Below are 72089 nucleotides of genomic sequence, written 5' to 3'. Positions count from 1 at the left end.
TCTGTGGTCAATTTGCTGGACAAAAAGCCCGAGTTTCCGGGAGAAAAAACCATGCTAACCTTGTCTGAGACCGACTAACTCAGCCGCATTTCGAAAAAGAGGCATAAAAATTCCTCTCGTCATCGACGGGACTTCAACTCATGTCTTTTCCACTCGGTGTGGGGAGGATGGCGATTCTACCAACTGTGCCTCATGAAGGTTTGAAAGTTATGTACACACACCCATTTTGATTGACCATCTTTAATGTTTTTGTTAAACAAAATCATGGTAAACTCCTATCATTGTGCCATGAAGAGTTATTACTGGTATCGCGTTACTGTACGCACTTGTATTTTGCATGCTTCCAATAAAGGAAGGATGTTGTTGTTGTTTGTGTTCTAAGGTCGCCTGAGACCGACTACCTCATCCCCGTTGTGAAAAAGACCCATAAAAATTCCTCCCCTCATTGATGGGACTTGAACTCAGGTCTTTTCCACCCATTCTGGGGAAGACAGCGATCCTACCAACAGTGCTACCCATGAGAGGAAAAGAATGAAGGATGGTTGCAGAATAAATGGAAGTTTGTATTGAGCTAGCGGATTGTTTGATTGTTCGAACAAACTTCCAGCTGTTACTGTGGAAGTGGACACTCTGAATAGAACAACTAGACAAATTTTTGAAGGATGGGTGAAGTCTTTAGGTTATTTTTTTTTTTGGTTGATGCTATATAAGCTTGCTTTCTTGCATCATTTTCCACTACTAATACTAAAGAATTTGATAATAATAAAATGCTCACCAATACACAAGTAATTGAGATGCTGTAGCATCTATGCATGACTTAGAAGAACCCTTTGTCCGGAACTTTTCTTTTAACCAGAGAATTGCAAATGAAGTCATTTCAGTAACGGAAATGACTTCATTATCCATCTAACATTTGGCAATTCTAATTAGAACTGTTGATTGGCAGTTTCACAAGATTCACGCTAAAGCGATTTTATCCTATTTAACGCCACAGGACCAAAGTACGTATTGATCACCCCCTCACTCTTTGATCTTCAAACTTTCCCCCGCTGTCAGTCTTTGACATTGCCGTCAACAGCAACTTGCCACGTGATTATGGTTGCTAAGGTAACGGCCAAACAACTAACACGTTCTATGGCATCATTGAGACCCGGCAATATTGCACACCTTACAGGCCCGTAGTGCCATCTAGGGGAGAAAAATATGCCTAATCACCTAAGAACCATTTCTCATAACTTTCTCTGAAAATGTAGAATTTTCAAACCGTATGCGCCATCTGGTGTGCACTGCTTTCACTATATATGTAAACAACACAGTCTGCTTATTTTTTCTATAGCTAATGGTTGAGTGGTATAGTGGCGACATCTTGTGGCTGGCCTAAGCGGGAAAAACTATACAATACAGCACTTGATTTGTAACAGCTGGTAAACCCATAATAATATTCTGTTTAACCTTATTTTGTCTATTCCAATAAGTGCAAGAAGGACTATTTCATTTATTTCAGGGCAATTCTTTAAAATTCAGCCAGTTTGATATACCGCATGGCAGCTCAACTGTTTTGTCTAAATATTTCTATAGAATACCCAATATCGGACAAGTGGCAGATGGATTCCTGTACTGCTCCAGCTGTTTTAAAGTAGTACAATACCAAACAACTCGTTGTAAAGGCAAAGTTTGTTCTGCTGTCAGCATAAGGACCATTGCATCATCTCAGCCATAAATCCTGCTGGCCGCGAAAACATATGAAAGGACAAGATGGTCCTGTTTACAGACGTCTTATTATTAACGATCTTTGTTATTACGTACGAGAAAATGATTGAATTTCTCTGTTTAATGTTTACAATGTAAATAAGTTCAGTTGTCAGTGCTAAACCCGGCGGTGATGGCGCTTGTTTAAAAGATGAGACTGCTTTGACAGCCTGTTTCAGCACTAACTGACCCCTCATCAGATAACAGGTGTAAAGAATTGGTCTGTTTCTTCTGTATACGAAATTAATTTTCAATTTTTAATATAGCTAAAGTTATCTGTTGAAAGTAGTTCAATACTAGAGCAGCTCGCTACAAAGGCAAGTTTGATCTGCTCTGGGAATTAAGGCTATTCTATTAGTCATGCAATTTAAATCTGTTGTACTCGGGCCGGCTTTAGGTTAAGGCCGAGTAGACACTGGCCTAGGGACGCCAAGGTTTAGGGGGCGCCAACGCAACTAAACCTTGGTGGAAATTAGTAAAATTAATCATTCTAAAAAATGTGGGAGGCGAGTGCCATCAGTTAATGTCACCCAGGGGCTCCATATACCCTTGAATCGGCCCTGGTTGTACTAATTTACAGATAGAAATAATTTCAGTTGTTTGTGTTTAATATTTATTGAAATGTGCTCCTTTAACCTGCAAATAAACAAACGAATCCAGAATACATCGCTCTGTTTGGTAGTAAATAAATAAATAATCACTTCAAAATCATTCTACCCGAATATTAAAATAAATGGAGTCGGATCTTTGAGTTCTAGATAATGATTTTAGGAAAAGAGAAAGCATCTGGGTGTTTATTTTTCTGCAAATTTTAGCACCACTTCTCATATTTAGAATACAATATAAACAAACAAGAATTGATCACAGTTAGTAAAGTCAATAGAAGTTTGACCCTATTTTGGTACTTCGACCCTTGTATTGGCGAAGTTTGGCTGGAGAGTTCTGCATCACTCACATTGAACTTTATTCTTCGACATCCCTTATAATAGATCGTTACAGCGACTTCAGTTGGTGCAGTGTTTGCTTTTATAATCATTCAAATAATAACAAACATGTTTTCCCATGAAAGCGTGTTCCCAATGAACTCTTCATATTTGTCCATGCTATCGGTCGGCGTATTTCAAGCAACATTTCAAGAAGAGATATTGTCATAAGCTACCATAAATATGTTTTTTGGATCACAAGACTGCTGTTATTAAATAAATTTGATCCTATTATACAATATAGTGTCAGGTTAGATTTAATACCATCTCCCCAGCGAAATTTGAAAAATATTACTTTAATTCTATTCACACTCCCCAATTCTACGTAGATGGATGTCCCGTTGGACAAATCCTGTAATTTTAATTTTTTCAAATAACAAATTTGGTAACTATCTTAACAGAATATTTTTTGTTTTACTGGGGAAAGTAAATGCCAGTACCGAACCCTAGAATTCAAGGGTTCCAAGTACATTGAATCGCTGCATCCATCTCTAAGGACCGGCCCTGGTTAATGCAGTAGTCCTAATGCTCTCGGCAGAGCACAACTTTCAAGCACATTTGTTTGCACATGACATGTATTGGTATTGCGTATGATGGTAAGTCCAATCATGCGTACCATGGCGGAATCCAATCATGCGTATCGTGGTGGGATACAATCTTCCTTACATTTCAACTCTAAAACAGTTTTCGCTGGTCGGCTGCTAGATAATCCACAGGACCAAACCTATTAGTAACTGTCTTGTGGGTGGGGGGTCATCCCAATCAGCTAGTATATACTGTATCTCGCTATCTCTACCTGCCAGCTAGTGACTGGAGGGAGTTTGAGTAGTGTGCATGCAGAAAGCCATTATCGATGTCACGTTTAATTCCTACAGGATAGGGGCTATAGCCCTCGAATGATCAAAATAATATGGATTTTTTTGTTTACTGCAATATGACAGCCTCGGGCTGTCATATGATGATTAAAGTTAATGATTCCTAGGAACACTGCTTTAGCTCTGCCCTATAGAATCTTTTGTGATTGTCCGTGGTTGTTGATCGCATAATAAAGTAAAAAATAATAAATAAAGATGAAATAAAAAGGTTGAAGTATATCTCCGTAGTCTCAAATCAATGATGGATCCAGGAGGGACGATCAAATCAATGATGGATCCAGGAGGGAGTAATCGCCTCCCTTCCCCCTGCAGGGCTAGAGTAAATTGCAACAATTACTGTTTCATCCTGTTAAGTTATATTGTAACTGTTCGTGCTATAATTATTCAAGTCGGTTAAAAATTTAAGCTAAATTTGAGTTTAATTTTCAATTATTGTCAATAACATATATTTATCCCCCCTATAGGGTATTTATCCTATTTATCATAGGATAAATACCCTATGATAACGACGATGATATTTTTCTGTGGGGGGGGGATAATTATTTATATGCGCTCATCGGATTTTCAGGAACAGGAAAGTAAGGGGGGCTAGAAACCCTGTTTCCTTTAAAAAAGAAAACTATCATTTTCTAGTATGTTCTATCCGATAGAAGAGAAAAAATCATAATGAATCAAAAATATTGTAATTCAATAAGCAATTTCATTGCAGTCTAATAGACGCGTTCAACTCTCCCAAGTCAGGAACTCATAAAACAATGATTATAATTCTTCTTCTTCAAGAGGAGTGTTTCCATTTACAATGGGTTTCTTCAGCCTACAAGTTATTTTTTGGTAGGGATTTTTTTCCCTTCATAAAGTGAGGTTCAAGTTGTCTTGGTCGGTTAAGCCTCGGGCTGTCATGCACTTCCGTACTCCATCCATCCATGCCTCCTAGGTCTTCCTCTTCTCTTTCTTCCAGGAGGTATCCATTCCAGAATAGGAATAACCTTAGGATATCTGGTTTCTTGCATCCGTTTTACATGTCCATACCATGTTAAATGCTTTTCTTTGATAGTGTCAATAATATTCTTTTTCACTTCCATTTTCTCTCTTATGTCTTCATTTCGTTTTCTGTCTCTTCTAGAAGTTCTTTTTGTTTTCCACTCGCCTATTCAACGTCCAGGTTTCCGCTCCATACAATAGAAGACTTTGTACAATCGTTTGAAATATAAGTTTCTTTGTTTTTTTTTTAGGATATTTCTGCTCCATAGAACAGAATTTAACATGGCGATATCCTTTCTGCCGTCTGCAATTCCCTTATTGATCTCTACTTGGGATGATCCATCTCTTTCTAAGATTGATCCCAAATCTTTGAATTTATCGACTTGTTTGATTTTAAAACTTGCAATATTTAGAATGTGTCCTGAAGACAACATTTCAGTCTTAGCTAAAATTGATTTTTAGACCCCATTGTTTATATTCCTCAAATGACGACATGCATAGTCTGCATCTTCTAAGTCTTGTACTATCACCTTCTTATGACCAGAATCTTAGGCAGATGTCGATATAAATTTTGAAATGTGTTGGTGACATGCAACAGCCTTGTAATAAGCCTTTTGAAGTGTGGAATTCAGGTGACAAAGCTGATCCCACTTTAATTCTGCATCTATTATTCCTGTAAATTGTCTTAATAATGTTAATTAGTTGTCCATCAATATTTGCCTCTTTCAGTGCTTCCCATAAGAGTTTTCTTGGAACACTGTCATATGCCTTTTCAAGGTCAATGAAAATCCTAAAGATTTCTTTTCCTTTCGATTGACATTTTTCAAGGATCTGTCGTACTGTTGATATATGGTCTATATATGACCCCCCGTCTGAAAAACCACTTTGTTCTTCTGACACCTCAATTCGGGCTCTAATTCTCTAACTGATATTAATTTACAGCATCGAGAATAATCAGTGATTTCCTCCATCATGGAATGATGCTTATGTAATATACCATTTAGGAATATAACACGTATAGTTAATTTAGTTCTCTTTATGAGCAAGAGATGGCACGACATACCCTTTCAACCATATTTTTAAGAATTTTATATAATTATATATTTTTAGGATATAAAATCAAATTAATTTTATAAAATACATTTGTAAATAAAATATAAAATAAAACTCTTTTGTATTATTTTTATGTTTAAAAGTAATTTTTAAAAATTATAATTATTATTAATACACCATATAATAGCTACGATATTTAACACCAAATGAAAAAAAATGGGTTAACAAACTTTAAAAAGGGTATCTGCCTGCTTCATGGCACATAGTTCCTTTGGAACTGTGCAGAATCGCTAGCAAGAGATTCTGGATACATATTTTTTGTAACCAGGGACAGCCGGTTGCCATAGCACTGGCGTTCCTCTCTATTTTAAACGAAGAAAGAGAATTTACATAACCAGGTTGCCATGGCACTGGCGTTCCTTCCCTATTTGGAAAGAGGAATACCAGTGTGGTTCAAGCAGGGTGGGGGTTGAATTTTTGGAACCGATTTTTATTTTTTTTTTTACGATTTATACTTTTTTTTTTTTTTGTATCCAGGGGCCAACCCTTACCCTATTTAAAAAAAAAAAAAAAAGGAAAGACAATTACCAGGGGTGGTTCAAATAGGGTTTGGGGTGAATTCTTGGAGCGCTTTTTATTTAGTTTTAATTATTATAATTTTTGTTTTCTTCTTGAGGTTATAGTAAACTAAAACTGATATGAGTACAATGGAAATTCGGATGCTCTTAGGTTTATTTTTTTGCCACGGGTTTAAAAATAAATCATTTTTTTTGTTGTTGTTATGGTTCTTAAAAAATTGACATTAAGAAATTGATTACCATAATAAAAATTTCACCCAAATTGGGAGGGGGGGGAAGGGTCACTTGCTGGTATGACAGATTTTCGTATATTAGAATGGGTTGCCCTTGGTTTGCCCCACTACAAAACCTACTTGGTTCTAGTAGGTTTTGTAGTGCGATTTCTGGGAATCATTTTTTTAAGATTTTTTGATTTCTTGAAACCACTTTTTTTTTTTATGTTATCTAACCATTCATGTGACTAAAATGGAAAATTAAAATTTTCTTACGATTTTATTTTTCCTTCTTACGGAAAAAAACAAACAAATAAATAATGAAATTAAAAATATTTCCAACCATGCGTTGATATATTGGTTACTTCCATTATGGAAACAACAGGGATACCTTTATTTTTAATATAGGATGCTTCTTTTCCAATCAACCTTCTTTTCCTAAATAAATAAATTTTCTGTTTATACTCCGGCACAACAACCAAGTCAGTGGAGTTTACAATAAATCGTCAATACAAATATTTATCGTATTTAGTAGTCACGGGGTTGAACCCCGGTTCACTCAAGGAACGCGTACAATGTACTCTCGCTCCTGACCACTGGGCTACATCAGGCCTAAAATTCTGTTTATACTGCGGCACGACAACCATGTCAGTAGAGCTTACAATAAATCGTCAATACAAATATTTATCGTATTTAGTAGTCACGGGCTTGAACCCCGGTCCACTCAAGGAACGCGTTCTATGCACTCTAGCTCCTGACCACTGGGCTACGTCAGGCCTAATCTAACGGGCTAACAATTCTTTGTGAAGGCGATATAAATTTTACAAAAAATGTGAAACATTTTCCCCACTGTCAGATCAGTAGTGTTTAGACCAGTGGCGTAGCTACCATACAGGCAGGCAAGGCAATTGCCTCCCGGCTCGGACCCTTTAGGGGCCCGGCGTCTTTAGCTGTCGCCTGTTTTGGCAATTTTCATTATTTAAGTAGGGGCCCAAACATGTTTTTTGCCTCCGGGCCCGAAAAAGGGTAGGTACGCTACCGGTTCCGACCCTTCGGTCTCAAACTGATATCAACAGGGATTTGACAGTGGGAGGATGTTTCACATTTTTTGTAAAATTTATACCGCCTTTACAAAGAATTGTTAGCCCGTTGGACTAGGAGAGGTGGTTGGAAAAGAAGCATCCTATATCAAAAATAAAGATAATACCTGTTGTTTCCATAATAATAGAATTATCGAGCACTTAATAGCTCTCTATCATCAAATGGTTACTTCTATTGGATATAACACTTCTAGTGTTCTATCCAATCAAAAACATGGCAATTCAATAAACGATTTCACTGCAGTCTAAAAGACGCGTTCAGCTCTCCAAAGTCAAGAACTCATTAAAAAATACTTATAATTCTCTAAACTGATATCAAATTATTGTCGAAAAAAATCAATGATTCCATTACCACGGAATATTATGAATATACCGCTTAGGAATACTGTACATAATACATCTTCCCCACTGTGAAGCGTTACTTATTCGAGGTAGTGCAATATCATGGCAACTCGTAGTGAAGGCAGAGCACAATATGAGAAAGAGCAAATGATGCCTACAACAACTACTTTGTAGTTTCTTAAGAGTTGTCTGTGGTGTATCTGCACACCGATATTATGTACACAATATGTACATTTAATTATTTAGTTCTCTTTATGTGAAAGAGATGGCAGGAAATGCATAGTACCCTTTTTACCACGCTTTTAAGAATTTTATATATTTTAAGCACCCAAAAATCAAACTTATTTTATAATATACGTTTGTAAATAAAATATAAAATTAAAGAAATTTGTATTATCTTTATATTTAATAGATATTTAAAAAATATATATTATTATTATTAAAACACCATATAATAGCTAGATATTTAGTACCGAATGAAATTTGGGTTAAAGAGTTTTCAAACAAGTTACATAAAATTCAAGTAATAACTAGAATAGGTATAAACAGGTATTTTGCAAGTTGAAAACTTCTTTAGTTTGTAAATAAGGGACAAGAAGAGGCATTATAAGTCTTCATTGGGAGATTAGTGTACCTATTATCTTGCAACCCCCGTTGTCTTCACACTCACAGCTCCAAAAAAAAAAAAAAAAAAAAAAAAGAGACCGAATGTTTAGTTTGTTTTAGTGCGTCGCGTCGATTTTTTTGTTTCGTTATTTATTATTATTATTTTTATTAGCCATATGGTGCAAGAAAGCCTGAGGCTTATGCTGCACCGGCCAAAAAAAAATAAATTTCCAAGTTACCCTGACAGACAGAGAGAGAGAAGTGGAAAGGAATCACCAAGAAAGAGAAAAATGATGATATCCAGCTCAGGACCCTGGGTGTGCCAAGCCCATACTCACTAGATGAGAGCCCCATGTCGGAATTTTTTTTTTTTTTTTTTTTTTGTTTAGAAATCGCGAAAATGATGGGCGAACGCAAGAGTTGTAAAACTTGAAATTATTAAAAAATTTAAAACGGTTCATCTGTTAAATCTCTAATGGACAATTATAATGTTGGTGACCAAACCATATGCAACACTGAGAAAAATAAAGGGAAGCTATTAGATTTAAAATCGACATCGTAAAAAACAAAGGGAAGCATCGTATTGGACACGCGAGTAGGAGCGTGGTAAGTTTTTTCGTTTTTTTATCTATCGTCAGTAGGGTAGCTACCCTTTTTCGGGCCGGAGGCAAAGAATATGTTCGGACCCCTACTTAATTAATGAAAATTGCAAAAACAGGAGACAGCAAAAGACGCCGGGCCCTTTAGGGGCCCGGAGCCAATTGCCTTGCCTGCCTACATGGTAGCTACGCCCCTGTCTATCGCGTAGGTTGCTGAACATTTTTCGATGCGGTCCCCGACTTATGTAGTTCAAACTTACGTTACGTTATTTATATGACTGAAGATTCAGTGACGGGGACACACATTTCAGCATAATAACTTAAAAACCCACAGAATTCCAGCTATCGGTATTATCGCAAATGCAATAAAATCGAGTTTACTATCCATTTATAATAGATTGAGTTAACAGAAAAGCCCAAGAAACCGGAAACTGCAATTTTTTTTTTTTTTTTATTATTTTATGGTAGTGACTTCCAGAAATGTGTTTTCGTCCTGTGAAGTTCTTTTCAGAAATAAATTTTGACTATCAAAATCTACCAAGAAAAGGAAAACGACCGAGTTGGATCAGAAAATTAAAATAATAAGGATGTATGAAAATGGCCAAACATCAACAAATATCACGCGGAATTCAGATTTGTCAGTGGCAACGGTGAAGTCAACTCTAATAACCAGGGTTACGAAATACATATCAGTTTTTACAGTACAATAACATGCGTGTTTTCTTCCTTTTATGTTTTCTTTTCTTATGTGCCACTCTGGCTACTTCACCTCTGTCCCCAGATAAAATTTTTAATTGAACTAATTTAAAATATATAACTATTTTTCTTCATTCTACTGAGGATATGTGGTTTTTGTAATTTTCGCATATCAAGGATATAGCAGCAATATTTTGTTAGTCATTCCCGAGTTACGTAAAACTCGACTTACGTGAGAAGTCCTGGAATTTATCTGTTACGTATGTCGGAGACTTGCTGTATTTTTGGATTAACCGGGAAATCGATTATCAGGGAATTCTTTTTATACCATCTATCCCGGAAAATCGAGAGTCTGCTGTATTTATTATTTTGTGATTCCAGTACCTAGAACTCATATGACCAGGAAAGAAATTCAGATGTTCGTAGGTTTATTTTTAAACCCGCTACGGGTCACAGGGCTGAAATTAAAATAAAAAAAAAAAAAAAAGGGTCACTTGCAGTCATGACGGACATTCGTATATCATAACGGTTTTCCCCTGTACTGCCATTCCTCCCCTTAAAAAAAAAAGGAGCGAGTTTTGGTTCGAGTGGGATTTCAGGGAACCATAACTAAGATTTTGTTGAAGTATGATTGATTTTTTTTTGTTATCTAACCACTCATATTAATAAAATAGAAAAGTAAAATTTTCTTATTTTTAAACCCGCTTACGGGACACGAAGTACAAATTGGGAGAAAAAAAAAAAAAAAAAAAAAAAAACAATCCTAAATAATAAAATTCTTCCAGCCATGATATACGTTGGTATTGACAGCTGGCTACCCCTGACACTGGCATTCCTCCCTAGAAAAAAAAAAAGAAAAAAAAGATTATGATTTGGTTCGAGGAGAATCTGTACTGGGATTTCTGGGAACCATAATTAAGATTTTGTTCAGGTATGATTGATAGCTTGATTTCTCGGAACCATGTTTTTTTTTTTTTTTTTTTTTCTTTCTTTTGTAAGGGTACCCAGTTCATTTTCTTAAGATCTTTGCTATTTTTAAACCCACTCCTCGGACCACGAGGTCCAAATTGGGAAAAAAAAATGCAACTTCCAGCAGACAGCCGTGATAATGGATTGGTTGCCCCTTGCACTGGCTTTCTTCCTCTTAAACAAAAAAGGTATTCATCTACGAACGGGGTTAAGATTTGATTCTGGTAAGATTTCTTGGAGCCGCAGTTTTTTTTTTCATTATGATACTAAACAACAAAATTAACATTAAAAATTTAATTTTCATAATGACAAAAACAAGTTAGTTAATGTGTGCAGCGCGTTAGCGTGTCCCAACTAGTGGCACGAATTTGGTATTCCCGAACAAGCATGTACGCAATATAGTACAGGGGATATGCGTAAATGATCAAAAAGGGTTATAAGTTGGAAGGAAATTAAGCAAGATACAGAGCCATTGGAGTGGTCAATACGTCCTACTATTACACTTTGTTAGGGCCGTGGATGCTTGGGTTATATTCAACAATCTATGTAAAAATGAACCAAATACATTGAGTGTGATGAAGGAAAGAACCATAAAGTTGTTTTTTTCAGGTATTCAAATATCTGTATTGATACGAAAATACCGGTTTTTCGGTACTAATTAAAAAAAATATATATAGTTTATAATCTAATCACATAAAGGTTATAAAATCACCTTTATGTGATTATGACGTCCTTATCTCTACTAGCAAATGTTCGATAAATCATCGATAGGACACCATGCAGCATTGCAACCTGTCCACAATTCTCGGACAACTTAATGTCTGACCGTATCGTAACTCCCAAGTCCCGTTCCTCCACTACTGACTTGAGTTCAACTCCACCAAATGTATAAGTTATTTTGGGGGTTGCTGTTCCCCAGGTGTAAGACCTTGCATTTTGCTGAATTAAAGCATATAGCTGACACTTTTCTGACCATCCCGGAAGTCTATCTAGGTCACTCTGAAGAAGCTCTGCTTGGCGGCGACCATTAACTACTCTGCTGATCTTTACATCATCTGCAAGTTTAGACATCACACCCTATATCTCTTCATAGATGTCATTTAAGATAATCAAAAACAATAGCGGTCCCAGTACTGATCCTTGGGGAACTCCGCTTCTTACATTAACCCAATCTGAAGAATAATCCTTTATCACAACCCCCTGCCTGGTCCCCTCAAGCCATCGTGCTATCCATCTAAGGATTTTCCCTATGATTCCAGCCTGCTCCAACTTATAAAAACCGCTCATGTAGAACTGAGTAAAATGCTTTGCTGATATCTAAATAAACAATGTTGAAATTATTTTCTAAATCCAGCTCACGAGTGACCTGCCAAAATGGCTAACTAGATTTGTTAAACATTATTTTCCTTTTACAAAACCATGCTGTGTATCCTACAGAATTCCATTTTCATCTAAATGATCCTGAATTCCCTTGATGATTTTCCCTCAATGATTTTCCCTACTATTGGAGTTAGACTGGCCGGTCGATAATTTTCCGTTACACTCCTAGACCGCCTTTATGTTCCAATTTACACCAATCCAACGGAATCTCTCCTGAGTCCAGTGATGCTCTCACTAGCCTTAATGGTTCATTGCACTCACTTTCCGCCTCCTTTAAGATTATAGGGTAAATGCCATCAACCATAGGAGCCTTACTCGCCTGTGGGCGCGAAACTTTTCTCATTAAATCAACATGTGAAATTTCAACATTAATTACGTTTTTTTCAACTTCACTCCCATAATGTCTCATTGACGTGAAGGATTTTTCTTCTGTAAATATCGATGCAAAGTAACTGTCGAGTTCATCTGCAACATCAGTTGGGGTATCTAATACTATCCCACGAAATTACATATGCGTCCGATCTGATTTGTCCTTCTATTCTTTGCATTTATATATGTGAAGAATTCCTCTTTGCTCTCTTTATTCCTTATCCCCACTCTCTGCTCTCCCAGTAAAGATACTATAGTGAAAATTATACTTCAAAGGGTCTTTCTCCTTCAGAAAATGAACATAATTCAACCATGGAAGTCGAACATGGAAGAGAACATCAGTGTTCCGCAAATACTTTCCAAAATAAGAAATTGCCTGACTCCAATAAGATTTTTAAAGATGAACTTGAGTCGGAAATTAATGAAAATAATTTTTTAACTATTTTTGCTAAAAAAAGTAATAATTCATGATTAATAACAAATAGTAATAATTTAAATAGTAAAAAAAAAAATAATAATAAAGAAAGAACTAGTGTATACCCTCCCCCTCCACCGGTGCATTATAGTAGACAAAATTTTGAATATCATAATTTATCTAATGAATTGGAAGATAACGAAGGGCGATTTTTAAATATATTAGAATTACTCGATAAACGTTAAATTATATTTTAAATTCAATTAATAAAAACACAGACTAACTGACTATTTCAACTTATTTATTAGCACTTTTATTAGCACTATAAATAAACTTGTTATTTGTCCATAAGCTTATTGATTGTTCGTAGTCTATTCCAGCGGAAGTACAGAAGTTACTCAACTGCGTACGCATTGCTGGGACCTCTGGCCTTTAGGCAATTATTAGAATTGCTATGCTGTAGAAAGCACGAATTAAAGGTGGCGTAAAGAAAACTTGTAATAGAGAAGTTTTAAGCATGGATACTGAAATTTTAATTTCAATCTTTTATGGATTTATGTAAAATGCACCATATGAGACAAAAGTGACAAACTGCATTCAAACAGGAATACCATGGAGAAATGCTGGCAAGAAAAAATATTAATGCCATTTATTTTATTGTCTTAGAGTACTTTCGTGCTTTCTACAGCATAGCAATTCTAATAATTGCCTAAAGGCCAGAGGTCCCAGCAATGCGTACGCAGTTGAGTAACTTCTGTACTTCCGCTGGAATAGACTACGAACAATCAATAAGCTTATGGACAAATAACAAGTTTAATTGGACAATAAACAAGCTTAATTTGGACTGGACAATCAACAAGCTTAATTTGTTGAGGTAAGCTGGCGGATTACCACAAGAAGCGATGACCAGTGCCCACACACTGTTATTGTATGACTCCCATTAATTTACATGATTCATTTAGGCTATCTGTGGCTGCTGCTCCCATTGAAGCATGCCACCTGCGCTCCCATTGAAGCATGTCACATGCCACCCCTACGATCGATATGCTTTGAAGATTTAAATGGTAATAAATTCCTTGAGATTTCGATTTTTTATGAATGTAGTCGTAAAACTTTTCAGATATATCTTGTATTTTAATTTGCTCTTCGTTACCCATCATTTTTTTAATTAATAAATCATAATATATGGAAAATGGCAGCTATTATCTCTTTAGTACATGTGAATAAAATAATTTTTTTTTTTTTTTTTTTAATATTTGAATAATGACTTTTGCTGTCATACTGGTAAGTTTATATACTGCATTGCATTAACGGGCCATTTAAAAACGGTCTAGAATCCAAGGTCTTGAATATTATAATAAAAATGTTTCATCCCATTCCTCCTTTAAACTTAGGTTTTAATTCATTGCTCAGCCAGTAGAAAAACTGGTTTATGACTTGTCTTGTTTGATTTGAATACCTTAAATCCTTCAAAATAACAAATTGAATAAACTAACAATGTAAAATTTTATATTGCGATTGAAGAAAAGTTATTTATATCTTGATTTGTAATAATTCAGGCACTGTCCAAGTAAATCTTTCAACTTCCATTTCACCAGCAAGCGTTATTTACAATCAAAATAAGAATTTTTAATGGTCTTTATGCACATGGTGCGCCACCTTTTGGAAATTTTAAAATGTTGCAAACACAGAAAATTTTGAATAATTCAATGACTAATTTAATTCGAAATTATTTATTAATCATTTTGATGAAGTGAAGGAATATTTGCTTACTTATGAGACGATTGTTTCTATCGGATTATTTTGTATTCGTATCAAGGATACTCAAGCAACGAGACTTTTGTGTTTCATATACAGAGAGAGAGAGAGAGAGAGAGAGAGAGAGAGAGAGAGAGTCAGAAGTAGAAGGGAAGCACCAAGAAAGAGAAGAATGATGATATATGCTCAGGATATCATCATTCTTCTCTTTCTTGGTGCTTCCCTTCTATTTCTGACTCTTTCTCTCTCTGGGTAACTCAGGATTTTTTTTTTGGCTGGTGCAGCAAAAGCCTCAGGCTTCCTTGCACCATATAGATAATAATAATAATGGGCGCGATGGCCTAGTGGTTAAGACACTGGACTACCAGCCTGATGGATCCGGGTTCGAATCCCGCCTTGGTGGAAGCGAACGCGGCTCTATTACGCTGGGCGATCCACATAATAATAATAAAAAAAAAAACCATCGCGAAAGTTGCTCCATTGGACTTACTCTCCTCAAGGTCAGAGTGACGACTGAGGTAGATGGTGTGACTCGCGAGAACTAAAAACACTGGACATAAGGTAGCTAAACAAGTCCACCTCCATAGATAGATGATGTCGCAGAGAAATATTAATTATTCTGCATCGAGTGTGGCGCAGGATAAAGTCACTCGCGTTCAGGTCTTAGGCAAAGGGGTCGGCTCGAATTATTGGAGACAGTCTCCCGAGCAAGACAGTGGAACAAGTTGCGCTGTTCCCCGTATGGCTACCACAAGAAAAGGGCAAGATCATCTAGCCCCACCAACTGGAAGTGCTTCCTGCGCAACTGCGCTAGTAACCACCCAGGAAGGAAGAAGACGCCAACTCATGAAGTGGAGCATCGAAATGAATATGTACATCATGTGAGCATACTATGAAATAACCAGGCTAGAGACCGATATGACAATGTACAGGTCGCGACTACATACCAAATGGTTGGAACGATTCCCGGATATTCAGGTCATCGAACAGCGATTAGGGCACCAAAGAAGGACGATCGTCACGAAGAACCTGATAGCTCCTGCCATCTTGGAAAAGATCAAGCAGCATGTGAGCGATCAACTACAAAGAACAAAGAATATAGTCAATAAGGAACCAGAGGAGGAACAGCATACTATGGAACCCGAGGAGGAAGAGCAAGAAGAAATACAACCCAGATTAGCTGAAGTGGAAAGAAACGAAGTCATGATATCCAGAATGGAAGACGAGTGGAAGAAGGCCCTAACAGAATTTGAAGGAACGGACCCAACAAGAACCCACGTGATACCAGCAGAGGTCAAATAAAATCCCGTGGAGAGTAACAGACCACCTCAATCAGCAAATAATACCACATTACCTTGACAACAATGGTGCAATGCTGGAGGCTATCCACATAGCCGTATACTGTGCTGCCATAGTAGCCAGTAGGATTAATGGAAAAGAAACTAGAGACCAACAGCACAAGAACCGAAAACAGAAGGAACCACCAGCTTGGGAAAAAAGAATTCAGCAGAAGATAGAAGGATTAAGAGTCAAGATAGGTTAGTTGACCCAGTACCAACAGGGTAATAGAAGTAAAAAATTGATTGGAAAAAGTGAAGAGCATCCTCAAGAGAGACAGTGTCCACAGCAAACATGAGACCACAAACCAGAGAATAGGAGAATACTTTGGCATACTGAAGCAGAACCTCCTCGCACTCAGCAAGAGACTACGCCGATACAAAGAGAGCTCCCAGAGGAAAATAAACAACCGAATCTTCGATGAGGACCAAAGCGCCTTCTACAGGAAACTGGGAGAAGATGAGAAATCAGGAAACAGACCACCCGAGAAGACGACGATCGAGGAGCTCTGGGGAAATATCTGGGCAGTGAAGTAAGACATAACAGCCGAGCGCCCGGGATAGAAGTAGAACGGAAGAAAACCAAGGACCTACAAGGAATGAGAGATTCGAGAAGAAGAAATAAAACAGTCGATTAGGAACACCCACACCCACAACTGGCCCCAAGAATTGATAGCGTCTACAACTACTGGTACAAGAAGCTCACTCGTGCACACAAGCACCTAGCAGAGCAGTTCACCTGAATGATAAGGCACCCGGAGACAATCCCGAAGTTTCTCACTGAAGGAGTCACATATCTGAAGCGTAAAGACGAAGATACAGGCCAATCACCTGCCTCTCAACGATGCACAAGATCCTGACCAGCTGCATAACGAAGAAGATATCAGAAAACTTAGAGAGTCCGAACATAATGGCCAAACAGCAGAAAGGAGCAAAGGATGCAAGGAGCAATTTACCATTGATGCCGGAGTTATCGAGCAAACCTAAAAGAAGCACCGCAACCTATATGGTATATGTAGATTACCGCAAGGCCTGATTAAGGCGTATAACGCCTTGAATGGTTTGAGCAAGCTCAATGCTGATGCGATTCTTCCTCTTGCTCAGATTATGCACCTGACAAGGCTTAAATCCAAATTGAGGAAAGACGGTTGTAGAATAGATGTGCGGAAATTTTCCTTTAGCCAGCGGGTGGTTGATTGCTGGAACAAACTTCCATTGTCGTTATGGAAGTTGATAGCTTAAATAAATTCAAGGAAGAACTGGGTATACTTTTGAAGCGAATAGATGGGTAAAATGGTAAACCTTTGGACCGAATAGATGGGTAAAAAGTTTTTTTTTTTTTTTTTTTGGCTGATGCTGTATAAACTTGCTTTCTTGCATCATATGCTTCTACTAATTCTGTACAGAACAGCATGAGTAGAAGCATATGAGGCGGGTGCATAGGTACACGTGCCTTGAGTGACCGGGGTTCAAGCCCATGACTACTGAATACGGTGCTGTTTCTTGTATTCTGTACACCTTGTGAACTCCTCTGACCGTTTGGTCGTGCCGGAGTATAAACAAAAAATTTAGTTATTAATTTATTTAACAGTCCTGAAAGTGAACACGATGGCTATCATTTGAACTGAAATTATCACGAACTGTTCCTGACAATTTAAAAACATTCTGGGTATAACGTTTAGAAATCATATCAGGTCCTAAATGAACAATTCCGAGAAGAATGGAATTTGCAGAAATTTTATCCGAAATATTGACAAAAGTGAAAAATTTCCAAATTTTATTTGGAAAATTTTCGGACCATATTCAGGCCTTCCTATCGGTATGAAACGGCAGGAACTGAGAGGTACTAACAGGAAACGCTTTACCAATCCTTCACTGTCCAGTGATGGTGTTCCTGAGCCAACTCCTGCTAACCGTACCTAATTGGTTTATTTATTATTTTTTTAAAGTGGGCACATAACAATCTACATGTGTAAATTAAAAGGCAATTAAATGCTTCTTGGGTGGTGGTATGGCAGGGTGAGGGAAGAACTTGCTCGGAAGGACTGGTTCGATCATTTTTTTGAAAACATTGCCACATCAGAACGTTGTTATTCTTGTAACACAACAGAACGTTGTGTTACAAAAATATGCCAACCCAAAGTTATAGGTAAAGACTCTATATTATGCACTGAGTGACTACTTTATTAGGTACACATACCTAATAGCTAGTAAGGCCCCTTTAGACTTCGAAATCTCTTCGATTCTTCTTGACAGAGAACCATCAGGTGTCAGAAGCGTGCCACTGGGTTATGTTAACTCAGTTGCTTCCCACAGTTGTTGAAATTGAATGGTTGCAGATCCCTACTAAGAGCTCGTTCCAGTTCATCCTATAGGTGCTCATTTGGATTGATATCTGATTACTGGGAAGGCCAGTACAGCAGGCTGAATTCACGTTCAGGTTCCTGGAATTTGTTCTTACTAATTCTGGCATTGTGACACGATACATTATCCCATTGGAAGAATCCATTGGCATTGGATGCATTGCAGTCGTGAATTTTCCAGATAATTAATAATCTGCGACATTCAAATGTTGCTCCATTGATATCATGGGGCCCAATGTGTGGTATGGAAACACATTACCCACATCATAAAACCACCACCGCCATCACCAGCCTGCATTATTGGCACCTTGCAAAATGGGTCCATGGACTGATATAACTCATATTACTGCATTCTTGGCACCTTGCCGGATGGGTCCAAGTGATATGAGAAATTGACCGGATTCAAACTCGATCCGGTCAAGAACTTTTATGGGCTTTTTCACTTCATGACCCAGTTAGTCGATCTCAAGCATGACAGCAAGGATTTCTCCCCCCTCACAAAATGTCAGGTTTTTTGCCAAGAAATACAGGCAAATCGACCAGAGACCACACGAAATTTATTGACATATTACACGTGAACAGATAAGTTGGCGCAACATTAGATGGTAGGCTGGCTTCAATAGCAGTATCCATTCTTTGCCACATTCGCATTTGCCCTCGTGGGTAGCACAGTTGGTAGGATCGTCGTCCTCCTCACACCGGTTGGAAAAGACTTGAGCTCGAATCCCGTCAATAAAGGGACGAATTTTTATGGGTATTTTTCACAACGTGGCTAAGTTAGTCGGTCTCAGGCGAGGGTAGCATGGTTTTTTCTCGGGATCTCGGATTTTCGTCCAGCAAACAGAAAATCGATTTCAGAACACAAGGAATTTAGAAACATATTATACACGGAGAAACATAGCCTTATTCGCCGATGCTCCTGAAACCCAACAACATCAACAGTACACATTGATAGCAAAAATGTATTGATAAACAAAACAAAGTAGATACATAGAATAATGTATACATACTTCCCAGTATTTTTTTAATAAACGATGTAAATTTAAACTTTGTGTCTGTCTCTTATGTTTATAGTAGAAGTCCACTTTATTAGCATTCTGTAAACCACTACTTGAATGAAGTGCATCTGACAGAGCAGAAACCGAGGAAGATGGACAGAATTCTTTTTGCACTACGCGTAGATGGCATTGATGGATTTTCATGTAAAAATAGCCAAAATAATCTTTTCTGCAGTTTTGCACTTCTGTTAAATATATTCAGTATTTTATAAATAATTTTAACAGAATTCTTAAAATTACTTATTTTTAAAACGTAAAATGTGAGCCGCTTTCCTTGTTGTGGTATGAAACAGAGGTTTGTCAACATTATCAAATAAAACTGATTGCGAATCGTGGGATGACGTCATAATGGTGTTTTAAACGGTGCCATATGGGAAGTGATTAAGACATTAACGACGTCATTCCATGATTTGGCAACTGTACAGAACTGATAAATGTAATCAGCTTTTTGAAACTCGACAGATATGAGGAAATATAATATTGAGTTGTCTATAAGCTACGATATTAATACACAAATTTGTACATAAACAAAATACTGGGTGAATAATAAAGTTTCACTTGATATTGACATTATTTACAATGTGCAAATTGGGCAGAATTTTTGTATTTGGTGAGATTGCATTGGACGTTAACGACAATCAAATAAAATGGAATTTGGTTTGCGAACATCTGATCTACACACTTTCACTTTTCAAACAGTTTTTCAAGAACGTATGATATTTGTAAATCGCAATGTAACTATCATGTTAGAGTCTATGGTGTTTTGTGTATACGTACACACTGTTTTTTCCCTTTCCATGTTAACTGAATTTTATTAATATTTAGTATTAGCAGTGGAAAATGATGTAAGAAAGCAAGCAAAGAAAGCAAGAAAAAAAACCCTATTTCCCACATCATCTGTCCAAACTTTCTAATAAGTTTCTATTTCTTAAATTCATTCAAACTACCCACTTTTCGCAATAGTAAATGGAAGTTGTTCCAGCAATCAACTGCCTTCTGGATAAAAGCAAATTTCCGCACATTTGTCCTGCAACCATCCTGTGTGTTTTCTGAGAAAGAGGAACCATGCCATTAACATTTAGCTTACTCAATCTATTCAAAGCCTTAAACATATTAATCAGATCTCCTCGCAGATGGCTAGTTTCAAGAGGCAACAATTTACAGAAATGAAGATATTTGCAGATATTAATTTCTTGATAAGCATACCTTTTTGACCCCTCACAAATCTCATAGCTAGTCCTTCTCTGCACCCGTTCCAACAGTTCAAATGTTTCTTAAAATGAGGCGTCCAATCTTGTATGCAGTACTCAAGATGTGACCTAACCATTGCCTTATACAATGGGATAATCACCTCCTTATCTCTGCTTGCAAAATTGGAAATCTTTATTGCAATAATAATAATAGTAATACAATGGATACATTGCAATAAGCCCTTCACAGCCACAAGGCCACGGGTTAAATTCTTGTACATCATTGAAGAATCCCACGAGCTGTCCTGTCAGCATGTCTGCACTGCTCAGAAAGCTTCATGTCTGACTGCACAGTTACCCCCAAGGTTTTTTTTCGTTTCCCACTAACCTCAGTGCTGTACCATAAAACTGATGTGTTATTTTGGGATTACCATTTCAATTGGCATTTGTCATAAATGACACTACAAACCCTTGCACACTTATATGCCTTCATCAATATCATTAATAAATAGAGAAAACAACAATGGACCGAACACCGAACCTTTGAATACTCCACTAATAACATTTGTCTAAGTAGAGCAATGCCCATTGAGAACAACTCTGTGTCTTTTTGAACTCAATCATCCCTTTATCCATAGCAGTAACTTTCCTGTAATACCGCACTGCACTAATTTCTACAGTAGTCATTTATGTGCAACAGTATGAAAAGCTTTTCTGAAATCTAAGTGTATGATGTAAAAATTATTTGTTGTATCCAGTTCCTTTGTTACTGTGTCATAGTAGCCAATCAGATTGGTCAGACAAAATTTCCCCTTAACAAATCCATGCTGTGACTGTAGTATAATTGCATTCTCTCTTATATAGTCCTGCATTACTTCTGTAACCGTGGCTCCAGCATTTTCCCTGGAACAGAAGTCAAGCTCATAAGTCTGTTATTACTTGTCTTACCATTTGAGCCTTATTTCTGAATCTCATTTACACATCTCCAATGCACAAGCACCTTTCCCGAATCCAAAGATGCTCTCATAATTATGATTACGGGTTTAATGTCTCTCTCCGGCGTCTCCGTAGCCAGGTGGGAAGGAGCAGCAGTGCGTAGCACACGCTTCTTGATTAGACCGGGGTTCGAGCCCGTCACCACCAAATACGGAGTATGCGGAAAGGTCAAGGAATGACCACCGCATATCCCGGAGCAATATGGCCTTAGTTGCTAATGCTCCTAAAAACCAAATAACGAACGTCTCTCTCTCAATATAATTGGATCTCTTAAATCCAAAGATGCTGTCATAATTTTGATTAAAAGTTTGCTGACCTCTTTCTGCATGTCTCTATATAATTAGATCCTTAAAATGTAATCCTTGATATATATCTGTATAGTAATTTGCGTATTTGGGGAATTTCCTTTTATTTTATCATGCGTGTAATGATATGTATCTGTTTTGTATTTATTTAAACTGACATATTTTCTTAACTACTACTCATCAAGTCTGAAATTGCCAAAGCGTAATTGCATTCTCTTTACGCACGCTAAACTGGAAATGTTTCAGAAAATTATTATAGATGCTACACACCATTTCACATTTCTAAATATATATGGTACAAGACAAAAACCAAAAACGAATAATCAAAGAATTGACGAAATTGATAACAGAAAAGAAGGCTGCTTTGGACAGCCACAGATTATAAAGGGACTTGTTTCACATGGATTGTATAGATGTAAAGAGTAGTATGCAATCAGGTTTCTTAGAGGATGAGAGAGATTATGAAAAGGATTTCGCTAAGCGAGCCAAGTGTTTTAGTAAAGAATTCCTTGCATATATGAGTACTAAAAGGAAAAGAATAAACCATATTGGCATACTGCATGGAAGTAGCCTGATTAGTACCGGTTATTCCAAGCAGATGACCGCAAAATGTTTTTCATAATAGTAATAATAATAATAATAAAATGGTTTCAAAAATCTTTTGTCGATGTTCCATTTAAAAATTTTTCCGGGCTCTACAGGCTTTAGATTAGGCTCATTGCATTAGATCATGGTTCGCAGTGTTCTACGAAGTTTTGAGAGATGCGTTGCGAGTCTTTTGGGAGAAGAACAATAAATATAATGCAAAATAAACACAGTTATAAAATCATTAAAAAGCCCTGTAATATTAGAATCACCTGAGGGCAAACTCATCTACCCACGTGTGTTCATTGTTCGACTAGAATACGAACAATTTATGTTCATAAATTGCGTATTCTAGTCGGTTTTCCTGTTTTGCTGAATTCAAAATCTGAATTTTAGGGGATGAAGAACCTTGCTACCTTCGCGTAAGACTGATTAAAGTCAGCTGCGCAGCGAAAAAAGCCCATAAAAGTTGTTTGCGTCATTGACGAGAGTCGAACACCGGTGTTTTACATCTGATGTGGGAAGGATGGTTTAACCACAGTGCTAAATCGCGCTGACCACATAGTTATAAAATATAAAAAGGATTAAATTAAAAAATCAATAATTTTTGATATCTGATTCGTAATTGATATGTTGTGTCAAGTGTCAAATTAACTATGACCACGAGACGTCAGTATATTGCATTTATTGGTTTGCCTGTTTTAGAGATGAAAAACCGACTTATCGATAAATGAATCGTACAACCCTCGCTTGAGACTAACTTGGCCACGTTGTGAAAAAAATTCCTTGCATCACCGACGGGGTTCGAATACATGCCACATTTGTACAGTGATTTTGACTACTGTGCTAGCTGTGAGGGCTCAGGGCAATTGAGTATATATTAATAACTAGTTAAAGCATTACAATAAACCCATTGAATGGCACATCCAGAACCAGCCCTTGAGTTCAAGGCCCTGTGTTCGAGAATTAATGTTTTGGGAAAAGGACAAGGGCATATATTTGTATTAGGATTGGTATTGCCAAATGATACAAGAAAGTAAGCCAACAGCGTCAGCAAAAAAAAAAAAAAAAAAAATCCTCATCGATACATCCCCTCTAGCAATTTGTATAATACTTTCTTAGATTAATTCAAATAATCTGATTTTTATGGATAAACTATTGGTGTAGCAGAGTTAAATTGGCATCTGGGAAAATAAAGTTGGAGAAAGTAATTTTAAAGACAGTGCCTATTAGTCTATTGCAGTTTTTGTTTAATGCAGCCCAATTTCAAGTTCATTTATCCAATTTCTAATATGACTGTAATTCCAAGCAGAAATTTTTAGAATTCAGAAAAGTCAACATTTTAAAGATACTGATTTGGGTCAAAAGTTTTTTTAAAAAATTGTACTGATATAAATCTAATTTAATGTTTATATCACATGGAAAAGTGTATTTTCTTTATATGATACTAGTGCTATTATTTTTTTACTACTAATTACTTAGTAGTAGTATTATGTGACGTCCTTCTCAAATTGCCTTCGTGGGTAGCCCAGTTGGTAGGATCGCTGTCCTTCGCACACCGGATGGGAAAGACCCAAGTTCTAGTCCCGTCAATGACGATTGGAATTTGTATGGGTCTTTTTCACGACGTGACTGAGTTAGTCGCTCTCAGGCTAGGGTATTCATGAGTTTTTCGTCCAACAAACAGGAAATCGACTTCAGAACACACACACACACACACACTTTACAGACAATATACAAGGAGCAATATAGTCTTAGTTGCTGATTCTCCTAAAACTCTGCAACAACAACAACCTTATCAAATCTTGAAATGTTGCCTCTGATTCCAATTACCCACCCGAACGAAACTCGCTCTTGTGGTGGAACATTTAACCATTCTGAAAAATAACTGTTGTTTTGTGCAACCCACGTCACTAGTTAATTTTTTTTAAATCAAGCGCAGTTAGTATATAATGATATATTATTTGGTATTCTACCATAAAAAAAAAAAAAAAGTTACTCCTATATTGATTATTTCTATGGAATAATTCAAGTACAACGGGCGCATGCGATGATGGAATTTTGTGATCTTGCACTGTTGGTATAGCTAGTTGCACTCTGCTAGACAGAGAACGGAGACTTATGTTTAAAATCAGTGGTAATGGGGACCCCTAAACCGTTTATTGGGAAGACGAGATCCCCTCTCCCTTTGGCGCTGGTTTAAAATCTGGAAACGATGTCCCCCTTTACCCTAAGCTCCGTGTCGCAAAGATCTATGGGTAAAAATCTTATTCTGAATTTAACCTTTATTTTTAATTAAAGTTATGGTTCTACACATTAAAATAAGCCTTTAAATTGATATACTGTATTGATATTTGTAATTAAGCTGCGGCATATCTTCTGTTTAACTTATTTTTGCACAATAAGTGATATTGAAACAATTAAGCTTTTGTTCTAATTCCGGTGAGGAAAAAAATAATAATAATAAAAACAGCTAAAGATTGACAAATATTTGGGCATGATTGCCAGAAATACAATTTGTTTTGGACAATTGACATAAAAAGATTTGCTTATCAGTTCACCGGTATAAATAAATTTACAATCTTTGACGTTTAGTAATGCTTACTTAGGTCATATCACGTTTTAGCGAATTCCTGTTATAGCGCCCTCTATGTTATGAATAACTCTCACTTTCATTCCGGTTCTACTATACAGTAATTAGTTTCACGTGGACGTGTAAAGTTGTGTTGCGTTTCTTTGTTTTTGTGCATTTTTTTAATTTATTGAGTACTTTATATTTTGCAATAGTGAATTTAAAATTTTAAAATGTTTTTATATATGTTTAATGTCTTCCTTATTATTGTGGAGTTTTTACAACTCTTAGGAAAATCCTTTTTAGCGTTATTTGAATCTTTTGTAAGGTTTTTTATTCCACCAATAGAGAAAACCGTGGAAGGTGAAATTGTTTTGATAACTGGTGCTGGAAAGGGACTAGGACGATATTTATCTTTAATATTTGCAAAACTTGGAGCCCGTGTGGTATTACTGGATATTGATCGGGTGAGTGATTAGTATTGTCACTGCCTCTATTGTGTAGTGCAACCCTTACGAAACTTCTTTGTACTCGAGCTTCAATTAGAAGCTTTTACCAATGCGGAATGAATCACTCCTCATTCCACATAAAAATGATAATTTGTAATATAAAATATTAAATTAATTAGGAATCTGATGATTTTAAGGATTTGCTGATTATTAGTGAAAAATAAAAATACTAAAATTAATTATAATACCAATGGTGTAAAATCAATGTCTTTTGTTCAGCGTGTCACCTTTCCCGAGATATCTAATTTTTTTCTTTTTCATTCATTCCTGTATCTAGGACGATGTACCACAGGAAATGATTATTCCTATATAATAATTCAAATTACATAAAATTAATTATAAAAATGCATTCAGATGATTGTAAATGGGGAAGCTGCAACCGAAAGTATTTCCTTAATTTTTTTCCATTGTTATGGTTTGCTTAATGAAAATAGTGTTTATCTGTTTTTGATATTTTTTTCTTACGGTTTTTTTTTTTTTTTTTTACTATTTCTTATATACACATGCACACCACAGTAATTCAAATTGAGAAAAGACAGATGTAGGATAGATGTGCGGAAGTTTGCCTTTAGCCAGCGGGTGGTTGGTTGATGGAACAGCCTTCCATCCTTTGTTGTGGAAGTTGATAGCCGAACACGTGCCGCCACCAGCCAACATCCATTTACTGTCCAACTTCAAACTCACAGAACCAACTTTTCATCTTCCTCGTTTATTCATTTAACCGCCTTTTTCTGGAACCACCTTCCTTCATACGTATTTCTTGAAAATTACAGTCTACAGAAGTTCAAGTACAATGTTAACAAATATCGTCTTTCGTCTTCTCAACCTCCAACCCAAGCACGGTACTAAGTACTATAGGTTCTAATACCTCTCGTGTTTGGGGTTTACATAAAAAAAAAAATAAAATAAATAAATTTAAGGCTGAGTTGGACAGGTACTTGGAACGAATGGAGGGGTGAAATGGGAGCTTTTTTTTTTTTTTTCTGCTGATGCTGCATAAGCTTGCTTTCTTGCATCATACGCCTCTACTAATGCTAATATAATATAAAACAATAAACCACTACATATTATTGAAAAGTGAAAGAGAAAAGTTGCAGTTTATGGGTTTTCAATATGAGGTGTTGGTCCTATTTTACTTGGGACAATTCATTACATGCTACCCTACGGCATATCTTCAGCATGTCCAAAAGTAGCAATGTTACACTATGACAGAACATACGCCGGCTAGCCGGGTGGGTAAAGTGCCTGCCTAGCAACCCAAAGGTCGCGGGTTCGAATCCCGCCTAGGGCTTGGATCAAAGTACTGCAAAAACCTTGGGAGGTGCATTATGGCCACAGAAGCCGATGTGCCAACAACTACCAAATAAAAAAAAAAAAAAAAAAAAGACAGAACATACTGGCATGTGTTTGAAACTGAACATCACAAAGGTTTGTATAGTACCATATACTATTAGTCACAAACATTTCTGTATGAGTACAATGAAAAACAATGGAGTCCCTACTTTGGAAATGCATTCCTCTTTTGCCATCATGGCGACATTGCTGACATCTTTCATTATTGATAGACCAAGAGGATATCACTGTAACAGGTTGTCATAGGTAAAAAATCTCAACACTGTATTGAGAACCTAAAATTTTCAACTTTTCTTTCGTTTACTTTTCAGTATTTTATCAAATAACAGACTTTCCCGTATGGAGGAGGAATTATAGGATATCAGTGTAAAATATTTAATGTGTTGGCTTACCACTGGCCTTAGTTATGCCCTGTCCTCATTAAGTCTTCAAACTAATATTTGATAACAGGAAGGCAGTATTTTGGTCCAATTCAGTTACTGACAGCTGACATTTTGGTCTACCATCTTTAGGATGACATTCCACTTCATCCTGAAGATGTTCAATAGGGTTAAGGTTGGGCCCTGGTCAAGCCAGTGGAGCAAGTTTTTCCCTGCCCATGTCTTCACACCAAGTCCCTAGGCTGTGCAGTATGACAGTGCATTGTCATGCTGAAATATAAAATGGTCCTCTCCATCCTGCTACCACACTGGCACTAGTATTCAGAGGAGAATTGTCCAGAATGTTAATGTACTATATGGCATTATTGTTCCAGGAATGACAATGGTCCAAAACACTACTTTAGACAGTGACCTCACCTTCACCAAACTTTACAGTTTGTACTGCAAACACCCTGATAAATAACATTTTGTGGACATCTGCCAGGCCTAGATACAGCCAGTAGAACAGCCAACCATGTATCATAATTTGCCACTTCAAAACACAGTTTTCTGGTGTTCTATGGACCGTTACTGTGAGTTCTGAACCATGCAAGTCTTCTGCTTATTGTGTGGTGTGATTGTCTTTTGTTTTGTAAAAATCTAGTGCTGTGCTGCAGCTCCCTCTGTATCATTTTCATACTAATATCAATTCCTATGCCCAACCTCATCTCCTGGTGGACAGTATTTGATAAGGGCTGACAGGAGTGGATGTATTCAACACTCTTTTCAGCACCCTCTATCTCTTTCCATTAATTTCTGCAGCCTGTGAAAACATGTTCTGACTGTAGTAGTGCTGTGAGATTTCATTTGGTTTTTTGGAGATCCAGTTGAATAGTGTGTGAGGGAAGCATATAATTTTTCTTATTTACTTTTTTTTTTTTTTTGCCAGTGCAGCAAAAGCCTGGGCTTCCTTGCGTTATATGGCAAATACTGTTATGTCAACCATTATTGATGTTGTGGTTTTGTTGCAATGGCATGCACAGATTGATTGCTAATATGGGAACCTATGATGACTTTTGAGTCACTAAGCTCAGTATCTCAACCCATCTATTGTATTTTGGTGAGCTACTTCTAGCATGAATATGATTGCTTTTATACCTATTCCTGATGTGGAGAGCAGATATGGTTCCTTTTGACTAAATCCTAGGATGGCTCATCATCTCTTAAATATTAGATTAACCTTTTGGTGATTGTTATTTTTCTAAAAGTGGTGTACTATTGAGGCAGTGTGTTCTAATGTATGTATTAAGACTTTTATATTAACTTGGGTTTTTAAATACTGCAGGCTGTAGAAACACAAGAAAAGGTAAGCAAGTCCTTTTCAACATTTTCTACAGGCAAAAATAGCTTTAATTATTTTATAATTTCAAGGTTTTATTTTGATTATGCTATTATGAAGAGGCTCTTATAGAGAAACAGTATATTCAAGTACACATAGCTATTTATAGAAACTTATGTAGAATAAAAATATAGTCATTACTTGAATGTTTTGTTACTTTCTCTTGATTTTCTTATCTCTAACTACTTGAACCTTGACCTTGAAGGAGATTACTCATTGGTAAGATATTTTATCTGAATGTAGTGTATCTTTTATTCTGTGGATATTTGAAAGATTGACAGAACTTTTGACTTATAAATTTAAACTTCAGGGAATGTACAAAAAATAATTTTTTTTTTTATAAATAATATGCATATTGCATGATGGTATAAATCCATTATCAGCAGCATGTTTTTTTCTAAAAAAAAATTATTCAAGCTTTGCCTGCTGCTGTTTCATTGCACACTGTGCAAGTGGAATAGTCCCAAATTCTAATCAGTTGATTCTTTTCATTTAGAGTGGAGATTTTTTTTAAAAATTTTTTTCTTTGAAGGTCAATTTTTATGCATTCACTGATTAAGATACTTGTTTTGAACTTGTGGGCATGCACTAATAACTTGTTTGTATAGCTAATTAAAAATATTTTTACTCCATAGGAAGCTAATGATGCAGTTCGGTATGAGATTATGCGTCAAGGTGGTGCAGGTTATGCATACACTTGTGATGTAAGTGATGAGAAAAGTGTGGAAACAGTTGCATTGCAAATCCGTCGGGAAGTTGGAGATGTCAGCATTCTGATCAATAATGCAAGCGTAACATATTGCCACCCATTGCTATGCCTGAATGGTCAACAGATAAAAAGAACTTTGGAAGTGAATACTCTGGCTCACTTTTGGGTGAGATTTTATTTTCATTTGGAATAATAGCTATTAATGCTGATGCTGATTTGTTAATAATGAATTAGTGTTTAATAATAAACAAACTTTAATGAATTTAAGCTAGCCACAGTTGCTTAAAGGTTTGGCATAATTGTCCTATAATGGATTAGTGAGACATTATGGTGTATTTTGTATCACATTCAAAATTGTATGGATGTTGCTGGTTGGTTAAGATAAAGTTTTGCAAATGTATGGATTAGACATACTCTCTAACCTTACAATTATATTCCAAAAAAAAAAAAAAATACCTTTTTAATAGAAAAGAAAAAGCTACTAGAAAATATACAAAAGGTAAATAGTAGTGTACTAAAGACTATTCTTAAAGCACTTGCATTGAATTTCATTAAAAAGAAATAATGCGATTACTTAAATTCTCCATTTGCTGATGAGAATGCTAAGGTTGTGATCCCCGTTTATCTGAATGTAGTGTATGAATGTAAACAGATCTATCATAGCCATTGAGCATATCATAGGCTGAATAGACATAAACATGAGATGCCAACTATATAAATTTTCTTACTGGGGGAGTTATGATTGTAAATCAATTTTTCATTGATCCTTTGAGAAAGAGGTTGTTAATCACTGGGTTAAGGCTAACTTGACATAGCCTTCTCTAATTAATTAGTTTCCTGAAGATGCTGTGAATGTGAAATGCATTCTGCCTAGTCCCTGATAATACAAATATGCTGCTGTGTTAAGTTTTGAGTTCTTTTTTGAATAAAGATGGTATAAATATCCTTTATTTTTAAATTGCTTGTTGCATGTATCATTTTGATTTTTCTATATTTCTATTCTTATGCTTAATTTAATTTCTACAAATTTAATCTCTACATTCAATTATATAGGATGGTATGTAAATCCCCACCCAGGGAAGACCTCTTGGGTAATCCATGATGCTAGGTGTATAGGAAAAAGCATATGAGCTATTTGGTAAGCTAGACTAAAGTATCTAGTGGCATATCTTGGAAGTTGCCACCACTAAATTGATTGCACGTAAAAGTCAGTTGCAAAGATGGTTAACAGCACTAGTTTAGTAGAAATCTACAATCAATCGCAACTCCTGGAATAGGGCCATTTAAAACGGCACATAAACAAGTGAATCAATCTAGAACACACCAGACCCCAAAGGCTGAAGTGAAAAGTAAATTGTATGCTTGGAAGGAAGATTTGCATCACCTCCAGTGGCATACTTGCATGCTAAAACTTTTAATGCAGAACATCATAACAAATTGTATGGGCTGCACTTTTTTTTTTCACTTCTTTCAACAATAATAATGTACTGTAACTGTTTATGATGAACATGCAAATAAAGGGCATATATTATTAACAGGATGAATTAAAAGCTATGTGACTGCTGTCACCAAAAATACAGTGGTATCAGGCCTGTATGAGACTTCAGCTCATACAGTGGTATCAGGGATATTGCGAGGAATGTATTAATTCCCTAAGGCAGTGCTTCCCATTTTTTTTTAAACAAAATGGTCAAGTGGTGCCAAGTTCAGTGATCCAGACATACTGGCACACAAAGCCAGTATGTTTGATCCATTACTGTCTGAAGTTTGTGCTGTGAATGTGCCTGTTGCAGTAGCCATGGGATTTTTACTATATCGTTGATGCTCTCCTAATGTAACTGATTTTTATTTTGGTTGTGTTATCAGTAAAGCCAAACAATACAAGGAAGTGGATTTTTTCTGCATTAGCCTAAAAAATAATTATAAGTAAAATAAAACAGAATATTCATTCTATACCCAGTCCACAGAACAGTCATCTAATTTTGCTTTGACTTTAGTCAGCCTCTGTCACATTTGGAGGCAACTTATTCCAGTGTTTGACAACCTGCTGACAAAGGCAAACTTCATGAAATCCAATTTTCTGTTATTCCGTGATTTGTGTAGTTAGGTGTGGCATAACTTCTAAGATATGCCACCAGGGATGCTGCAGTTTAACTTATTTGAACAGCTTAGAGGCCTTTTCTTATATATACAGCAGGCCCTCATTATAATGTGGTTCGCTATAATGCTGTTCTTATATTATAACCCTTATCTGATTATAACGCTGTCGCAAATCACTAACGCTCTTTTACCAGCGTACAGATTGCATTTTTGGCATATTTAATGAAATCGTTTCATTTGATGGAGTTGACAGCTTGAAAATTAATAGCAAAACAGCATTAAAATGCAACCAACATTTTCGAAGAGTTAATAATGGCAGATAAGAATGAAAAAGCAACAACGTCTGGATGCAGTACGAAGACTACAAATGTAAGAAAAAGACTGAATTTTAAAATTAAATTAGACGTTTTGAAACTAATAGATTCCGGTCAATGACAAGCGGATGTGTGCCATAATTTAGGACTGGCAGGTTTAACTGTAAGAACAATTATAAAAAATAAAGAATTAATTTTAGCAGCAGAAAGACAGCTGTTCCACTGCAAGCAACTAGGGCTAGGCTGGCTATTAGGATTGAAATAGAGGGACTAACTAATTTTATTAAAGATAATATCCAACACAGAATTCAATTACGTTAAATATTATAAAAAAAAAAAAAAAATAGGTTAATAGATTATATGATGATCTGAAGAAAGCTCATCTAAAAAAAAAAAAAAGTGGAACCATTTAAAACTAGTAAGGGCTGGTCGAATAGATTTAAAATCCAGGTAGAAGTCGCAAGTGCAGATCAAGGAGCTGAAACTTTCAAAAAAGAACTCTTTAAAATTATTGAAGAAGGGTGTTTATTATGTGTTATACTTCTCAACAAGTTGTTAACAAAGATGAAGCAGGACTTTTTTGGAAACGGATGCCTAAAAGAAGTTTCATATTGAAAGAAGAAAAAAACATGCCAGGTTTCAAAGTGGCGAAGGATTGGTTGACTTTATTGTTTGGTGGTAATGCTGCAGGGGATTTTAAATTAAAACCCCTTTTAGTTTACCAGGAAGAGAGCCAAAGTACAACCCAAAATCGACACATTTTTCATGATTAAATTAAATTAAATCAATTTAGATCGATTAAATTCATGATTTTAATTGGAATTTTAAGTTTAATTTTGATATGCAAGTAGTTACCGCATAATTATATACGTATGTAATGCAGAATATTTTATATGTACAAATATTTGAATACTGTATTAAATATTTTGACCGACATTTGTGCATCTTTTCACTACCGTTTATTATTGATTAGGAAATATCCAATGGCACCGACTGCAACTCACAAATATGTGTTACCTTATGGGAATGCTGCGCTCGCTTAGCGTGGATTCACTTAGCGCTCTGTTTTTCCGGAACAAATTATCAGCGTTAAGTGGGGTTCACTTGTAGCATCATATGTTCCTATGATTTCCTCATAGATAGGGACTTAACCTTCTATATTAGTTGCATTAATATAGAATTAATTAAATGAAATAGTAGATTAGTAAAAATAATAAAAATAGAAAAATAAAATTAAATTACTTTGCTATTAAAGTACTGTAAAATATATGTTTATTAATATTGTTTTTCTCTTATTGTTCTTTGTTTGATATCAGACTATTAGGCAGTTTTTGCCTAGAATGATAGAACTAGGACGTGGACACATTGTCGCTATTTGTTCTGCATCAGGCTTGTTAGGAAGTGCAAATATGGCAGACTATTGGTAAGTTTTTGCTCTTTGTTATGTTGAAAATTTTGATTTGAAATGTTTGAATACTTAACTTTAATACCACCATTATGGATAATATATTACTCCAAACAAGCAAGTCTAAATAAGGATCTACACCAGTGGTGCACAAACTTATTTTGCTGGTGTCCCCCTTTATTAAATATAAAATAGATGCGACCCCTCAAGGTTACTATTAGAGAAGAGAAATGGCATTTTATAAATTATGTAGAAAATTTTATTAGAGTACTGAGAAAGGAATAAAAGAATTGTTTCCATTTTAATTTACACATTAAAATAATTGTTTAATATTTTAATGGAATACAGCAAAAACAACAAATGAAATTCTTATTCTTCAATTAAGATTACAAAACAATAAATGAACAATAACAAAACAATTAATGAGAAGGACGAGCGTGGATAACCGATTATATTTGGTTCATATTTGGCACAATGTTTGAAATTACTAATCTCATGTAATCTTCTGGATCAAGTGTGGAACGCTGTTTTGTTTTTACAGCTGTTAATTTTGAGAAACTAACCCCACATAAATATGTAGACCCGAAAGGTCTTTGTATCGCTATTTTCAATAATTTTGGATACTCGTCTCGAAGAGAAAGCCAAAATTTTTCCCAAGTAGTCTTGAAAAGAGCACATAATGCTTTGTCAGACGACAGGTTGATAAGTTATTCCTTTTGCTGAATGGTAATTTTGAGACATGAAGAAATATCAATAGCAAAGGGATCATGAATGCAATACAATTTTTTTTATTCTGGAGATATATTAAATCATTTAGAAAAATTCTTAATTAGCATTGTTAGGTGGGTGACAATGATATCCCTAAATTGTAAAATGTCAATATTAAAACAAGCAGAAAAGCATGGGAACATTTCAGTATTATTATGCTCAAATTCAGTTTTCCAAAGATTAAGCTTCCCTTTGAAAGTTTCTATTTTATCACTGAGTATTAATATATTTTTACCTGTCCTTGAAGGCTTAAATTTAAATCATTAAGTTTTTCAAATATATCAGTAAGGGAACTAAGTTTTCCAAGCCATTTTTTATTTGCAAACAATTGAGCATGGTTCTGATTTTATTCAATAAAACTTCACGTTTGAAGTCAAAAAGACATCGCAACACTTTCCCACTGGACAACAACCTTACTTTCATATATAAAAGAAGCTTTTCATCACAAAGAATCGTGAAAAGTTAGCTATTTAATTTTCTACTATTTTTATAAAGTTGATCACACTTATTGCATCTTTCAAAACTTCCTGCAAATCAGTTTGCATTCCCCTTGCTACTAATACAGTACATTCCCCATGTACTGTATAATTCAAAACTATATTTGGAGCAATTTCTTTTACTTTTCATTTTAACTTTTATTTTCTCCTGTTAATGCAGCCGCACCATCGGTACAAATTGCAACACATTTGTTCCACCTTAGATTATTTGTTTGAGAGAAAATATTTATAACATCAAAAATATTCTCACCCGTCATTCTTCCTTCCAAAGCTTTGCAAAATAGAAAATTCTCTAAAATGTCACCCTCGTTGCATATAGTAGGTTGCATATACAATAAGTTGAGCAAGGTTTTAAATATCTGTAACTGTATTGCAAAAATTAGACTTTCTCTCATTCAATTTAATAAACTGAATTTTATGTTGTCTGCGATAACTGTAATATGCCGTTAGACTGTCTCTGGATAGAGGAATGGTATTTAAATCATTGCTGTACTTTTTCTCCATTCATAATTGAAATCATTTTTATTGCAGCAGGGAGAACAAGGGATTCAGCAATAGTGTGATTTCAAATTTTTTCCTATTAAATATGGAACTTCCCATGCTCTTAAAGCTTTACAAGGACCTGCCTCATGTTTCTTCATGAAAGATTTCAGACCTTGTACAGCATCAGCATGTCTTTTGAAAAAGATTCAGTATTTTTCATTATCTCTGAATGTTTCGTATGTAAGTGTCTTTTTAATTTAATCGGTTTCATGCCTTTGTTAGCTGGTTTTTTGTAACATATTACACACAAAGGATGTTGCTTATCATCAACAACACTAAGTAAAGCAATACTTCATAAATTCTTGTTGACATTTTCTATTCTTTTTGATTTGGAATATGACTACCAGAAATTGGTGGTTGCACTACATTTGAAATAATGTTGGTGTTCAAATTTTCACATGCTACATTTCTTACTCTTTCAGCGTCTGAAGTATCTGTAGGAACATTATTGTTGTCACTATTTGAACGTTATGTTCTGATTACTCAAATTGTCCATGGTAAAATATATAAAAATATATTTTTTTCTTTTTAAAAGCAATGATAATATAAAAAGTAGCCAAAGAATAAAAAACACATCCAAGTTTACATGAAAGCACCAAATTACGTAGCAGAATAAAGCATGCGTGCAACAGACTTGCTATTTACTGCCATCGCATATTCACACATCTGACCTTTAGGCAATTTCAAAAACTTTTGCTGTAGGAAGCACAAATTAAAAGCTAAAGGGATTACCGTTCAGCAATTGAGTAATACTGAGAAGTATTAATACATACTGAGAAGTTGCACTAGTCAGCTGCTTTGTGTGTCCTTAGCCAGTGAGCAAATTAGGGCGTTATTATCCACAAGGACAATAAATAAGAAAACCACCTGCATTACACGTGAAACCATCCAAAAAAATAGTGGCAATAGGGTTCATTCATATCTCGTCGTCGTTCGTTGGTCGTTATTTGGTTTTTAGGAGCATTAGCAACTAAGGCCATATTGCTCCGAGGATATGCGGTGGTCATTCCTTTGACCTTTCCGCATCCTCCGTATTTGGTGGTCACGGGTTCGAACCCCGGTCTAATCAAGAAGCGCGTGCTATGCACTGCCGCTCCTGCCCGCCTGGCCATTCATATCTCAGATATTGTTTGAATAATAAGGTTTCTACAGTATTTCAACAGTTCTACAATAACTAATTTTATTTAAAAATTGCTGTGACCCCTTTAATTTATCCTGTGACCCCTCTGGGGATTGCAAACCACTGGTCTGTACCAGAGATGGTTAACCCATGTCACACATTTGTGGTATATGCAGTTCTTGGTAGTGGCATATCTCCTCTCAATGTGAAAAAAAAAAAAAATGTAAAAAAAATTATACAACCAATGACACTAGACACAAACTCATATGTCTAGTTAATACTCATATGTCTAATTGTAATGTAGGTCTCAAAGATTTTACATTATGATGCCCAGATAGTACATGAAATTAATGTAGGTAGCAATGTATTGCACTCCAGTATTTAAAATAAATAAGTAAATACTGAAATGTACTTTTTAAAAGTATAAAAATACAAAAAAAAGTTTTTAATTAAATTCAGTAAAATGTCTGCATAGCCTTTAAATAAAAAGAAAAGTTGGAAAAATCAAAAAAAAATAAAAAATAAAAATCAGACTCATGAAAGAAAAAAAAAAGTTAAATTTCACTTTCATTACTGGTTTATTATACTGCTGACATCTCCAGCTGACAGTCTCCACAAAAAAAAGTGATAGCTTGTCTTTTTGAACTTCTTAGGAAGTCAAGTTAAACAATGTTTTTTCTGTTTATGGAGACAACTTGAGGCTGGTTCATTTACTTTTTATTCCTAAAATTTTGTGGCAATACAATTAGCAAGCTTTTCTAATTGTATTGCCACAAATTTATTTTATTAATAAAACATACCCTCACAATTGTAAGTAGAGTGCACACTGCTATTTGTAATCACAGTTGTTATCACTTTTATGAAGTCCTGATCAGACATACTAATAATAGAAAAAAATTCTGTTTATTTGATAAGAAGAGCATTGGGTTATGCTATTGTTTTTTTGCTCTATTACAGTTTATGCATATACAGTGGAAGTGATTATGTAACGTTCTGTTTGTTTGTTCTGAACTTCAACCTTTTATTGTTAGTTACTGATTTTGCTTTGTACAGTTTGTATGGTTGTTGGTGTCATTATTCTCTGAATTAAAGTACTGTATCTGTACTTCTGCCTGACTGTTTTACAGTAGAGCATTAACTATTTTCTAATTCTTAATAGATATTTTAATATTTTCTTTTTGTTTTTAATGGTTTATATGGATTTCCAGAAACATTGACAGTTTCACTCTTATTGACAACTTTCTTGAACTGAACAAATAGTGGACATAATAAAATAGGCCTACGTGATCTGGATTCATAATGCGAAAATTTATTTTATTTTTGTTACACAGAGCATTAAAAACTACGATAAATGAATTAGCTTTCGGCTGGGTGGCAGCCTTCATCAGATTAGAATACTTTGAATGGCAGTTGGAATAGAGATGCACTGCCAGGATGGTGCATGAGGCACGTGGTTAATTGTTTGTTGATGTTTGTGGCTGTGACGTGGCCAGCGTTTGTCTATGGACAGAATTACTGCTTCTGTGATGGGGTTAAGTTGACAACCACTGTTCCTGTTCAAAGCGGTATCCGAGCATTTTATACTTAACGATTCTAACCAGGTGCGCCTTAGGTAATGGTGGGCCTTGTCCACAACCACGACATCGCGGTGTGGGTCGATGTCGTGGTGGGTTGTCCAGACATGCTCGGCAGTAGCTGAGTGTTCTACATCCGCCAAACGGATCGCCCTTTTATGTTCTGAGAGGCGTTTCTCGAGTCGACGTCCAGTCTCTCCAACGTAGCAGCTCGTGCAGTCACGGCAAGAGATGCGATAGACCAAACCACTCTGTAGAAGGGTTGGGACAGGTGTTTTTATGTTGGAAAGGAGAGAACGCAGTTTCTTGCCTGGGAGTTGGATGCACTTTATCCCATGCGATCTTAGAATTCTACCGATCTGCTGTGACAGGTTGGGGTAGTATGGGATGAATGCCCTCGTGGATGACTCGTCACTGTTGGCGTTGCTGTTGGTCGTCACGTTGTCGCGTGCTTGTAGATCACACCTGTTAAGGACGTCGATGGGGTAGCCACACCTTGTAAGGTCTACTTTGACTCTGGTGATCTCTTTGCGCCTTTCATCTGCAGAGCTGGAGTGTGTCCGGGCGCGAGTTAGCAAGGTTCGGGCGGTTGAGAGGAGGTGGCCCCGTGTGTGTGCTGACTGGAAGTTGGTAAATTGGCCCGCACACATAGGCTTACGATAAACTGCTGTCTTCAAGCAGGAGTCTTCGCGCCGGACAAGTGTATCTAGGTATGGTATAGAGTTGTTCGACTCCAGCTCAATCGTGAATTTTATGAAGGGCGACAGTGAGTTGAGGTGGGTTAGGAGTCGCTGACCTGAGTCTCTAGGGATCACTACGAACACATCGTCTACATAGCGACACCAAAAGGCGATGTGATCCGGTGCGTGTGTAAACGCACGTCCCTCTAACTCCTCCATCACGATGTTTGCTGTGACCGAGCTGACAGGGGAACCCATGGCTGTGCCATGTATCTGCTGGTAGATTGAGCCATTAAACATGATTGCACCCCCTGTTAAGCACAGTCTGAGGGCGGCGGAAATGTCATCAGGCGGCAGCTTAGTTCTGTCGCTAAGGGTTCCATCATTATCCAAGAGTTGTTTTGCGCAAGAGATGGCAAGTTCCACTGGGATGGAGGTAAAGAGTGATACGACATCGAACGATACCATGACTTGATCTTGCGAGATGGATATAGTGCGGATCCTTTCTATGAACTCAACACTGTTGGAGACGGTGTAGGTGGTCTTGCCAACTAGAGGAGAAAGAAGTCTCGAGACAAATTTAGACAGCTCGTAAGTCGGTGATCATCCACAGCAGGATACAATAGGTCTTAGTGGTGTGCCTTCTTTGTGCACTTTCGGCAGGCCGTAAAACCATGGGATCTGACGGTTTTACGGCCTGCCGAAAGTGCACAAAGAAGGCACACCACTAAGACCTATTGTATCCTGCTGTGGATCACCGACTTACGAGCTGTCTAAATTTGTCTCGAGATTTCTTTCTCCTCTAGTTGGCAAGACCACCTACACCGTCTCCAACAGTGTTGAGTTCATAGAAAGGATCCGCACTATATCCATCTCGCAAGATCAAGTCATGGCATCGTTCGATGTCGTATCACTCTTTACCTCCATCCCAGTGGAACTTGCCATCTCTTGCGCAAAACAACTCTTGGATAATGATGGAACCCTTAGCGACAGAACTAAGCTGACGCCTGATGACATTTCCGCTGCCCTCAGACTGTGCTTAACAGGGGGTGCAATCATGTTTAATGGCTCAATCTACCAGCAGATACATGGCACAGCCATGGGTTCCCCTGTCAGCTCGGTCACAGCAAACATCGTGATGGAGGAGTTAGAGGGACGTGCGTTTACACACGCACCGGATCACATCGCCTTTTGGTGTCGCTATGTAGACGATGTGTTCGTAGTGATCCCTAGAGACTCAGGTCAGCGACTCCTAACCCACCTCAACTCACTGTCGCCCTTCATAAAATTCACGATTGAGCTGGAGTCGAACAACTCTATACCATACCTAGATACACTTGTCCGGCGCGAAGACACCTGCTTGAAGACAGCAGTTTATCGTAAGCCTATGTGTGCGGGCCAATTTACCAACTTCCAGTCAGCACACACACACGGGGCCACCTCCTCTCAACCGCCCGAACCTTGCTAACTCGCGCCTGGACACACTCCAGCTCTGCAGATGAAAGGCGCAAAGAGATCACCAGAGTCAAAGTAGACCTTACGAGTGTGGCTACCCCATCGACGTCCTTAACAGGTGTGATCTACAAGCACGCGACAACGTGACGACCAACAGCAACGCCAACAGTGACGAGTCATCCACGAGGGCATTCATCCCATACTACCCCAACCTGTCACAGCAGATCGGTAGAATCCTAAGATCGCATGGGATAAAGTGCATCCAACTCCCAGGCAAGAAACTGCGTTCTCTCCTTTCCAACATAAAAACACCTGTCCCAACCCTTCTACAGAGTGGTTTGGTCTATCGCATCTCTTGCCGTGACTGCACGAGCTGCTACGTTGGAGAGACTGGATGTCGACTCGAGAAACGCCTCTCAGAACATAAAAGGGCGATCCGTTTGGCGGATGTAGAACACTCAGCTATTGCCAAGCATGTCTGGACAAGGCCCACCATTACCTAAGGCGCACCTGGTTAGAATCGTTAAGTATAAAATGCTCGGATACCGCTTTGAACAGGAACAGTGGTTGTCAACTTAACCCCATCACAGAAGCAGTAATTCTGTCCATAGACAAACGCTGGCCACGTCACAGCCACAAACATCAACAAACAATTAACCACGTGCCTCACGCACCATCCTGGCAGTGCATCTCTATTCCAACTGCCATTCAAAGTATTCTAATCTGATGAAGGCTGCCACCCAGCCGAAAGCTAATTCATTTATCGTAGTTTTTAATGCTCTGTGTAACAAAAATAAAATAAATTTTCGCAAATAGTGGACAGTCAAATTAAAGTATTTTATATTGCTTGATTTTCTTGTTTTCTTTTATGTACACATTTCTGTACACATTTTATGTACACATTTCTGCTCTGCATCAGTAAACAATACTGAACAGGTGCATTCTTGTTCTATCAATAATTGTTTATTGATCACAGTAAACAATATCCAGTTTACTTTATTACCAGAAACTTTTTATTATTAAGAAAAAAAGTGAATTCATACATTGGGTTTCTCAAATCAAACTATTACTTTGACAACTGCTACCTGTAAACTGATGGGAAGGAGCAGCAGTGCGTAGCACATGCTTCTTGATTAGACCGGGGTTCGAGCCCGTCACCACCAAATACGGAGTATGCGGAAAGGTCAAGGAATGACCACCGCATATCCCGGAGCAATATGGCCTTAGTTGCTAATGCTCCTAAAAAAAAAAAAAAACCAAATAACCTGTAAACTGAACCAATGTTACTGGTAGCAGTGCCATTACTATTAACAGCAATGTTGGTAATGGTGCCATTTGGAGGTACTCTTGGGGGGGGTAATCATTAACATGTGGCATACTGCAAGAAAGGTTGGCTACCCCTGGTTTTCACAATGAAAGGCGATACTACAGCATGAATAAACAGTAAGTCCATTTGCCCAACAAATTATTTTTTATGCAAATCATTTATCTATCAGTGTGTGTGTAATTTTGCAACTTAAGTGGCTGCATTCTAATTATAGAAGCTCATGTTGCTCCATATGAATGTCTCATCGAATTGTCATGGGCAATTCATTGAGTGGAAAAATGCCCATATCATAATAGACACTTCATTTATATACAGTTATTAAGTTGTTATGAAATGAATAGTCCTAGAAAAATTTCTTAAAACTGTAGGAAGATTTAGGCACAGAAATGTAAATAATTATTTGTTGGGAAAAAGCAAGGTCAGTGTACAAAGTGAATATTACTGTTACCCAGAAATTACTTAATGAGGTATGAGTATCAATTGAATTACATAATAAATAGCACATATTCTGGTGTATAAGTCAACCTCACTAAAAAAAATTTTAGGGCTGATTTATATACTAACTATAAAATCCTAATTGTAAATTATAGACTTATTTAACCACTTAATTAAGGTTAGAAACACATGAATCGATGCTAGTATATTTATTATTTGGTACTTATTTTTAACACGTTTTTTTTTTTATGTGAACCCCAAACACGAGAGGTATTAGAACCTACAAAGGGCACTAGGAAAGTTTTTTGCAATATGACGCAACAATGAATCACAGGAAGCTGCTTGTTGCTGCATGTTGAGACATGTTCATACGTGCATAGTAGCCGCCGCGCCAAGTCGATGGGCTCAGTTATTCATTAGTAGTGAGAGTGTAAAGTGCTTGCGATGGCATCGTGGTCACGAAATGAGATAAGGACAGTTTTGCGGTATAATATAGAGAATAGTATAGAGAATTCCAAGGGGAAATTTCACTCTGGAGGATTCTGAGAGGCCGGGAAGGCCACGAACGTCAGTTACGGAGGAAAACGTTACTGCTGTGAGGAAAATGCTTGACGAAAACAGGCGAGTGACCTACCAACAGATAGAGGATACTTTGGGCCTAAATGCACCAGCAATTCGTTCGATTCTGCAAGATCATTTGCACGTGAAGAAACTTTGTTCTCTCTGGGTGCCGCATCAACTGACTGAAGAGCAGATGACACGACGTGTGACTTGGTGCCGGGAGATGTTAAAAAAGTTTAATAAGGGACAATCTCGGTATGTGAACAACATCGTGACAGGTGACGAGACTTGGCTGTACTATTACGATCTGCCGACCAAGGCTCAAAACAAAGTTTGGGTCTTTGATGATGACGACACACCCGTAATTGTCAGAAAATCCTGATCTGTAAAGAAGAAAATGATAGCTGCATTTTTCAAATCGAGTGGAATTGTGGAGCGTGTCGTTTTGGACACGCAGAAGACAGTGACAGCTAAGTGGTATACTGAACAATGCCTGCCTAAAGTCATTGGATCTATGAAGAACCTGCGGCCAAAGTCAAGGATGGACACCTGGTACCTCCATCACGATAATGCTCCAGCTCACCGTGCCAAAGCCTGCACCGAATATTTGACCACGACAGGACTGAAACTTCTCAAGCACCCTCCCTACAGGCCAGACCTTGCTCCCTGCGACTTTGCACTGTTCCCGCATGTGAAAATGAAGCTAAAAGGGAGGCGGTTTTCCAGTGATGAGGACCTTCTACGGGCTTGGGACAACGAGTGTGCTTTACTCCCTAGTGAAACTTGGCAGAACTGGTTTAAAGATTGGTTTCGGAGGATGGAGAGGTGTATTGAATGTAGAGGAAATTACTTTGAAAAAATTAAATAAACAAAGCTGTATTGCAAAACTTTCCTAGTACCCTTTGTATAGTACTTAGTACCGTGCTTGGGTTGGAGATTGAGAAGACGAAAGAAGATATTTGTTGACATTGGACTTGAACTTCTGTAGATTGTAATTTTCAGGAAATACGTATGAAGGAAGGTTGTTCCAGAAAACGGCAGTTGAATGAATAAATGAGGAAGAAAAAGTTGGTACTGTGGGTTTGAAGTTGGACAGTAAATGGATGTTGGCTGGTGGCGGCACGTGTTCGGACTGTTTTGAAAGAGAGAGTGGGAATTATAGAAGCTAATTCAGAAGAACAGTGCCCATGGAAGTATCTGTAAAAGAGGCATGCAGCAGAAACAGTGTGTATATGAGACAGCGAGTGGAGAGACTCTGTTAGAGATGAATCATTAATTAACCTAATTGCCCTCTTCTGAATGGAATCAAGAAGCCTGAGAGAGGTTTTGGGGGCACCACCCAAGATGTGGGAACAATAGTCCATGGCAGGGCGGATTTGCGATTTATACAGAGTGAGCAGCTGTTTGGAAGAAAAGTAATGCAGAGAGCGAAAGAGAAAACCAAGTTTTTTAGATGCAGAGGAAGCAATATTTGTAATGTGCTTGTGCCAAGAGAGATTAGAAGTCAGGGTAATCCCCAAAAGAGATATATCCTTTTGCCTAGAAATTGGAGTGTCACTAAAGATAAGCATAGGAGCAGAAGAATCCTTTTTGTGAGATATAAGACAAGACTGAGTTTTAGACGGGTTGAAATCAACTAAGTTGTCTTTGCCCCACTGGAGAATTACCTCAAGATTGGCATTTAAGGAATTGGTAGCAGATTTTCGAGAAGTTGAAGCTGATTGAGCAGGACAAGATTTCTCAAAATGGAAAGTTGAATGCAATGTGCTATCATCGACTAAACTATGGATAGGATTTCCAGTCAATGGAAGAAGGTCATTGATATACAAGAGGAAAAGAGTGGGGGAAAGAACTGAACCTTGGGGGACACCGGCATTAGTGGAGAAGTTAGAAGACAGAGAGCCATCAACCATCACCCTCAGTGAGCAATCAGAGAGAAAACTGGATAACCAATTACTAAAAACAGTTGGCAAACCATAAGATGGAAGCTTGTTTAGAAGTCCTTTATGCCAAACACGATCAAAAGCCTTTGAGATGTCAAGAGCAACTACTTGTGTTTCACCGAACCTTTCCATTGAATTAGTCCATAAATGGATAACATAAGCCAGAATATCACCAGTGGATCGACACTGACGGAATCCATACTGGTGATCGTTGATCAGACGGAAGGTTTCTAGGTAGTTTAAGAGTTGGCGGTTAATTGATTTCTCCATTACTTTAGAAAGAGTTGAAGTAATTGCAATGGGACGATAATTGGATGGGAGGGATTTGTCACCCTTTTTAGGAACTGGCTGGATATGAGCAAATTTCCAAGCGGAAGGAAAAACACCTTTGGAATAAGAAAGTGAAAAAAGGCGGCAAAGAATAGGAGTAAGTTCAGGAGCACAGGTTTTGAGAACAAGTGGAGAAATACCATCAGGACCTGGAGCTTTCTTAGCATCGAGATTCATCAAAATCCATCTGATATCCTTTTGACGGAAGACCACAGAAGGCATTGAATGGAGTGTGTTCGGAATGGTGGGAGGTGTTTTACCAAGATCATTAATACATGAGCTGGAAGAAAAATGGGATGCTAGCAGGTCAGCTTTATCCTTGGCTGAAGTGACAACAGAACCATCTGGTTTGGACAGAGGTGGGAGCAGAGATGGGCAAAAGTTGCGGCCAATAGCTTTGGCAAGAGACCAGAATGCCCAGCTACCATTAGGGCAAGAAGCAAGTTTTCTACTCTTAGCCTGTTCAAACTCTAGTTTGGACTGATTAATAACTGCTTTACAATTGTTGCGAGCTTTGGCGTAGGCAGAAAATGAAACTGAAGAATTAGAAACAAGCCAATTACGATATGCAACGTTCTTCTCTTGGACAGCCTTAGCACATTTATTGGAAAACCAAGGTTTAGATAAAGGACGAGATTTTAAAGTGGAGTGTGGGATAAGGGATTCCATTCCTGCAAGAATAATTTCACTGACACGATCTGAGCCAACGTTGACATCAGAACTTTTGAAACAGTAATCCGACCAAGGAAAAGAAGAAAAGAAGTCTCGCAGGTCATCCCATTTTGCATTCTTGTAATGCCAAACAACATGAGGTTGGGAATAGCCTTGAGATAAAGGTTCCATTGGAGAAGAGACAATCACCAAGTTGTGATCTGAAGTGCCTAAAGGACCTCTCACTTCGACCGTGTACTTAGAAGGGTTGTTTGTAAGAAAAAGATCAAGCGTATTGGCTGTATGATTAGGATTGTCCAGTATTCTTATAGGTAAATGAACAATCTGTGCTAGGTCATTAGTAATTGCAAAAGCCTCAGCATCTCGACCTGCTGGGTCGGTGTGACTAGAAAACAGAAGCTAGCTGGGGTTGTGAACATTAAAATCACCAAGGAAAATTACCTCACTGTTAGGAGAGTTGGACTGGAGAAAGTCAAGTTGCAACGAAGGAAGTCAAAGAGCCCCAAGTGATTAGTTGAGTTGGGAGAACGGTAGAGACAACAGATGAATTTGACACAATGAGGTAGAGAGATTTTAAGCCAGAGAAAATCAAAGAGAGGATATTCCAAATTGCCAAGTCTCTGACAGGGAATATCAGAACGGACATATGCACAAGTACCACCTTTGAGGCGAAAGGAATCATACAGCGAATAATTTGGGCATCTGAGATGAGCAATAGTTGAATCAACCGATAACTGAGATTCTGTCAGAAAAAGTACATGAGATTTGGCAGACTGCAGGTGGAAATGGACATCGTTGAGATTAGAATTAGACCACGTATATTTGTGAAATGAATTAGGAAGTCCTTGGGAGGTTTAGATCTTTTCGCAGATAAGCTTGCTCTATTAGTTTGACAATTCATGGTGTATTCAATAGTAAGAAAAAGTGGTGGGTGGGACATGCTGTATGAAGTAATGAAATTTTTGGATATGGTATACATGTGGTAAGAATATACCCAGATCCTTGACATAACGTGGCCTCGACAATGCTCCCCGCATACACACTACTCGGACTCCCTCCAGTCACTATCTGGCAGAGAAGAGGTAGCAAGATTATACACTAGTTGATCCGGAAGCCTCCTAGAGAGTTACATTAGCATTAGTAGAGGCATTTGATGCAAGAAAGCAATCTTATGCAGCATCAGCCAAAAAAAAAAAAAAAAAAAGCCCACTTCCACTTCACCCCTCTGTTTGTTCAAAATACCTGTCCAGCAGAGCCTTAAACGTATTTAGGCTATCAACCTCCACCACAAGGGATGGAAGTCTGTTCCACCAACCAACCACCCGCTAGCTAAAGGCAAATTTCCGCACATCTATCCTACATCTGTCTTTCCTCAATTTGAATTTATGCCCTCTCAGGTGATTTTTCTGAGCTAGAGGAAGAATCCCATCAGCATTGAGCATGCTTAAACCATTCAAGGCTTTATACACCTCTATCAGATCACCTCGCTGGTGCCTAGTCTCCAGACACTGTAATTTGCAAAACTTAAGCCTTTCTTCGTAAGAGCACCCCTTTGTTCCATTCACTAATCTTGTTGCCCTTCTCTGTACTCGTTCCAGCAGCTCTACATCCTTCTTGAAATGAGGCCTCCAGACCTGTATACAGTACTCTAGGTGTGGCCTGACCATTGCCTTATACAATGGAATAATCACCTCCTTATCCCTGCTGGAAAAATTCCTGTATATCATTGACAATACTCCATGAGCTACTCTTGCAGCCCGTCTGCACTGCTCAGAGAACTTCATATCTGCCTGCACAACCACCCCTAAGTCCCTTTCATTCTCTACCACTGTCAGTGTAGCCGACCGGGCTAGCCGAGTGGGTAAAGTACCTGCCCGGCAACCCAAAGGTCGCGGGTTCGATTCCCGCCTCGGGCTTGGATCAAAGTACTGCAAAAACCTTTGGAGGTGCAATATGGCCACAGAAGCCGATGCGCCAACAACTACCAAATCAAAAAAAAAAAAAAAAAAAACTGTCAGTGTAGTACCACAGAGTTGATACGTTGCTCTGGGGTTGCTGTTTCCCATGTGTAGTACTTTACATTTGTCAATGTTAAACTTCATTTGCCACCTCTCAGCCCATCTGCTCAACCTTTCCAGATCCTGTTGCAGCAGCATAGTGTCCGTAGTGTCCTTGACAACCCTGCCAACCTTTGTATCGTCTGCAAACTTGGACATTAAGCCGGATATACCATCATCAATATCATTTATAAATACAGAAAACAATAATGGACCCAACACTGAGCCCTGAGGGACTCCACTAATAACATCAGTCCACGATGAGCAGTGTCCATTGATTACCACTCTGTCTTCTCCCCCTCAACCACCCCTTTATCCATAGCAGCAATTTGCCTCCAATGTCACACTGCTCCAATTTGTGTAGCAGTCTTCCATGTGCAACAGTATCAAAAGCCTTTCTAAGATCCAAGTATATAATATCAAAGTTATTCCCTGCATCCAGTTCTTTTGTGACTGCATCATAGTATCCAATCAAGTTGGTCAGGCAAGACTTCCCCTTAACAAAACCATGCTGTGTATGAGCTATAACTGAAGTCTTGTCTAAATGATCCTGCAGTGCCTCCATTAATTTTCCTGGAACAGAAGTTAAGCTCACAGGTCTATAATTACTTGTGTCAGCCTTTGATCCTCCTTTGTGAATTGGGGTCACATTTGCACATTTCCAGTCTATGGGTACCTCCCCTGAGTCCGAGGAAGCTCTCATAATTATGGCTAAGGGTTTGCTTACTTCCTTTGCTGCCTCCTTTAATATAACTGGATAGATCCCATCCACCCCGGGTGCCTTTCTTGTGTTTATCTTCAACAGTTTCTCCTCCACTTTACTCCCAGTTATTTCAAGATTCTGTAGCTTACTGCTAGAGTTGAATACACCTCTGGCATTCCCCTCGCTGAATAACTCCTCATGTGTGAATGTCGATGCAAAATATTCATTTAGTTTGTTGGCTACCTGAGCAGGATCATCAACAGTTGACCCATCAATATCAAGTGGACGAATCTGATGGCCTCTCAGGTGATTTTTACCAATAGGTCCAGTCCGGTGTACTAACTAGCGGCCGGCCTGTGAAAACCGTTTTAGAGCTGTACCCTCGAAATGTAAGGAATATTCGATCTCGCCACGACGTTCATCATAACCTCAAAAGTCATCAATCATACTGCATGATGGAAGAGATAGGGAAGGGTTCATATACATTGTTTCTCATCTTTTTAAACCTAAGAATTTGTTCATGTTTGTCAGACCAAAATTTTTCTTAATGCTATTCTATTTCTGCTTAGATCTTTAGTCTCATAGCCAGAGAGGGTCTCCTTCAGTAATGCTTACTTGATGCCATCAATTTTGCTTTCTTCTTGGTATACCTCTAGGCCTGTTGCTATTCATTTTTGTTTCGAGTGTCTGCTTTTTGATTTCTCTCTCTCATCTTTTTAGAGTCCCCACTATACTCAGGCCACGGCAATTTTGTTCAAGGTATAGGCAGCACTCTCAATAGTCGCAAACCAGGGTGTAGGACAGCATTAAAAAAAAAAATATATATATATATATCTTGGAAAATAGATATTGAGTAAACTGGATGAGGTCAAAATATTGGTGTTTACTGTGCTTTTTAGAATTAAATCCACATAATGCAAACTTCCTAAAGCAGATATCAGTCAAGCACATGCTGAAAAGAATATGCTTAAATGTTTGCTCTTTTTTATTTTACATTTTTTACTATGTAATGTAATTTTAAATTTATAGTTTGTAGTTCTGAAAGGCAGAATGTTGCAAATATTTTAGTTTTCTAAACACTTGTTTCAATAATTTACTTTCTTTCAGTGCATCTAAGTTTGGAGTGATGGGTTTAATGAGATCTTTGTCAGAGGAATTGTATGCAGCTCGAAAAGAAGAGTACATTAAATTAACAACGTTATGTCCAATTAGTATAGATACGAGCTCACCAGAACTTCCCTGCAGTAGGTAGGTGGTTTTATTTTATTTATAAAATCAGTACATTATACACTGATGCAGTATACTGTGTCATTGTATAATATACTGATAAGTAGCTCCTGTTGACCTTTGAATTTGTCCAAGCTGTCAGCCTCAATTACCTTGACTTGTTAACCATCTTAAACTTGTACTCAGCACATTGCTGCTTATGCCAATGTGCTCTACAACTTGCTGGCTAAAAGAATTTCCTACAATCCAGTCTAAACCCATTCTCCCCGTAATTTGATCCCTTGTTCTGGAACCCTTTGTAACAGTAAAAATTTCACTTTTGTTTTACTATCTTTTTACTATAATTTTATCTTTTTCCCCTTTACTATCAATTTATCTTTTTCCTTTTACTATCTCCTCTCAGAGCCTTATAGATTTCTTTCAGGCTCCCTCCCCTCTGAAGTGCGTGGTTGCAAACTGTGTAACACATTGAAGGCTTTCCTCAAACAGTGACTTTTGTAGATCTCACTTGCAGTTTACCTATCTTTGGACCATTTAAAGAAACTCATTATCTTTTTTATTTTATTTTATTTTAGGTGAAGTCTCCATACTTGGACACAGTATTCCAAGTTTGGTCTTACCACTGCCTTATACAGTGGGGTAATGACACACCCCTGTCTCTGCTGCCTATTGTTCAATAAATCATCGATAGGACACCAAGGGCTTTCCTGGCCACCTGCTTGCACTGAGCACAGCAGTTCATATCTGCTGGTATAATAACTCCCAGATCCTTTTCTTTCTGTTTCAATTCAACCCTGTCAAGTATATAAATTATTTTGGGGTAGCTGTTCCCCAAATGTAAGACTTCTTTCACATCTAGAAATAGCATTGGTTGCCATTGAGTCAACTCTTTTTTTTTATAGCTTTTTTTTCACACTGTTGGTGAATGATTATCTCCCGGGAACTGATTTTTCATTTGAGCAAACAAGCAAAACCACTAACCAAAGAATATGTGCAAGTATAGACAATATACTGATTTCTCGTAGTCTTCTTTGATAATAAATACATGCAACAAGTCAAAGGTGGGAATTTTTGTACTTGCTGACACTTCATTATGAAGAAGTATTGTACTTCTGTTTTAGACAAGTGTTACAATTTGAGAGATCAATGTCTCAAATTTCCTTTTTTTCATAAAAGGATGTGTCCTATTATAGAAATGGTTACTATCCACCAACAAAGGACATAACTCAAATTTGGAAATGCCATATGTATGAATGGCTTACCATCTATTTAATTCCTTTCCCCTTGTGTGTATGCACCAATGCGCATACACTTGATATATCTTCCACATTTAACTCTTGTCCATCCATATTACTTTTCTCCATGACTAATAAAGGCATTTAAATTTGTAAAAAATAAGTTATACAGGCAGCTCTGTGAAATCTAGAATCTACACATTTACAATCCAGAAATGTTGAGAAAACAATCTGAGGCAGGGATAACATTTATCTTTAATAACCCATGCAAAAAAAAGTGACATTTCTCTCTAAGTACATCAGCAAGTTAGGCCATGTTGTTTCACTGTACGTTATGTCTGCAAGTGTGCACTAGCTGGCTGATTTAATATGTTGTGCAGGCTGAAAAACCCAAAGAAGTCATGAGGGGAACTTATTCCCTCCTGAGAACTGTGGAGGAAGTAGGATTTCATTAGGCACAATCCAATACAACCCAACCCAACCCTCCCCATTCACCTATTTACACTGCCCCTACTGTTAGTTGTATATCTACAATTAACCTTTATTTACAGGAAAACTAATAATGTTTGTCAAAACCTTTAGCTTTTATGACAGCCTCCAGTTTCCATGGAACACTATCAGTTTTTGTAAATATTTTCGGCCATTCAAAATGGCAACCAGTTCAGCTCTTTTTTTTGGGGGGGGGGAGCAGTCTCTCCTCATGCATACCTGATGATTGAGTTCATCCCATAAAACGTTTCAGCACTTGTGTCCTCAGATCAGTCCATCGTAATGAAAGCAGTATGACGTAGAGTACTATCCTGCTGATACGGTTATAGACTGTCCTCAACATGTTGCCACAATGTAGGTAACATGTTGTCCAGGATAGACCTCGGCATTCATGGTTTTTTCTAAAACGACCAGTAGTCCCAGTCCAAACCATGAAAATCATCCCAGACCGTCATGCTGCCTACTCCAAACTTCATTGTTAGGATGATAATCTGCTGGGTAGCTTTCTCCAGGCATGTGCCACACCTAGGCATGACCATCGGAGTGGTAGACCTTGTAACATAACTCTGAAGCACAGCCTTCCATTGGTTTATGGCCCAAGGATGGTAGGCCTTCTACCAAGGTAGATGGTGTCTGGTATTAGTCAGGATGATTAGTGGCTTGTGGATGACTGCATGACCATGGTAACCTATGTCATGCAGTATCCTTCACACTACTAGTGTTGATTTGTGTCCCATTTATCACACTGCTGCAACCATGTCGGCTTTCATTCCAAATGGATTTTGCAGGGTTTCCTGTCGTGTTCTATCAGCTTTGGCAGTTTTTCTGTGTCATTTCATGACAGTTTTGGCACTTGTCTGCTTTCATTTGCAGATGTGTTACCACTCATTTATCTAGGCACCTTCAGTGCTGTTGAAATACCACATGCAGACTGGCTTATGTGATAGCCTATTATCATTTTGTGCTGGGTCTGTTAACTCTGTCAATTTTGTCATCTTACATTCACAGTTGTGTTACTATCTCCTCAAAGGCCTACATGAATGTGTATATATTTTATTATTTTTTCTTATTTTTATATTAGTAAATTAATAAGAGGAGTTTACCTCAATATAGTACGCAGAACACTTCCGTATGATACCCTCCAGAAATTAAAACGGAAAAAACGAAAAAATTGACAACTTACCGGTACATTAAAGTAAAATATAAATAATTAAATAATCAATTTAACACAATTCAAAATCAATTTAAAACAATTAAAATTCAAATTAACGCAATTAAAAGAATCTAACGAAAATATTCAAAACGATCTGTCGATTTTTTCCGTTTTAATTTCTGGAGGGTATCATACGGAAGTGTTCTACGTACTATATTGAGGTAAACTCCTCTTATTAATTTACTAATATTATTATCAGCGTAGAACATATTGAGTACTACAGCTCTGATTCATACTATCTTATTTTTATATATATATAAGAAAAAATAAGATAAAATAATAATAAGAAAAAAAAATTCCAGTAATTTATAACTCGCTGGCTTAAATAAAACTTCCTGCAGTCCAGTCTAAACATTTTCCCCCCATAACTTCAAATTATGGCCCCTTGTTTTAGAATCATTTATAACTGTTAAAATTCCATCCTCATTCATTTTGCTTATACCTCTCAGAGCCTTAAACAGCTCAATCAAGTCTCCTCTAAGGTGCCTAGTTTCCAAGCTCTGCAACCCACCTATTCAGTCTTTCCTCATACGGATGCCCTTTTGCCGATCTCACCAGGAGAGTTACCCATCTTTGGACCCTTTCAAGAAGCACAATGTCTTTCTTTTTTTTTTTTATGTGGTCTCCATACTTGAACACAGTATTCGAAGTGTGGTCTAACAATAGCTTTATACAATGGGATTATGACAGTCCGAACACGGCGGCACGTGTTCGGACTGTTTTGAAAGAGAGAGCAGGCATTATAGAAACCAATTCAGAAGAACAGTGCCCATATAAGTATCTGTAGAAGAGGCATGCAGCAGAAACAGTGCATCTATGAGACAGCGAGTGGAGAGACTCTGTTAGAGATGAATCATTAATTAACCTAACTGCCTTCTTCTGAATGGAATCAAGAAGCCTGAGAGAGGTTTTGGGGGCACCACCCCAGATGTGGGAACAATATTCCATGGCAGGGCGGATTTGCAATTTATACAGAGTGAGCAGCTGTTTGGAAGAAAAGTAACGCCGAGAGCGAAAGAGAAAACCAAGTTTTTTAGATGCAGAGGAAGCAATATTTGTAATGTGCTTGTGCCAAGAGAGATTAGAAGTCAGGGTAATCCCGAAAAGAGATATATAATTTTGCTTAGAAATCGGAGTGTCACTAAAGATAATCATAGGAGCAGAAGAATCCTTTTTGCGAGATATAAGAGAAGACTGAGTTTTAGAAGGGTTGAAATCAACTAAGTTGTCTTTGCCCCACTGGAGAATTACCTGAAGATCGGCATTTAAGGAATTGGTAGCAGATTTTCGAGAAGTTGAAGCTGATTGAGCAGGACAAGGTTTCTCAAAATGGAAAGTTGAATGCAATGTGCTATCATCGGCAAAACTATGGATAGGATTTCCAGTCAATGGAAGGTCATTGATATACAAGAGGAAAAGAGTGGGGGAAAGAACTGAACCTTGGGGGACACAGGCATTAGTGGAGAAGTTAGAAGACAGAGAACCATCTACCATCACCCTCAGTGAGCGATCAGAGAGAAAACTGGATAACCAATTACTAAAAACAGATGGCAAACCATAAGATGGAAGCTTGTTTAGAAGCCCTTTATGCCAAACATGATCAAAAGCCGTTGAGATGTCAAGAGCAACTACTTGTGTTTCACCGAACCTTTCCATAAATGGGTAACATAAGCCAGAATATCACCAGTGGATCGACACTGACGGAATCCATACTGGTGATCGTTGAGCAGACGGAAAGTTTCAAGGTAGTTTAAGAGTTGGCGGTTGATTGATTTCTCCATTACTTTAGAAAGAGTAGAAGTAATTGCAATGGGACGATAATTGGATGGGAGGGATTTGTCACCCTTTTTAGGAACTGGGTGGATATGAGCAAATTTCCAAGCGGAAGGAAAAACACCTTTGGAATAAGAAAGTGAAAAAAGGCGGCAAAGAATAGGAGTAAGTTCAGGAGCACAGGTTTTGAGAACAAGTGGAGAAATACCATCAGGACCTGGAGCTTTCTTAGCATCAAGATTCATCAAAATCCTTCTGATATCCTTTTGACGGAAGACCACAGGAGGCATTGAATGGAGCGTGTTGGTAATGGTGGGAGGTGTTTTACCAAGATCATTAATACATGAGGTGGAAGAAAAATGGGATGCTAACAGGTCAGCTTTATCCTTGGTTGAAGTCGCAACAGAACCATCTGGTTTGGACAGAGGTGGGAGCAGAGATGGGCAAAAAATTGTGGGCAATAGCTATGGCAAGAGATCAGAATGCTCGGCTACCATTAGGGCAAGAAGCAAGTTTTCTACTCTTAGCCTGTTCAAACTCTAGTTTGGACTGATTAATAACTGCTTTACAACTGTTGCGAGCTTTGGTGTAGGCAGAAAATGAAACTTAAAAATTAGAAACAAGCCAATTACGATATGCAACATTCTTCTCTTGGACAGCCTTAGCACATTTATTGGAAAACCAAGGTTTAGATAAATGACGAGATTTTAAAGTGGAGTGTGGGATAAGGGATTCCATTCCTGCAAGAATAATTTCACTGACACGATCTGAGCAAACATTGACATCAGAAGTTTTGAAACAGTAATCCGACCAAGGAAAAGAAGAAAAGAAGTCTCGCAGGTCATCCCATTTTGCATTCTTGTAATGCCAAACAACACGTGGTTGGGAATAGCCATGAGATAAAGGTTCCATTGGAGAAGAGACAATCACCAAGTTGTGATCTGAAGTGCCTAAAGGACCTCTCACTTCGACCGTGTACTTAGAAGGGTTGTTTGCGAGAAAAGATCAAGCGTATTGGCTGTATGATTAGGATTGTCCAGTATTCTTGTAGGTAAATGAACAATCTGTGCTAAGTCATTAGTAATTGCAAAAGCCTCAGCATCTCGACCTGCTGGGTCGGTGTGACTAGAAAATGGAAACCAGCTGGAATTGTGAACATTAAAATCACCAAGGAAAATTACCTCACTGTTAGGAAAGTTGGACTGGAGAAAGTGAAGTTGCAAAGAGAGGAAGTCAAAGAGCTCCAAGTGATTAGTGGAGTTGGGAGAACGGTAGAGACAACAGATGAATTTGACACAATGAGGTAGAGAGATTTTAAGCCAGAGAAGATCAAAGAGAGGAGATTCCAAATTGCCAAGTCTCTGAGAGGGAATATCAGAACGGACATATGCACAAGTACCACCTTTGAGGCGAAAGGAATCGTACAGCGAATAATTTGGGCATCTGAGATGAGCAATAGATGAACCAACCGATAACTGAGATTCTGTCAGAAAAAGTACATGGGGTTTGGCAGACTGCAAGTGGAAATGGACATCGTTGAGATTAGAATTGAGACCACGTATATTTGTGAAATGAATTAGGGAGTCCTTGGGGGGTTTAGACCTTTTTGCAGATGAGCTTGTTCTATTAGTTTGACAATTCATGGTGTATTCAATAGTAAGAAAAAGTAGGTGGGACATGCTGTATGAAGTAATGAAATTTTTGGATATGGCGTACATGTGGTAAGAATATACCCAGATCCTTGACATAACGTGGCCTCGACAATGCTCCCCGCATACACAGTACTCGGACTCCCTCCAGTCACTATCTGGCAGAGTAGAGGTAGCAAGATTATACACTAGCTGATCCGGAAGCTTCCTAGAGAGTTACCAATAGGTTCAGTCCGGTGTACTAACTAGCGGCCGGCCTGCGAACACTGTTTTAGAGCTGTACCCTCGAAATGTAAGGAATATTGGATCTCGCCACGACGTTCATCATAACCTCAAAAGTCATCAATCATACTGCATGATGGAAGAGATAGGGAATGGTTGACCGGAACTTAGCTCTAGAGACTAAACATGGGTTCCACCACTTCAAGCCTCCAATAAGCAAAGTGGTGGTATTTCACCGGTTGATGAGTCATCTACCACCTAGTACTGAGGCGCCTCCGTAGCCAGGTGGGAAGGAGCAGCAGTGTGTAGCACACGCTTCTTGATTAGACCGGGGTTCGAGCCCGTCACCACCAAATACGGCGGATGCGGAAAGGTCAGGGAATGACCACCGCATATCCCGGAGCAATATGGCCTTAGTTGCTAATGCTCCTAAACAACCAAATAACAAATAACAAACCTAGTACTGCCTGGTAACATAGATTGGCGACGTTCCTCCATGTGCTGTGGACGCCACACCTCGACCCCTGCTTACGTTGGTTCACACCTGGGTGGTCACCCACCATGTACTTGTGCATGGAGGTTATACCCAGGATTACTAACAGTCCCACCATCGTGAAGGTGCAAGCAGGGGATTTGGCTGTCACAGACCGTCCGGACTTCACCGAAATTGGGTCCACTTGACTTGAGTATCATCCGAATATCAGTTCCATCAGCGTTTTAGACTCCCAGGTAGCAAGTACAGCTTGTCAGGCATATCTGAGAGAATGTCTGTGACAACCTCAAGGACCGTAAATTATTTGTGTAAATTATTCTCTAAAATCTATACTTCTTTGCTGTGTACTTGTTTAATTTGATTATGGTTTTACACAGTCAACCAGTGATTGTTTCATTTTTCTGTTTTAGGTTTCCTCGTTTGTTACCTCTTCTTAAGTTAGAGGATGCAGCCGAGCAAGTAGTAATATCTATACTTCGAAATGAGAGATTTGTTATTATTCCTGCAAGGTTGGAGATAGTCGTGCGAGCATTATAGTAAGTTATTTTTCTTTTATACTGGATGTAATTAAAGATAATGTTTCTGTTTTGTTTCAAACTGCAGGAAAAAGGACTTAATAGATTTTCAGACAGGCAATCGAAAACTTAGATGTTAGCAGTAAAAAACATGTTAGAAAAAAAGAACCTTTACACTTTTTTAAAGATAGTCAAGCCAGACATTGCATTTTTTTATTTTCACAAGGGTGACCTTGTGAAAATAAAAAAAAATCATTCTTAAGGGTGACCACTCTTGAATGAGTGGGAATTTTTAACGTTAAGCCAAACAATGCAAGGAAGTGGATATAAGTAATAAAATAAAACAACAGTATTCATACTGTTCTCATTCCCACATGATTGTCATCTAATTCTGCATTAAATTTAGCCAGATTTACTGTCTCTGCCTCTTGGGAAGTGACTTATTCCAGTATTTGACAGCCCACTGCCTATAAGTGAACTTCAGGAGATACATTCTTTTGCTATTCCCTGAGATTTCATATTTGCACTCCTGGTTCTTGAAGTAATTCAAATAACCACTTCAAGAACCTTACCTTGCCCTCTTTAAACAGTTATGCTTGCAAATTATGTAGCATTTCTTTCTTTCCAAATGGGTGGATGTAACTTTCAGTGTCTTCATCTGGAAAGATGGCAGTATACACTTTGCCCTGCGACTGCTACACTTTTTTTGCACTGGCTCTTCCATTTGACTTTAAATTCAATCCTGTTGAAAATCTCATTGGAGAGGATGTCCTTATTATTCATTACCATTTTTAGACAACCTTTAGCAACCTCTGTAAATGAAATAGAATTTTTTTTTTGCGTCTTCACAAATAATGGAATCAGAACTTTGTACTTGTAGAGCAGGTCCCTGGTATCCAAGCATTCATTATCTGGTCTATGCAGTTATGAGGATTTGAAAAACAATGAGAAAACTGACTTCTCTTTGTGATCATGCAGCAGAAATTGAGCGCGAGATTAAAGACAACTAAATGCTACCACAATTTTTTTTTTTTTATCTGAAAAAATACAAAAAAAAAAAAAAAAACCCTCTGGATTCATTCTTTATTTGTAAAACTGAAAAATGTTGCAACTTCAATAAACTTTACTTAACCTTAACCAAAGATAAGCATAGGAGCAGAAGAATCCTTTTTGCGAGATATAAGACAGGACTGACTTAGTTGTAAAAGGATTGAAATTAATTAAGTTGTCTTTACCCCACTGGAGATTGGCATTTAAGGAATTAGTAATGGATTTTCTAGAAGTTGAAGATAATTGAGAAGGGCAAGGTTTCTCAAACTGGAAAGTGGAATGCAATGTGCTATCATCAGCAAAACTATAGATAGGATTTCCAGTCAATGGAAGAAGGTCATTAATATACAAGAGGAAAAGAGTGGGGGAAAGAACTGAACCTTGGGGGACACCAGCATTAGTGGAGAAGTTAGAAGACGGAGAGCCATCTACCATCAACCTCAGTGAGAGAGAAAACTGGATAATCAATTACAAAAACCAGTTGGCAAAGCTTGTTTAGAAAACCTTTATGCCAAACACGATCAAAAGCTTTTGAGATGTCAGGAGCAACTGCTTATGTTTCACTGAACTTTTCCATTGAATATGTCGATAAATAGATAACATAAGCCAGAATGTCACCAGTGGATCGAAACTGACGGAATCCATACTGGTGACCATTGATCAGATGGAAGTTTTCTAGATAATTTAAGAGTTGGCAGTTAATTGATTTCTCCATTACTTTAGAAAGAGTAGAAGTAATTGGATGGGAGGGATTTGTCACCCTTTTTAGGAACTGGCTGGATATGAGCATTTCTCCAAACAGAAGGGAAAACACCTTTGGAATAAGAAAGTGGAAAAAGGCAGCAAAGAACAGGAGTAAGATCAGGAGCACAGTTTTGGAGAAAAGTGGAGAAATACCATCAGGACCTGGAGCTTTCTTAGCATCAAGATTCATCCAAATCCTTTTGACGGAAGACCATAGGAGGCATTGAATGGGGTGTGCTGGGAATGGTGGGAGGTGTTTTACTAAGATCTTTAATACGTGAGTTGGAAGAAAAATGGGATGCTAGCAGGTCAGCTTTATCCTTGGCTGAAGTGACAATAGAACCTACTGGTTTTGACAGAGGTGGGAGCAGAGATGGGCAAAAGTTGTTGCCAATAGCTTTGGCATGGGACCAGAATGCTCGGCTACCATTAGGGCAAGAAGCAAGTTGTCTACTCTTAGCCTGTTCAAAATCTAGTTTGGACTGATTAGCAGAAAATGAAACTGAAGAATTGGAAACAAGCCAATTACGATATGCAACATTCTTCTCTTGAACAGCCTTAACACATTTATTGGAAAACCAAGTTTTAGATAAAGGACGAGATTTTAAGGTGGAATGAAGGATTCCATTCCTACAAGAATAATTTCGCTGACACGATCTGAGCAAATGTTGACATTAGAAGTTTTGAAACAGTAATCTGACCAAGGAAAAGAAGAAAAGAAATCTGGCAGGTCATCCCATTTTGCATTCTTGTAATGCCGAACTATACGAGGTTGGGAATAGCCGTGAGATAAAGGCTCCATTGGAGAAGAGACAATCGCCAAGTTGTGATCAGAGGTACCTAAAGGACCACTTGCTTCGACCATGTACTTAGGATTGTTTGTGAGAAAAAGATCAAGCGTGTTGGCTGTATGGTTAGGATTGTCTGGTATTCTTGTAGGTTCAAGAATACTAGAACAATCTGCAAGGTCATTAGAAATTGCAAAAGCCGCAGCATCTCAACCAGCTGGGTTGGTGTGACTAGAAAATGGAAGCCGGCTGGAGTTATGAACATTAAAATCACCAAGGAAAATTACCTCGCTGTTAGGAAAGTTGGACTGGAGAAAGTCAAGTTGCAAAGAGAGAAGTCAGAGCTCCAAGTGATTATTGGAGTTGGGAGAATGGTAGAGAACAGATGAATTTGACACAATGAGGTAGAGATTTTTTTTAAGCCAGAGAAGATCGAAAAAAGGGGATTCCAAATTACGAAGTCTGACGGGGAATATTGGAATGGACATATGCACAAGTACCACCTTTGAGGCGAAAGGAATCATACAGTGAATAATTTGGGCAACTGAGATGAACAGTGGTTAAATCAACTGCTAACTGAGTTCTGTCAGAAAAAGTACATGGCGTTTGGCAGACTGTAAGTGGAAATGGACATCATTGAGATTAGAACTGAAACCATGTATATTTGTGAAATGAACTAGGAAGTGTTTGGGAGGTTTAGATATTTTCGCAGATAAGTTTGCTCTATTAGTTTGACAATTCGTGGTGTATTCAATAGTAAGAAAAAGTGGTGGGTGGTGACATGCTATATGAAGTAATGAAATTTTTGGATATGGCATACATATGGTAAGAATTAACCCAGATCCTTGATATAAAGTGTAAAGTGGCCTCGATAATGTCCCCTGCATACATACTACTCTGACTCCCTCCAGTCACTATCTGGCAGAGTAGAGGCAGAGGCAGCAAGATTATATCCTAGCTGATCCGGAGGTCTTCTAGAGAGCTACCAATAGGTTTGGTCCGGTGTACTAAGTAGCGGCCGGCCTGTGAACACCATTTTAGAGCTGTACCTTCAGAATGTAGGGAAGTTTGGATCTTGACATGGTGTTCTCAAAAGTTCACTGGAACTTTTGCTCTGGAGACTAAACATGGGTTCCACCACTTCAAGCCTCCAGTAAGCAAAGTGGTGGTATCGCACAGGTTGATGAGATTCATTTACCAACTAGCATTGCCTGGTAACATAGAGGGACCATTCCTGTGTTTGTGTGAGTGCCACACCTTGACTACTGCTTACGTTGGTTCACACCTGGATGGTCACCCACATTATGCTTGTGCTTGGACTAACCGTATCAATTTGAAAGTGGAAGCAGAGGATTTGGCTGTTACAGACTGTCCAGCCTTCACCGAAATTGGGTCACTTGACTATCATCAGAATATCAGTGTGACCCAAATATCTGTTCCATCAGTGTTTTAGGCTCCCAGGTAGCAAGCATGGCTTGTCTGGCATATCTGAGATACTGTCTGCGACAGCCTCAAGGACCATATATACCTATACAGCTGATACTTGATTTACCGGGACACTTCAAGATCCCAAAGTAAAAGGGAAAAAAAAAAAAAAATCCATCAAAATCACAAAATTCAACTAATAAATAGAATAGGTATAACCAGATATTTTGCAAGTTGTAAATAAGCGACAAGAAGCAGTGTTATAAGTCGTGACTGGGAGATGAACCTATTACCCCGCAATTCCCACTGTCTTCACATCTTCCACTCAAATAAACAACAGAAAGAGAACAAATGTTTAGTTCATTGTGTGGATTGCTGTGTTTCGTAGCTCTGCAAAAGAAAAAATTTTGTTTCGTTATTTGTCAGGAGTGATTTGTTTTGTTTAGAAATCACAAAAATGACGGATAAATGCAAAAGAGTTGTTTTCAATTGAACAAAAATTGAAATTATTCAGAAGTTTGAAAACTGTTCATCCATTAAATCTTTAATGAACCATTATAATAATATGTTGGTGACCAAAACCATACATGAAGTAAAAAATAAAGGGAAGCTATGAGATTTTGCAGGCACATCTGACAGCATTCAAGGCATGATAACAGAAATGATGAAAGTCTACATACAAGGACCTCAACAATGCAGTGGTGTTATGGTTTAGCCAACAAAGAGCAAAAGGCAATTCAGACTCTGGGGCAGTTTGTGCAACCAAGGCAAAATATTTTTTCAATGAATTAAAATTGCAGGCTGATTTTAACGCATCTTCTGGGTGGTTGACACTTTAATGAGAGGCATGGCATTCATCACATTTCCAGTCAAGGTGAAAAACTAAGTAGTGATGCACCGGCTGCAAAAAATTCACCAGTGAGTTTCAAAAATTTATTGAAACCAATGAACTTGTGCCAGAGAAAATTTTCAATGCTGATGAAACAGGATTGTACTGGAATTGTCTAACGTCAAAAACTTTGGCATATGAAACAGGTAAAAGTTCCAGGACGTAAAATGCAAAAGTGAAGATTGACAGTTCTTTGCTGTGCAAATGCTGGTGGGTCACATTCTTCGAAACACTGCGCAATTGAAACGGCAGAAAACCACGGGCTTTCTCAAGTATTTCAATATCAAATTTACCTGTCGATTACTACATCTATTAGTCAGCCTGGATAGATGGAGATATTTGCCAGTTGGTTTAGAACTAAATTTGTGTCTTCAGTGAGCCAACATCTGGCATCACTGGGCTTGCCACAGAAAGCTGTCCTGCTATTAGACAATGCACTATGTCATCTTAATGAAGAAATTCTAAAATCAGATGGAAATATTTTTGTAAAATATTTACCCCCAATGTGACAGCTTTAATACAACCTCTGGATCATTTAATACAACTTATGCGATAAATTTATCCTAGAAATTTATCTCTCAAGTTAGCAGAAGAAAATGATTGCAATTTATTGATTAGTTTATTGGTTCATATTGTGATTTATTGATTCATTTTGAAAAACCCTGACGGTATTGGATGCAATTTACGAAGTTTCAGAAGCATGGAAATCAATAAAAAGCATAACCTTAAAGAGGTCTTGTCGTAAATTTTTACCAGGAAATGATGGATTCTTAGGATTTGAAGAAAACTGCAAAGATTTGGTACCAGAAATGTTACGAAATTTGCAAACAGATTGAGGGGTGTGTGGATGTCGATGAGCAATCAATTCATGGTTGGCTTAATTCTGACAAAGATTTAGCTGGTGGTGAAGTACTAAATGATGAAAACATTTTACATCATGTAATGACTACTACACCACCACTAAATGATGGTGAACCTGAAGAAGAGTTGATATTGTCACGAAAAATTAGCCATAGTGTTGCTTCAAGCCATACAGAAGCACTTCTTGGCTACCTGGTGCAGCAAGACAATAGTGTTTTATCAGAAAATATTGTTTTAAGTGCCATTCGTCAAAAAGTTGCAAAAGAAAAAAAAAAAAAAAAAAATCTTCTATACTTTCGTATTTCTCTAAACAAATTGATTTTGACTTATCTCTCCTATTTTTCGTAAAATTAAAATATGAAATATTATGTTAAAAACAAAACATGTTTTAAAGATATCATAGAAGTTGAAACAGAATTTGTAAAAAAAAATGATTGTGTACCACCGTTGGCAGACTTTGGTGCCCGACGCAAGCATACATCATTACCTATAAGTGTTTTTATACTTATGACAGCATCATATTGGACACACGAGTTGTGTTGAGGTAAGTTTTATGTTTTTAATTTTTTTATCCATTGCCATATTTTTTATGGTACATTGCTGAATATTTTTGGATTAACTGGGAAAAAATCGATTATCCAGGATTTCTATCCTGGAAAATCCGAAGGTCTACTGTGGAGATAGACATATATATTTGAATAATGTTTGAATTAGTCGAAAACTGAATAATAATAATAAAAAATAAAAAGGTAAAGAAAACATCAGAGGCAGCAAAAAGCATATTCCTCTACTTGATGCTTGAAATATAAAAATAGAATGATGATTAAAAAAAAATGCCAGACAGAAGAGCAAAAATAGTCAAAATTAAATTAAACATATAAATAAATAATCTGTTTATACTCCGGGACGACCAAACGGTCAGAGGAGTTCACAAGATAAGACAATACAAGAAACAGCACCATATTCAGCAATCACGGGCTTGAACCCCGGTCACTCAAGGCACGTGTACTTATGCACCCGCGCGCCTGACCACTAGGCTGCGGCAGCCTTTTATAATTTTATAAACATAACTATCAAACCAACAGGGAGGGAAAAAAAGGGTAACAAGAGTAAAAAAAAATTGCAGCAGAAACTCTCCAAGATAATTTAAAAAATCTAAATGCAAAGATAATAAAATAATAATGAATTAAATTTTGAATGCCAAAATTTATTAAACAGAAATTTAATGGAGACCCCTCTGATGGGCACCAAGTCCAAATTTATATGAAATATCACCAACAGAGATGCAAACCAGCTACAATAAAATAAACCAAAAATAGACTGACCATTACACCCATCTGAACAGAGGACTACAAGGCCAATAATGGTCAGGGAATCTCTGTATTTCGATCTCTAGACAAATCGCCGCAAAGGAGAGGTGATCGAAAGATCAGTCTGCCACCTGATCCCCAGTTGAACTGCCAATGCAGAGGACTTGAATAGCGGTGGTCCTGATGCAGCGAAAATTAAAAAATAGGACAGATACAAGCACTCCAATGCAAACCCACGCCACTGACAAAAAGTAATCTTAACCAGATTATATAGACGAATAATGAACTATAGATGGCAGCACGGGTGCAGCTTTATCAAATCTGCCCACTACTGTCATGTGATATACTTATGTATATATTTGAAATAGTTGAAAACTGAATCTTTCATAATAAAAAGGTAAAGCAAACATCAGAGGTAGGAAAAAGCATATTCCTCTATGTGATGCTTGAAATATAAAAATAGAATGATGATTAAAAAAATAAAAGTAATGCCAGCAGTATGGCAAGACAGAAGAGCGAAAATAGTCAAAATTAAACATAACGATCAAACCAACAGGGAAAGAAAAGAAGGGTAACAAGAGTAAAAAATATTGCAGCAGAAACTCTTCAAGGTAATTTAGAAAATTTTTTGGAGGCTTTCCTCATATGGGATGGGCCTTTGTTATTCTTATCAAATGAATTACCAGTTTTTGGATCCTTTTTCAAGAAGCTTAGCGTCCTTTTTCCTTTGCCATTAGTAATCTTGCACGACACACCCAACTTCCATTTGGGCTTGCTCAGCTACTGGAACTTATTTAGTCACCATCAGTTTGCCTTTGATAGAACGTAACACCCCATACTCTTCATCCTGTCCTGTATACACTGTAATGTATTGAATTTCTTTGTTTCTGATCTCCAAATAGCAATGTCTCAGCCCTAAAACTGTCAACATTTGTGAACTTGGCCAGAAGCTCTCATTTGTTTGCATTTGTACTTGTAAGTTGAGTCTTGTAATAACTTCCTGTATGTTTAAGTAGGCTACCTATCAATCAGTTATTTATGTAATAGATATAGTTATTTTTTCTCATTTTTATTTTTCTTGCAGTCTTTTTCCAGAAAAAGTTTCTATGCTGATTCAACACTTCATGGATTTTGCAGCATACCCACATGAGCCACAGCATTAATTAATTGGACATTTAGTGTGAAATTGAGTGACCATTTGTCTTTCTCTTATTTCTTTAGTTTAGAAACTTGCTGAAAAAATAACCACTTATGTATGATTGAGTACAAAACAATTTTATAGTGAGATTTTTACCCACCAAGTTATACTGTGATTTTGAAGTGAAGATTTTTCATGGTTGTTGAAAGTTATAGAAATATATATAAAAAACAGATAGAGATGTATATAAACAGATAGCCTAAAAATGTGTTGTGCAATATGTGTTGACCACTAAATGTGTTTGCATTTTTCAATACTATCAGACCTAATATTAGATCTGATAGTATTAGTATTCATTTGAAAGAGGAAGACGGATGAAGAGGAAAACTGTTCGGATGCATTTTTTCTCAATGACATGTTTCTTGTAATAAATATGTATACCTATTTTTGAACAATAAAGAATTTTTTTTTTTAGGTTGTCCTTAATTACTTTGATATACTTCAGATAAGAGGGATGAAATACAATAAATTTAAAAATTTGTTTTCAATATTTCAGACTGCATTTTTTTAAAGGAAAGTATAATCAGTTTTAGATGTGACTTTCTAGTTAATAACAACTAAGTTACTGAAAGCCTTGAGTTGGTTGATTGCCAAAGATGAATGTTTTTTGCTTTGCTGTGGGATGGTATTTTTGTTCAGTAGTATACTTGCAAAATATCAGAAGGACCCATTCATTCACACCTTGATTAACTGTAATATACACACATACACACATACATTGTAAAGAATCTAAATATAAATGAAACTTCTGCTCGACTGGCTATTAATTAGGACTAAAGAGATTACATATTTGCATCAAGAATTGTATATACTGTCTGAGTATTTCAGTAGGAACTGGTTACAAGGAATATGTGGCAGAATTATGAATGATTTTAAAATATTTGCCACTATACTAATACTTATTTATGGTAAATGTTATATATTTACCATAAATAACTATTAGTATAGTGGCAAATCATGAAAGAAAGCAAACTTTTACAGCTTCAGCAAAAAAAAAAAATTTTCCAACTACCTGCTCTCCGAAGGCAGATTTCCACAAATCTCCTGCAACCATCCTTCCTCATAAACATACAACTGTGCATGGGAAAAGCATGCACAGTTGTACTGTACTGTATAGCTATGTGCATAGAAATTCCATATTTATGAATATTTAGCATTTTAACGTTCATATTTGATTTTGTTGATACTTGATCAATTTAGGTGTCCCTTGTGTTTTCCATCAGCATTTAGCTTACTCAGTCTATTAAAAGCCTTAAAACACCTTCGTCAGATTTCACAGGTGCCTGATTTTTAGATGATGTAATTTGCAGAACTGGTCTTTCTTGGTTCCTTTTGTTCCCCTAGCTAATCTTGTTGCTTGTCTCTGCACCAGTTCAATGGATCTACGTTCTTCTTAAAATGAGGCTTCCAGACCTGTATGCAGTGCTTAAGATGTTCGCATTATATAACAGGATAATCTCCTTATCCAGCTGCAAAATTCATGTCTATCACTGATAAATTTGCCTTTATCTTCCCTCACTCGCCTATCCCTTTATCCAGATCAGCAACTTGCCACACTGCTCCAACTTGTACAGCAGTCTTATGTGGCAATATCAAAGGCTTTTCTGAAATCTAAGTATATGATGACAGAATTACATTTTGCATCCAGTTCCTTTGTTATTGCATCATAGTATCCAATTGGATTAGTTAGACAAGAACACCTCTTAAGAAATCCATGATGTGACTGCAGTGTAACTGCAATCACATCATGGATTTATCTAGACGGTCCTACATTACTTCTTTAACAATTGCACAAAATTCAAGCTCATCAAAGGGTCTCACTTGGCCCTCTGATCTCCCCTCTTGTGAATAGAAGAGAAACTTGCACATCTCCAATCTATGGGGGACCTCCATTGAATCCAAGGCTATTGTGATTATGCCAAAGGCCTGCTAACCTCTTGCTTCTATTAATATAATTGGGTAGATCCCATAAACTCCACTTGCATCGTTTACTCTTAGCTTCAGCAGTTTCTCTTCCACTTTCTTCTCAGTTGCCATCGCAAAATTGTTTAGCTCAGTGTTAAATTTGTTACTCTGGCATCCCCCATCCCTTAAATTCCATTTGTAAATATAAATGCAAAACATCTATTCAGTTTTTCATCAATCTGAGTGCTTAGGATTGTCTGTCGGACTTTTCTTTGCCAGAGATTTCTTGTAATCTGCCTTGGCTTGCCTAATCCCCTTTGTGATTTGATTGCTGATGCTTACTGTGCATTTCTGTATCACAATAATTTTTAAGCATTCCTTGCAGTTTTCTTCTGTGCCATGATTCTCATTAGTTCACCTGATGTCCATTTGTTTAAAATGCACTTTAAAAGTTTAAAATGCCCAGTAGCTTCAGTGATTAAGTCCCCAAATGCATACCATTTTGGTTTTACTGTTGGTAAGATCATCAGTTGGTTCCTCTGCATAAAATTTAAAACCTGTTTGAGACTACTGTGGGTTACCTTTACAAAAGCAAATGCCCTTCTGTTTGCTGTTGATAGTTGTTACAACTTTAAGTAAGTCGCACATCAATATGCTGCCACCTAGTGGATCCTTTTATCTGCAGATTCTTAATGCATGAAGTCACTGCTAGTAATCAGATTAAGAGTATGCTTTCTCTTGTCTGTTTAACATGGTGGTTAATATAATTACAATTACAGTAGTTTAACTTTTGAAAAGAAAATTATAAAGAAATATAGCCTTTCATAATTTTCAGTCTTCTAATTGCTATCCTAAAATGGTAATGAACAAAATGAGTGGCACACAAATAATCTAACAAGGATGGGTCAAAAGGAAAATTATGCTTTCCTGGTAGTGTTTTGCTACTGCAAGAAATTTAAACTATTAGTCTTCACTTCTGTAATCAGCTCCATTGCAGTGGGATGCATAACAAATGTTTCAAAAAAAATAAGAGTGAAAGCATGGGGTGGTAGAAATCAATCTCCAAAGGTTGACCACACCCCTGCTCTATATTCAAAGCCTTGAATGGAAATTATTGTTATTAATCCATCCGTACAACAGGATTGGAGGAAACTTTATATGCAGTGTACACGGCGGTCCATATGTTTGTTTATGAAGAAATTATTTATACAATTTAATTCTTGAAATCAGTTTCCTGTCCCTATATATTTTATTAATATTACATTTACATCATGCTATTTTTGATACTCTAATACCTTATTCAAACTGTTTTGGTGATCCATGAATATTCAGTTTACTTGGTGAATTGAATCTTCTTGGTCAACTGATATGTAAACCGCCTTGTATATATCACACAGGAACTACCTGTGATACACACACAGGTAGTCCCTGACTTTACGAGTTAATTCATTCCTAGTGCGTGCTCGCAAAGCGGTGATTTATTTTCCATAGACATGTTAAAACGGATTAAGTTCTCAACAATGAAATTTGACTGAGGTAATGTTAAAGGTCAAAATAATAGTCAATGATTTATCTAAAGAAATGAAAACATAGCCTTTAAAATCAAGCAAATTATAATAAAGATATTTATGTCATAGTTAAAGAATTTTATTCTTCATCATCGACTGATGAAGAATAATGAGATCATGTTTGCTTATTTTCTCATTTTGTTTCCAGTATTATTCCTCTTCACTGTTTCTTTTTATTAACATTGCACTCTGTAGTATTACTTCGTTTTGGCATACTGTACAGTATTAATAAGGGGGATAAATTTGAAATAAGACAAGTACACATATATACTTGCATGCTTATGTGCATAATACTGGGCTTCAGCTCACTGAAAATGAGCAACACAACTACTCTTTGTAATGTCAGCGTAGCAACTGCTTTGTTATGTGAGTCAGTGAGATGCTCACTTCTGCCTGAACAAAACATACAACTGTGCATGGGAAAAGCACACACAGTTGTACTGTACTGCATAGCTATGTGCATTTATGAATGTTTAGCATTTTAATGTTCATATGTGATTTTGTTGATACTTGATAAATGAAAAAAAAAAAGAACTCTTAAACCCAGGAATATGTAAAGTGGGAACTGCCTGTGTGTGTATATATATGTATGTCCATTCAATGTGTATGTGAATTTTAATAAGATTTGACATATGCAATGAAAGTTTACTCTTCAGCTTGGGACAAATTAAAATTAACAGCTGTGTTTTAAGTATACATAGCATGTTCATTAATAAAGTAGCATGTTATTAAAATGCTATTGGATAACCAGTTAATAAAATTACAGGGAAAATGCTCTAACTGGGGGTTAGTCATTTTCATATACAGGGTCATCGAAAAGGTGTCCGTGATTTTCCCTTTTAATTATCTTTGTAAATATTTGAGCGATTGCAGTGATCGTAGCAGCAAACAAGGTTATTGTTGACGTGTCAACAATAACCTTGGCTGCGGTGTGAGTGCACAGAATGACTCCTGTGTGTGTGTGGCCTTGGTGTCAATAAGGTGACTGTGCAACAGAAAATGCAGTATGTTGTACACTGAATTTAAATCTGTCATAATTGCAATGTCAATAGCGACGTAAGTCGGTACTGAAATTCAACATACCACAACACTCAACTTTCTGTTGCACGGCCATCTTACTGACACTGACTGAGGCGGTGCATGTAGGAGTCATTCTGTACACATGGCACAGTCAAGATCGTTGAGGTGTCAAATGAAACTTAGTTACCACACTGTTAGCTGCTACTATCACAGCAATAGATCAAATATTTCTGAAGATAATTAAAAGGGAAATCATGGACACCTTTTTTGATGACCCTTTTGGGGCAATTTAAATAATTGGGGTTGTTTTAAAAGTAAAGCAACAGTTGTTTTGAGGGAGAACCACTGTCTTTCCCAGTAATAATGCATTATATGGATAAAGGCACAGTAGTTGATTTGGGCAGGACAGCTGTTTATATACAGTGTTTCAAAAGTGACGGTCAATAATTTAAAGGTGAACTGACTGAGGCGGTGCGTGTAGGAGTCATTCTGTACACATGGCACAGTCAAGTGCATACTACAATATGTAAAAAAGCTTAGTAAACATGGGTCCTTAAGTGAATTGTTTTTCGAGATATTGCACTTTTCTAGTTGGGATCTATCACTGACTTGCTTATTTATGTTAGGTTATGCTCATTCTCTCCCTTCCCCCTTGCAATGCTCTGAGATGTAGCAGGCATAACAGTACTTGTCAAAGGACAGTCAACATGGAAAGAGGTTTACAGCAATGAAGAGTATGTGGACATGCACTTCATGTATGGCAAAGCCAATGGCAGTACACTTGAGACTGCACGTTTACCAAGAAGCATTTTCCTACCGAAGGCAGCCTAATAGGTGCACATTCATCACGGTACATCAATGCCTTAGAGAATATTGGCACTTTGCACATGGAGTATGAGCAGGTACGCCCAGAAGCATGACACCTGACGTTGAGGAAAGGGTGTTAGAAAGAAAACAAAATCCAGGAATTTCGACAAGCAGGGTTGATCTGAAAGAGCATGTACTAAGTCATAGCAGTGTGTGGCGAATTTTACATTGCCAATTACTGTACTGCTACCATATCCAATGTGTACAAGGTCTCAGCAATGCTGACTGCCCTCCTAGAGTGAACTGCCAGTGGATGCAACAACAGTGTGTTCTGAATCCCCAAGTTTTAAACATTTCGTTCACTGACAAAGCTGGGTTTACTCGTGATGGTATTTTTAATTTTCATAAATGTCATGTTTGGTCCGACGAAATTCCTAATGCAATTCACGAGTCACAACATCAACGTTTCTTGTTGAATGTCTGGGCAGGACTATTAGGAGACAGTAATTGGACCACACTTTCTGCTAACAGGAGAGCTGTACCTTCAGTTCCTGCAGAATGTTCTTCCAGACCTTGATGATGATGATAACGTTCCACTTCAGCAATGCCAGAACGTGATTTATGCATGATGTGCACCAGCACATTTTCCGCGCGTTGTGACTCTATCTAACTAGGAGGTATGGTCAATGGTGGATAGCTAGAGGTGAGCCTGTAATGTGGCCTCCCAGATCACCAGATTTAAACCCTATGGATTTTTGTATCTGGGGTCATGTAAAAAGCTTGGTGTACACGTCTGACATTAACAGTTGAGGAATTGCAGCGTCGGGTTGAAGGAGCCTTTCAGCAAATCAGGAATGCCTGAGAGGATTCGCAACTCAATGCAGAGAAAACTACAAAGCTGCATACAGATGCAAGGATTGCATTTTGAACACCTTTTGTAACATTCTGTGACGTAAAACCCGTAAAATCCTGTGGTGTTGAAACTAAAAATTAAAAATGTATTATCTTATGTTTAATAAAACCACCCTTAGCAAAGGATTCACAGCTTTTTGCTAACTAGTGCACCCATAGTCAGTGGCAGATCTTAACAGAAAATGTGCATTATCTTGAAAACGGTTCATTTGCGGCCGACGTTCACTGGGACTTTTTTGCTTGCTTTAGTTTGTTCTTTTCACCTTTAAATTATTGCCCATTTTTGAAACACTATATTTGTACGAAACATTTATAAACAGTGTATGAATCTTAATTAAATGTTAGCTTGGTTTTGAAATCATTAGATGTTTAACATGACATGAACAGGTGTAGTTTTTACGACTCCAGCTGATAGAGAAGCTTTTCTTCAATTTTTGTTTTTATTGACTTAAATTGGCATATTAATTTATTTTATTGAGGTGCTTTATATTCCTAGTAACGATACTTAGTTTAATTTGAACTTAGAGAATTTTGTAGGTTATTACTTAGCATTGGTAAGGGTATCTAATTGGCGTGTTGGACAATTTTTGCACCTCCTGCGGACGCTAAATTTTTAAACCACCAGAGTTGTATCGGCCAGTTGCCCTGCTTACCGTGGCAAGCAAGCTTCTAGAGAGAGGTTGCTACATAAAAGAATTCAACACCACTACAATGCGGCCGAACTCTCACGCCTGAACCAATTTGGCTTTAAGACTGGAACCTCAACCATTGATGTGCTAAAGACCCTTCTGGATGCTGCTGCAGTGTGTGACAGGAAATACTTTCTAGTCATCTCAATAGATTTTGTGGGAGCGTTTAACACAAATTGGTGGCCAAGCGTCCTCGTCAGACTCAGGAAAGCATCCATACCAA

At 37.5% G+C, this 72089-nt stretch overlaps 1 protein-coding gene and 1 non-coding gene across 2 annotated transcripts; both read left to right on the top strand.

The window, feature by feature from the left end:
• Positions 1 to 5874: 5874 nt before the first annotated feature.
• On the top strand, positions 5875 to 6001 carry LOC150077775 (U11 spliceosomal RNA). The gene has a single exon (XR_016547658.1). It is a non-coding gene; the product is annotated as a U11 spliceosomal RNA (small nuclear RNA).
• An 8169-nt stretch (positions 6002 to 14170) lies between these two features.
• LOC150077774 (epidermal retinol dehydrogenase 2-like) lies at positions 14171 to 65060 on the top strand. The gene is made up of 7 exons (XM_090384361.1): positions 14171 to 14191; positions 25347 to 25538; positions 29327 to 29566; positions 33131 to 33237; positions 48992 to 49132; positions 56596 to 56721; positions 64852 to 65060. The coding sequence occupies exons 1-7, from the start codon at positions 14171 to 14173 to the stop codon at positions 64928 to 64930; spliced, it is 906 nt and encodes a 301-aa protein (XP_090240487.1). The 3' UTR covers positions 64931 to 65060.
• The last annotated feature ends 7029 nt before the right edge of the window (positions 65061 to 72089 follow it).

This window comes from Mastigoproctus giganteus, chromosome 11, assembly GCF_048544385.1.
Source record: "Mastigoproctus giganteus isolate SK-2022 chromosome 11, ASM4854438v1, whole genome shotgun sequence".
NCBI classification, from domain to species: domain Eukaryota; kingdom Metazoa; phylum Arthropoda; class Arachnida; order Uropygi; family Thelyphonidae; genus Mastigoproctus; species Mastigoproctus giganteus.
This window is presented reverse-complemented; position numbering and strand designations above follow the sequence as displayed.

What these genes read in the sequence shown, in the direction of transcription:
- LOC150077774 (XM_090384361.1), top strand. Translation starts at nt 14,171, where the DNA reads ATGACTTTTGCTGTCATACTG. An exon ending in GCAAATATGGCAGACTATTG is followed by an intron (nt 33,238 to 48,991) that starts GTAAGTTTTTGC and finishes ACTTTCTTTCAG; the next exon opens with TGCATCTAAGTTTGGAGTGA. An exon ending in CCAGAACTTCCCTGCAGTAG is followed by an intron (nt 49,133 to 56,595) that starts GTAGGTGGTTTT and finishes TTTCTGTTTTAG; the next exon opens with GTTTCCTCGTTTGTTACCTC.